This window comes from Palaemon carinicauda, chromosome 29 (genome assembly GCF_036898095.1).
Source record: "Palaemon carinicauda isolate YSFRI2023 chromosome 29, ASM3689809v2, whole genome shotgun sequence".
Classification (NCBI taxonomy): Eukaryota; Metazoa; Arthropoda; class Malacostraca; order Decapoda; family Palaemonidae; genus Palaemon; species Palaemon carinicauda.
Genome location: NC_090753.1, coordinates 68773395 through 68845483, shown reverse-complemented (window position 1 = coordinate 68845483; position 72089 = coordinate 68773395). Strand labels below are relative to the sequence as shown.

Here is a 72089-nt window from a genome sequence, read left to right as displayed (position 1 = left end):
AGAATTTCCCTCAAGCTCGGTTTCTCAAAATATGCTAACTCCACTAATTAAGACGATGACATCTTGGGACAGCTCCCTTATCACTGATCCGTAATGGAATCTTGGCGAGGCTTGGTTTACTTCCAAAATGCTGATGAAAATGAAGAGATGACAGGATTACCCAAACAGGGCCAAAGTCGAATCTCGTCTCGTCTCGCTACTCACACTGGGAATAGATATTTTTGTTTTTTATTTTATCCTTTTAAAAGTATTTGATCTACCCATGACACCATGGTCTAGATTGGCATCTCATTCCATAGCTGAAGTCAATTCACAGAGTTCTGCAAGGAAAGACTTCCTTAGGTCAAGCAGGTTGCCGAAGCTACTTCCTCCGCCATCTGTGAGACAGAGGAAGTACTATGAGATCTTAAATGATGATCAGTCTCCCCTGCTGTTAGACCAGGCTATATCAGCCTTGTCTCATCACAGCCCGTAACGTTTTCATCTGCTGAGACACGGAGTGTGGAAAGGATAGCGAAAGCAACTCTTCAGGTAGCCTCGTGGATAGACCACTGGTCCAGAACAGTCGGCCGTCCTGCCACTTCCGAGGATCTCTAATTCTAAGAAGTGGCGGGTGTTCAAGGATGTCGTCCTCTCTGGTACCAGGGCAATGGAATTCTTGACACATAACTCTGCGAACCAGTGGGTCAATTGGCTCCTGAATAGGCACGATGCTGGGGTTACCAAATTCCAGCAGTTAAGTGCCGAGGAGAGATGTTCTCCTTTTGCGAAATTCTTCAGTCAGGTCTCCGACCTTGTTTCCACTTGAGGATGTGGATACAGTGACGGAGAAGTGGAGGAAGCCGAGCTAGGACTCCCTCCTCTATCGGGCCATCACAGCTCTGCCCCCTCTGTGGCACCTTGGGCACCAAAAGTCTCTTCTGTGAGGAAGCAAGCCCACAGACTAGCAAAGGTACTTGTAAGACTAATGCTAAGAAATTTATTTCTTCCAAACAATCCTTTCAGGTCAGGAACCAGAAAGGACGTAGTGGAGAGGTAGCGGATGTGGTAAATGTCCCTGAAAGCGGGCCCTCCCCCCGCTCTTCCACTGGTGGAAGGATGCTTGTAGCTCAGGTGGCAGCCGTGGCTTTGCCACGTGGCCGACCCTTAGACAGTCTGTGTCCTTTGCAGAGGATATGTGTTCCCTTTCACCAGCTCTCCACCTCCCTTGCTCTATCTCAGTGGTGAAAGGCTACTGCTCACCCTTGAGCCAGGTATTCAGACTGAAGGGACTAGAGATTTCCTCTTTGTTGGAGCTGTCCATGCTCATATGAAGTTTCAAACAAGCTTGTCCTCGATTGGAAGTGAGACCTCCTCCCTGTAACGTTGTGAAAGTCCTGCACTCCCACCATACAAGCCTTTATGTCAGGCTTCAGACTATGACATCACCTTTAAAACAGTCTATCTTTTTGCCTTACCCCTGGTCAAGAGAGTAAGCGAGTTGCATTGACTCTCTTACGATGTCTGGACACTCTTACGACATTGCCCATTCAAGGGGATGGGGACAAGTGACATTCAGCTTCGTCCCCGAGTTCATGTTCAGCTTCGTCCCCAAGTTCATGGTGAAGACTCAGAATCTAGAAGTTTTCCTTCCAGATTTTGAGTCTTTGGGAAGTAAGTAAGAACCCTGAACAATTTCTGATGTGTCCTGTAAGATCCTTAAGGCATTACCTTAAGGCTTAAACAAATTTAAGGAGCTTGTCCTTAGGTCAGACACCTGTTCGTTAGTTCGTGCAGGGTCAAGAGAAGGGTGATAAGGAGCACTATTTCCTCTTGGAAAAGGCAAGTCAATGACTGAGCCAATAATCCTTCCCCTTCTCCTCATGGATATGGACCTAGATTTCATGATATCAGTGGCATCAATACGTTCCTGGCATTTAAAAAGAATCTTTCTGTGATGCAGGTTCTACAAGCATTGGTATGGAAGAGTCAACTACCTTCACTTGCCCATTACCTGCGAGACATGACCTATGCCCAGACGCTTTCTCGATAGCCCCTGTGGTAGGTGCACAGCAAGTGGTATAGCTGCCTTAGCCCCTTGATACGACCACTGTATTGGCAATCGTTTAAGGACAGTTGTTACGGTGTTAGTCTACGATTAACGTAAAAGGAATGACTGACCTTGCTTTTCTTCATCTTCCTCTCTCTTGACACATAGCAACCTGAGACTATGTTTGCTACACTCAGTCGACTGCAGGTAAGCCCCTTCATGACTGGTAGCTAGAATATATTGCATATATTCAAGTTATGTCCCCAATTTCCTGGACAAGGGGAATTGGGATGTCAGCTTTTAATAAGTATAAAACTCAAACCCATCAATATACATAGCCTTGATATCCATACTGTAATTGTGTTCTAACATTCGTATTCACTTGGCTCCGGCCTTGAACCTGGTGGTATACAGTCCACTGGTTAACAAGGTGTAAGAATCCCCATCTCGCATATTACCATACATGGACGTTGCAATCCCAGGGGAAATTTTCAGCCAGTTAAAGGAACATCCATACACCATAGTGGGGGTCTCCTATTATAGAGAATGTATGGTTTGTATACTGCCTAGGAACAAATCACAAATTTGGAAGTAATTTGTATTTTTCCTAACGATACAGACTTATAGGTCTTTACACATTCAGGTACTTGAACCCGCCATCACGTAACCTCCAGGAGAAAGTCCCGGCTGCGATCAAAAGGAGAAAGGTATGAGTGGGGGCCATCAGTGCTTCTCTCCGCTACCACTGGTTAATAAAAGGGATTTTGACGAACTAACCAGTCCCAAAAAGAAGGATGTTGTTCAGATGGCGCTCGCGTCGTGGCGTGGGTGGTGTGGCGCTGGTGGTTGGCTAGGGCCTTTGTATCGGCTCATCCCTTTGACGAAGGAATTAACTAAATGGAAGACAACCTGTGAATAGTGGATTTCACGCGCCTTTGCTTTATACACGACACCCAAAAGGTGCTCGCGCGAGGGTTGTAACCTCAGCATTCCATGCTTTTATCTTTCTCTGGTATAATTGGAAGGTTTTATCAGAAAAGATATATAAGAAGGACTCTTTTCACCGGCAGCCACAGGTCGACCCAGAAATGGGTGATTATTGACACCTCGTTAAAAGTTTTTATAGCCTTATGTCAACAAGTGTTGATTTCTTCTCCTATTGAAAAAACTACAGGTTTGTAAAGTTAGGAAATATGCAAATTACTTAAGAATTAGTGATTTTAATCAGGTAGCTTGGGTGTTTATTCAAAATTTTAGAGCAAATATTTGTGATGGTATATATTTGGTTGATTAAACTTTTTTATCACAAGTTAGAGGTGATATAGGTAAACCTATATTTATGAATTACACTGAAGGTAATGAAATTAAAACAAATGCAATCGACTATGTTTTCTAAGTAGGAAGGGTGAGGAGAAACTTAGATAAAGTGACAGTACTTAGTGAGGAGAAGCTTAGATAAAGTACCAGTATTTAGTCAAGTTCTATAGCAGTGTAAAAACCAGGTTAAATCAGGAAGGCATTATGTCTATATAATCTTGATTATATAAACTTTTGAACTTAATTACTGTTCTACAATGTAGGCAGGAGAAGATGTTATTAAGAGTAGTATTTTAGCCTTATAAACCAAAGCATTATAATTATAGTTGTCATCCCTAAGATATCTAGAAAATGAACTATAGGTATAATTATATTGTATATTTTTTTCCTATTGTTCTTGTGTTTGGTCAAGAGCACATTTCTTATACAAAGTTCCTCATAGTTCCAGACTTATGTCAAAATGAAGTTTATATTCTGATCTTGTGACATTGCTGTATCCTAAATTCTAAAGTTGAGGTTCTCTTCCAGATGTAGATTGTAAACATTCCGAAAGAATAATAAAGGCCCCCGTGCCACCACCTCTAAGGGGGCTGACTTCATGGAAACTGTGCCGGGACTTATTGAGTCTTCCCTGCTGTCGTGCTACCAGAAGCCATACATATAGAAGCCGTGAACCGTCCCTGATTCTCTCCCAGTACGAGTGTGGTGACTCTCTCTGTTCTCAGAATGGAGTCTTGAAATGGTATGTGGAACTGCTTATTTACTGGAAGCAATTGGTTTCTGTTTTATCTTCCCGTTGGTTATTTTTGCTCTAATAAGTATCTGAAAGAGCTTGATACTTGAGCCTAGAAATATTTATAACTTTAAACTGCTGTTGCCAAATTTTTTATCTTATTGATAGTTACTTTATTAGCTATTCTCAAAGGTGTTTAAAATATCATAAAACCAAAAAGAATCTTTGGCATGGAAGGTCTTGTGAAAAATCCTGAGTCACAGTTGTAAGCAAACAGTTAGATTTTTGAAGTTCCGATCAGCTAACATAGTATAGTTTCCTCATAGAATTATGAATGGTGATGGAACAAATGGAATTGAAGTTTAAATTCGTGAATTGAACTAAGACAACCTTTGATATTACAGTTTTTTATTACCTTATAAGAAATTTTGCCAATCAGAAGGTAGCCTGATTCCATTATAGATGATGTAAGATATTACTGTCCCTGAAGAGTATTTTTTCCGAACACTAGTGCAGTACTTGGATAATTTTACTGTGGAAATGAATGTTTCCTTTTTATCTGATATTTTTGGAGGTAATTCAGTTTTATGTAGCCTAATTCATGTAGTGACTGTATAAACTTGATGATAAGTTCACTTTCTTACAGAAATAGCATTTCCAGAAAGCATACGAAAGAGCTGTAGGTCTTCCACAAGTCTTGAAAGCTTAAAGCTCTTATAAAAAGAATGCATTCTGCGGTGTAAGATGTATTATTTACCAAAGTAGGAATTGTATTTGAATGTAACCTTTTCCAGCAACTGTACTTGTATTTACAATTATATTGATTACTAGGGAATATATCTTTATGTCTAGCAATGTATATCTATATTAATTTGATATGGAGAACAGCTTAGCGTAAGCTTAATTAGTCTTACGAAGTTGGGAGTGTTGTACAGTATTGCTTTTTGTGATATTAGTAATAAACTGAAGTGTACATATATATATCATTGCATATAAAAAGACGTTGAAAGCCACAATGTGAATGCAATAGTTATTAATTTTGAGGCCTTTTTAGTTAATGATTGTAACATTTCCCTCGAAGGATATGGACTAGTTTCAGATATATTTTCCTTTATATTTGGGAGGGTAAAAGCTATTTAAAAAGGGGTCCAGTATCACTCTATACATGTCTAAGATTAATTACATGTTATGTCTCTTGGATGCGTAATTGACCGAGGAGGAGTGCAACATGCAAATTACTGCGTCATTTTACCCAAATTTGGTGCAGCAACCTTTCATTTTTTTTAAATATTTCATGCATGTAATTTTATTCTCTGCTGATGTATACCAAAATATGAAGCAAATGGCCATACCAGATTTTAATACCAAAGGTACCATTGACTGGTTTTAGTGGAACAAGCTTGTCCTCATTCCAAAAAAGTGGAACTTTGTCCAAATAGATTGCCAATTATGTCATGTACAGTGTACTTAATATATTGTGGTCTTTGGTTTGTGTCGGTCTATTTTGTAAAGAACTTGTTCCAGAAGTTTCTGATTGGAGTCACAGGAAAAGTCATAGCTTCTTTTGAGATGGGTCTTCCATATTTCTGTGTTTTAGGTGGTCTGACTTAAAAAGTCTTGTCAGGTTCGGCTTCAGTTTGGCTGAAATCAATCGCTTGATTGTTTGGAGTTTAAAATTTTTAAAGCTATTGTTTTATATTAATTTTATTCCACCCAATCTATAATGATAGATAGTTGTTTTCCTGTTGCTTGGTTGTGCCAAAGGTTTTGGAAATACAGTATGTGGTTTGGAGTCCTTGAAAGGTTATTTTAGAATGAAAACTACTCAAATTGTTTTCATGAGATCTTGCTGTTCCCTACACTATTATAGTCTCAAGTTTTTAAGATCCCTTCACACATTTCAGCTGGTTTCTAAGCCTAAAAAGTTTATGGATAACAGACTCATAACTGCTGAATGTGACAGTTTATTTTCAAATTATTAAAGCCTTAGATTGTCTGGAAAGATGCACTACAGAAAATATATCAAAACTAATCGATTGGTACAGAAAGTATTTTTCCAGTAATTTTTTTATGAAAGTTGATAGACAATATTGATTATGACGCTTTCGAATAATCCTTCGATAGGCTATTCCTTTTTTTATTGACTAATTAGGAAGCTAAATTAATTTAGGAATTCTTCCCAGTCTGAGGATGTTCACGTTTGTATTTTCTGAACCAGTCAGAATCATTCTCCCCTGGCTTGAGGGGTTCAATTTGTTTCCTTCCTTCTTCTTGTATTTTATAAATGTTTTGATACATCACTCGTCTAATATTTTAATATGTTAACTTTCTGATGATGACCTAAATTGCATCATTGATTTATCTTCATTTGTGGGAAGGAATTGTAGGTTTCCTTCTCCTTGTTCTGGCCAGCTCTGTAAGAGTCAAGTTGACTCATTGGGCTGGTTAATTTCCTCCTTTTGATAATAATAATAATAATAATACTGTAATATGTCGGTTTTTAGGATTTGGTTGTGCTTGGTATTGGATTTCATTCCATTTTGTGTAAGGAATATGTGTTCTTCATATTATCAAATCCAATTTAAGTGCCTTTGCTGAGGATTTGAAGGAGTCACCTTTAGCTTTACCATGAAAGACTAGTCTGCTTAGAAGAAGCAATATGCATTGTTTTCCCTTTTTACAACACAGCTGCTCTTGTGGAGATGCATGGCGTGTGTCCTCATATTTGGAAGTTGCTCTTTAACCCTTACTTTCCAAAGATTTTTAGTCAAATGCTTCTCATAGATCTTTTAGATGCTGCATTCAGTAAATTATCTTTCCGCTGCTTTTTGTTTAGGTTCCTCTCAGCAGGCACTTGTTTTAAATACTGCTCCTATTAGTTTTATGCCTAAATATGGGGCAACTTCTGTTATAATAAGGACCTCTTCAGATCTTACAGTTTTAGAGGCTTGGTGAAAAAGTTCAAGTTTAATGCTGAGATCAGTGCATTATTATAGGCTTTTTCAAAATGTTTAACCATTCCATGTTTTGGAGGCAGTTTTGCCATCCAAAATTCCTCTTTGATAAAACAGAAATGGCTTTCACTGCAACTCAAGATGTTATCAGTACCCAAAGGCTTTGAGTTCTGAAGTGTACTTGCATTTTCATTTTGGATATTTGCCATTTAAGTTTTATTAGCGAATGTTTTTTCTCCAGTATGCTTCCTTACATTTGATTTGTGATTGACTAAAAGAAGAAGCCCTAACCATTTTCAATATGTGCCTTTGCCAAATTTACCTTTTATGGTCTGGGACCTCTATAACTTTCATTGCATGGCTTTCCCATTTCTTACACTTATTTCCATCATGCATTTACAAAATCATAACACCTGTAACATTGGGTTTATGAACAGCTATTGGTACAAAGAGTCTTGCTACAAATTTTTTCCTAGTTCTGTAGCAATGATCTTGTTCATTTTTGTGAACATGCAGGCGATTGACTTTTTTGCCTCGCCGTCTCTTTTCCGCTGTACTTCATATTGCGTCATCTTTTGTGTTTCACGATGCTTATTACTCTGCAGCCATTCTTCAAAAGCCCTCTTTTTCTCTTCCACTTTTACTTTCACTCCTTCATTCCACCATTCACTGCCCTTCCTCATGCTGCCTCCAACAACCTTCTTGCCACATACATCACTTGCAATCCCAACAGTACCAGCTGAACTCAGCTGAGTCCCTGGTTAGGCTGGAGGAACGTAGAGAGTAGAGGTCCCCTTTTTTGTTTTGTTTCATGTTGTTGTCGGCTACCCCCCAAAGTTGGGGGAAGTGCCTTTGGTATATGGATGGATTTACAAAATCATAACACCTGTAACATTGTGTTTATGAACAGCTATTGGTACAAAGTGTCTTGCTACAAATTTTTTCCTAGTTCTGTAGCAATGATCTTAGTTCATTTTTGTGAACATGCAGGCGATTGACTTTTTTGCCTCGCCGTCTCTTTTCCGCTGTACAGTACTTCATATTGCTTCATCTTTTGTGCTTCATGATGCTTATTGTGCATATCATTAGGTTTATCCTCCTTTTTAGAATTTAATCATTATAGCACCATCGACTTTTGTTTGTAGGTGCTCTTAGCCATTTTCAGAATCCAGGTCACTTTTGTTTCTGACCAGCACAATATTTGTTCAAGGAATTTTCCTTTACATTTCTATTGTATTAGGTGTATGAATGCTGTTTGCTATATTTTTCATTTTGAATTATATAGTTTTTTATGTCTTTCGATAGCTGTCTTATTGTCTTAGAAGGCAGTTTCTCCTTGAGCTGTTCATACCAACTTTTTTTAATTTTGGTTGGAAATTAAAGGAAATCATCATCTCCATTGTTTAATACAATGCCTAGAGTTGAGAGTCTATACAGCAAGTTCCATTTCAAGGTTCCTATTTGAGAAAGAACAAATAAAAATTCATGTTTTAATAATCAGTGAAGATATATGATGACAAATTCTTTCTCATATCCTGAGTTAGTTGCTGAGGAGTGCATCATCATCATCATATCTTGTCGTACCAATGTCTAACCCACTCTGAGGTTTTGATCAGATCAATGAGCGCCAAGTGATCACCCTTGTTGGATGTGTTCAGTTGTTTGTGGTGTCGCCTCACATGGGCATTCAGGGGTGGTAGCTAATCCCCATGTAAAGACGGTAGAGGTGTTGTTTTTAGGGTACCAGTAATAATCCGACAGAACTTATTTAGTTCTGGGTCTACCTTATGTGCATGGCATGATCTTGCCCACACTAGTGTAAAATACTCCGCAGTAGGGTAACAAAGTGCTAGGGCTGTCTGTCTCAGAGTCTCAGCGTCTGTTCCCCAGCTGATGTTGGCAAGTTTGTTGAGGAAACTGTTCCTTGTTGCTACTTTATGATTGTTTGTGTTCTCTTTAATGGAGAGCATCCTGTCAAGGGTGACACCTAAGTAGACTGGGTAGGGGTGATTTTCCTGTAATTTGTTGCCCCATTTCATTTTTAGCTTTCTGTTTGCCTTGTGATTGTTCAGGTGGAAGGCACACACCTGTCTTTTGCTTAGATTGTCATTAAGGTGCCACTATTTGTAGTAGGTGGAGAGAGCAGTCATGGCATTTGATAGTCTTTCTTTGATGGGGGGTGGGGGAGGAGTCCAATTGTGTGGGAAATGCACAGGTTCTCTGCATATATGTACCCACAGATGTTCTGATTTTGCAGCAGATCCTTTGTATAGATGTTAAATAGCATTGGCGCTAGTACTGACCTTTATGGAAGGCCGTTGTTCTGTCCTCTATCTGCTTTTCCTGCCATCCATTTCACAAAGAATTGCCATTTGGTAAGCAATGATTCAATGATGTTGACTATGCTAGTATTCCGTATAGTTTGAGCTACGTTTATAAGGAGTGCTCTATTGTTTACGGTGTCATAGGCTGCAGTAAGGCCGACAAAGACTGTACCGGTGATTTGCTTCTTCTCAAACCCATCCTGGATGTATTGTGTCAAGTTTAATACCTGATTGCAGCAGGATCGACCTGGTCTAAAGCTAGCTTGGTCCGTTAACAGTTGGATGGATATGGGCTAGGATCATTTGTTTGTATGATTTGTAAAGGATACACAGTAACGATATTGGTCGATAGCTTTTGGGGAATGACAGATCTTTCCCAGGTTTTAGCAAGGCCACTACTCTCGCTCTTCTCCAAATCTTTGGGACTTGGTTGGTTGTTGTACAGGAATAGACTAGCAACAGGAGCCATGCTTTTGTCTCTGAAATTTAAGATCATTTCTGTTATGCTATCTAGGCTGGCCACCTTTCCAGATTTAAGATGTTTCATGGTAGCATTTTGTTCTACCAAGGTGAACTGTTGGAAGTTGTCAACACTGTCTTGCATGACACAGTCCATGTCCTGTCTCATTTTCTTTAGATAACCCCAATCTTTGTTGTGAGGCCTGCCATTCAGTAGCAGTTAGTGTGCAACGTGGTTGGGGAATATGGCAGCGAATCTAGGTTGGGCCTTTTTTTCCAAGTTCAATTTATTGATGGTTGTCTAGGCTTGTTTTCCTGTTATGGGCCAGTGTTCTTTTCTTTCGTTGCTGATTGAGGCCAGAAGGGTCTCTCCATGTTCCAAGGTATTTTCAGCAAAGGGATCTTCATTATATGCCTGGGTTTACTTCATGTACTGCTCTTTTGATCGTTCATTAAGACTTGCTGAGGAGTTAGTATAGAGATAAGGATTTTATTCGGAGAGAAAAACAAGAAAGATTTGCTCTTTAGAATTTTGCCTTTAAAGCTAAGTCTGGACTCGAGTTGTTTTAGGGATGATGTGAAAGATGTGTGGGTATAAGGACATTGTCCCTGTTACAGTATGGTTTGTTTTGGATCACAGCTCAGTCAAGAGGGAAGCTTGAGGTCTCTGGAGGAGATAATGGTGTGCTCACAATGACCTGCTAGTTGTTTCAAAGTTCCACAAACTTAGTTGCAAGCAACTAAGCTATTACTATTAACCAACTGGGAATATCCTTAGAGATGAGATGTGGTTGGATGTTTTTGCCTTCTGTTTATGACAGCAACTTTGCTTCTTATTACAAGTCTGGATTAGCAATTTCCAAAGAAGGTTGACCTTAATGCCAGTCACCACTCACTTGAGGTCCAAATTCCTTTATTATTGGTATCTACTGTACTTCCATTTTTCTGCTTCGGTGTTATCTATATCCAGACTATGAGTCTTTGTATGGTATCTTTAGCTGTGTTTCTAGGACATTTTGAATTGCTCCATTTGGCTCAAACTTGGATTATTTAATCATCCTGGTTGTATGAAAATTATTGACCTTGATCCTGGCAATTGCTTTTGGCTCATTTTTCATTTAAGAAGCTGCTGGTCACTAACAGTCATGATGGCAGAGGGTGCTGCAGGAATCATTAGTTGTTATCTTGCTAATTTCCTGTTGATAATTCCTTTCGCTGTCTTTATTTCGTTGAGGGAGAAACTCTTATTGTTTCCTAGAAATAAAGTAGTTCATTGCTCTGTGGAGCTGATCTTGTTGTCACAGAATTTTGTAAAGTGCATCTTTTTGGCCAACTGTACAGCATTTTAACGTAACCTTACTTGTTTAGAAATTATCTGTACAATTTTTGGAAACTTCTCAGTCTCCAAGTTTATTGACATTGGTCTCAAGTTTATTAGCAAGTGGTAACTTGTGTTGTTCTCTAATGATTTGCGCAAGGATCTCATAATAGCTTTGCTCTATTTTGTTTCTAAGAAGGCCTCTTGATGGGGTACTCAATGCTTGTTTAATGCTTGTTTTTCTTAATGATGAAATACATCTGATTTGTTTTTTAAAGGGTCATCATCTCTTTAATTTCTATTCCTGTAGTATTCTGCTGATCCAATGTAGTTGAACTTTTATTATACTTTGTGAGGAATCACATATGTATGAGATTTCTTTTGGAATGTAAGTTCAACTTGGATTAGTCTGGTATGTTTATTGTCTATGTAAGAAAGGTGTTTGTATTCTAACTTTAGCTTTCTTATGTGCTTTTAAGAATACTATGGCTTCTTGTGGAAAATTGAGAGTAGCCGTATTTTCTTATGGTTTTGTATATGTCAAATATGAATCCATTTTGGTTATTTTGGCATAATTATTTCACATAAATTAGTCTTTCTTGAAACTTTGCTGAGTCAGTTGGAATTTTCTTTGTTTTGGGAATATTTTTACCTCGAGAGTATTGCAGCGTGACAAGCCTGTAAAAAAATGTATTTTTAGCAGTTTACTTTCATCAGATAAAGTTATATGTTGGAACAGCTTAGTCCATTTTTGGGAGTTTATTGGTGCGTCAGGAGTCAATTGAGACAAAAATATGCTTTGTATATTGCTAGCAGTTTACATGCATTGAAGATTTGTGTGTTGGAGCAGCTTAGTCTTCTTCTGGAATCTATTGTTGCATAAAGACTCAGTTGAGAAATAAAAAGGCTGTTTTATATCTAGCAGTTTACTTGAATCAGAAAGATTTGTGCATTGGAGCAGTTTAGTTTTCTTTTGGAATCTGTTAGTGCATCAGGACTCGGTTAAAACAGTTTATGTTGTTGAAATACCTCAAAATGAAAACGGCAATCATTTTACATGATACGTGATGTAAATCAAGGACAACCAGGTACCTGTGACGGCCATTTGCTCAAAAGACCACACTGTGAAAGGTCACAGCCTTCTATCTTTTGGTATACAAAAATGCAGAAAATAACTTTACTATGTATGAACGTTTTAATTTAATGTAAAGGTCAGGTAGTTACCCTCCAAGAGAGGACTGATTGCGGCAATTTAGTATTTAGGTTAACCTTAGTACCAATACTGTCACTCAGTCTACCCTTGAAGGGTTTGCTGCCTGTGCTAACTCGTCGGTGTAGGGGAATGCGACGTCAGTCCGATCTGGCACATAACCGGCTGGGGTGAAGCCGGGGTGTCAGGGTAGTACCCTACATTTGATGTCATCCCCTTTTCCAAAGTCTTTTGCGCATTTGAGAATCAAAACATAATTCATACCTTAGTCGTGTATTTGGTCTTACTGCTTTTTAGGGAGCTTTTATCATTCTGGTGTAATGGATTATACTTGAAATAAGAACTCTTGTCCTCAGGGGTGAATTGAGACACTAAGTAAACTATAAATGTCTGAAGGTTAATGATAATTCGTTCACATTCAGGGTTTTAGTATGGGAATTTTTCATTCCTCCATTTCTAGTTGTGTGAGATAGTGAAGGCATTGATAAGTTTTCATGCTTGAATAATCCTGTAAATCTTAAGGGGATTACAAGTGGCTTTACAATGTTCTTAAATGCAATGATAATATAATGTATAATTCAGATTATTTACTGATATCACATTAATCAATATTACATTAACAACTAGCTAAGTTTAATTGAGCTAACACCTGAAGCTGTTCTTACTCAGACCAAATTAAGGAGATATACCTGCTAGATAAATAGAGAAATACTTTCCTTATAATCTAAACAATCTTAAATCCAGGGAAACAATTGCTGGATATTAAAGTTGTATTTAAAATGCATTCTTACTTTGACAAATTTTGCACCTATGCATGAATATATTCTGCTTATCAGAGTGTTTTTGCTTTCAAAGAGGTGTGGAGAGTTACAACTAATGATTATGCTTTCTGAATATCCTATTTTTGTAAGTTGTAACTGTGCTTATGATTCTAGGTTATACAATATCAATGAGTGAGGGTATGTAATAATACTGAATTATCTCTTTAAAATGTCTTATGAAAAGGATATAGTTTTCAAGTCTATGGTAACATTTCCCAAGTACTGTACTCAGTTTGTGAACAACACTTTTCATGTCCTGTACTATTATTCTCACCAGTTATAATGTGAAGCAGGATTCAATTTGATTGGCAAGATTCCAAAAGTGGTACAATAAATTGTAATGCAAAATGTTCTTAGGAAAGAGTTGAACTTAAATTCAATTTGTTGCTTTAGGCAGTCGTAATTTTATGAAGAAAATATACTCATAATTGATATGAACTTCAAAAACTAACTGTTGGTCGAGTTACACAAGATCCAGGATTTTTAGCCAAAGATATCTCTTGGTAATATGGTGTATTGAAACACCTTTTTGAATTTCAGCTAAGTATCTCTCAATAAGTTATAGATTGGCAGCAACAAATCTCAAGTTATAAATTTCCTAGACTTTAATTATCATACTTTTTCACAAGATACATAGAGCAAATGTTAACCAACTGGGAGTTGACGCAGTTACAGACAGCTTCCAGTAAGTAATCGGTTTCCGTACCGTTTCAACTCTTCATTCGGAGGAGAGAGAAAAAAGGCCACCACACTCGTCATACGAGAGATTCAAGGGCTGTTTCACTTCTATATAGGTTCTCGGGTAGTGAGGCAGTAGGGAAAACTCTTAAGCCCCAGCAAAAATCAGTTCTATGAGGTCAGCCCCCGATTTGGGGGGGACACTAGTTAGCTCCAAAAAAAATTTATTTTATTTTTTTTTTGATAAAAAATTTCATCTTAATATTTTTGTGATAAATTACAGGAAAAATAAAAGCTTATTAGTTTTAATCTTTGTTGTTTTATTGTTTCACCCAATATTTACATACAGTATTCTATTTTTTATTAATTCAGTAAGATACATTGATATAACATTGTATTTTTCATGACCAAGTTATTTTCTACATAATGACTTATAAATATGTTAAAACTCACTAATTTCATGTTATATAAAATATGACAAACTAAATTCAAATTAAACTGCATTGAAAATAAAACCACTTTTTAAGGAGTTTAGAATAACGTACATAGTTTTATGATACTTCAGTAGTGAATATCTTTACGAATGTACACCAAGAGTTCCAAACCAGTTTGCGATTCATAACATTTATAAGTCTCCTAACTTTCAATAAATTTCTGTCATAAGGTATGATAGCAATAAGTAACAGAGGATATCCAGACACTAATTTTGTACCCGAATACTTACATCCATCTCTCATACATATGTGGTTACAAATTAAAGTACATAATTTGTAACTAACATGTGTTTGAGAGAGGAGTGTGCAAGTATTCAGGAGCAAACTTAGTGTTTGGATATTGTCTGTTACTTATTGCTAACTATCGCACTTTATGACAGAAATAGTTTGTAGAATGTTATACATTGTGGGAATCACAAACTGTTTTGAAACTCTTGGTGTACATGCACTAAGTTATTCACTCTGAAGTATCATAAAACTGTATACATTATTCTACACTCCTTAAAAAGTGGTTTTTATTTTCAATGCAGTTTGATTTGAATTTAGTTTATCATATATATAACATGAGATTAGTGAGTTTTAACATATTACATGTCATCATGTAGAAAAAAAAAAAAACTGTTACTTGTTGATAACATATTACAAATCATTATGTAGAAAACATTTCGGTACCTCATTGCAAGAGGGTCTAACTCCAAATTCCTGATTTTTCAGGAGACGCATTTGAAAGTTGCTAAGTCCTATGAATTTGATCATGTTTCACAATCTTCTTAGTGCCATCTCTTGGCCGCTAATTCACCTAGATTTACGACTCTTTTACCAAAAGATGCAGAATCAATTCGGCAATCTTGTACACCATATAACTCAAAACTAGCAAATTTGGAGTTATGACCCTCTTGCAATGAGGTAACGATTTATCACCTTAGAATTTTAAAAGCACACATTGTCTTCATTAAGTTCCGTAAATAAAAAAATTATTATGGCATTCTTTTATGCCTGAATATCTATCTGATGACTGAACAGGAAACCAAACTACAGCCTTTTCAAAGTACACATTGAACTATCACAGGAAAAGTGCATGCCTAAATTCTTGATGACTGAATAGGCTACTCACTATATATAAAATAGATTATGAGATATATTAAGACAACAAGGCTTCAAGTACTAAATCAATTCAGAAACTGGTCAATTCTCTTTATAAGAGATGTATAATAACTCCTCTAACTGAAAATAGGTATGAAGTTTACTGACAAGTATTTCTCCCCTATCCATGCTGTTCCATATTGTCAATAGTACAAGTGGACTGGATGTGTGGGTATTGTTTCGATACAAAAAGGTAAGGGAGAAGTGCATGAGTGCTGTAATTCTCGGCTTATTAGTTAGTTAGGTGTGATGGGAAAAAGTGTATGGTAGTGTTAATTAATAGGACTAAGGATAGAACAGGATGCAATCTTAAAAGTGCAGGGTGGTTTTAGAAGAGGTATGGGATGTAAGGATGAGATTTTTATAGTTGGCAAATATGTGATCTGGAGAGAGCTTATGATACGAGCTGATAGGGAAGCAATGGTGCCAGTGGACTGGATGTGTGGGTATTGTTTCGCTATATGAAGGTAAGGGAGAAGTGCATGAGTGGTGTAATTCTCGGGTTATTAGTTAGTTAGGTGTGATGGGAAAAAGTGTATGGTAGCGTTAATTAATAGGACTAAGGATAAAACAGGATGCAATCTTAGAAGAGCAGGGTGGTTTTAGAAGAGGTAAGGGATGTATGAATCAGATTTTTATAGTTAGGCAGATATGAGAGAAATATTCAACATGAGGTAAAGAGGTATACAGTATGTTGCATTAATGGATCTGGAGAGAGCTTATGATACGAGCTGATTGGGAAGCGATGGTACCAGTAGACTGGATATGTGGGTATTGTTTTGCTATACGAAGGTAAGAGAGAAGTGCATGAGTGTTGCAATTCTAGGGTTACTAGTTTGTTAAGTGTGGTGGGAAAAAGTGTATGGTAGTATTAATTAATAGAATTAAGGATAAAACAGGATGCAATCTTAGAAGTGTAGGGTGGTTTTAGAAGAGGTAAGGGATGTAAGGATGAGATTTTTATAGTTAGGCAGATATGAGAGAAATATTTAACACTAGGTATATATTGCATTTATGGATCTGAAGAGAGCTTATGATACGAGCTGATAGGGAAGCAATGGTGCCAGTGGACTGGATGTGTGGGTATTGTTTCGCTATATGAAGGTAAGGGAGAAGTGCATGAGTGTTGCAATTCTAAAGTTAGTTTGTTATGTGTGGTGGGAAAAAGTGTATGGTAGTATTAATTAATAGGATTAAGGATAAAACAGAAAGCAATCTTAAAAATGCAGGGTGGTTTTAGAAGAGGTAAGGGATGTATGAATCAGATTTTTATAGTTAGGCAGATATGAGAGAAATATTTAACACGAGGTAAAGAGGTATATGTTGCATTTATGGATCTGGAGAGAGCTTATGATACGAGCTGATAGAGAAGCGATGTGGAATGCGATGAGGTTATATGGAATTAGAGGAAGGTTGTTGCATGAAGTGAAGAGTTTATACAAAGGCATAAAGCATGTGTCAGGGTAGGGAATGAAGTTAGTGGTTTCCAGTGAGTAGGGGACTGAGACAGGGATGTGTTACATCACCATGGTTGTTCAATTTGTTTGTTGATGGAGCTGTAAGAGGTGAATGCTTGAGTACTTGGTCGAGGATTGAAACATAGATGAGAGTGATTTTAAGTGGGAGGTGAATCAGTTATTGTTTCCAGATGATATGCATTGGTTGGAGACCCAGAGAAGCTGAGTTAATGTGTGAAAGACTAAGGTTATGAGGTCCACAAGAAGGGTGGGTGGTGCTTAATTGAATGTCATGTTGAATGGAAAGTTACTTGAGGAAGTAGATCAGTTTAAGTACTTGGGTTCAGTTGTTGCTGCAAATGGTGGAGTGGAAGCAGATGTACGTCAGAGAGTGAATGAACGATGTAGTGTTAGGGCAGTGAAGGGAGTGGTAAAGAAAAGAGGGCTAGGGGATGAATGTAGAGTTCTGTATGAGAGTAATTGTACCAACTGTGATTTATGGATCAGAGTTGTGAGGAATGAGTGACATCAATGAAGTGTCTGAGGAGTATGGCTGGTGTATCTCAACTGGATAGAGTTAGGAGCGAAATAGTGATGGTGTTAATGGGTGTGATAAATGAATTAACAGCTAGAATGGATTTATTTTCCTTAAGCTTTGAAATGTTAATGCTAAATATTTTTCCCTTTTTACCATAAAAAATACTTCTCATTCAAGTAAACATATCACATATATCAAATAGTTTGACTGACCAGCTTAGGAGTAACATTTAGTGTAAAGAAAAGTACAAAACATAAAATTGCATGAAAATGTTAACAAAACAGACTTTGAACAGACTATTCAAGATTGGAAAATCTGACGACACTTCTGTTAATTCACATTTGATACACTAGTTAAAAAAAAAGATTCAAGTTACACCGAATACAAAAATATAAACTTGGTCTAAAACATTTTGAAATTACCTTTCAATCTAAACAAACCTATGTGAATATATCAGAGCAGAAAGTATTACAATCACAATGTTTTAAAAAGAAAACTTAAACACTCTTGAATTTCCCCAATGCATATCTTATTCCAAATTAATGTATTATTTACAACAAATTAACTGAAGCCATTTTGAATTCAAACTACTGTTCATTATAAAGAAGAATAATACTTTAATGCATATGGGAAACTACACAATTTCTGGAAGTGCTTGATACTAATGTATTTGAACAACCATGCACAAAATTTTCTTACAACAAAATTATTAATGTAGAGTAAGTCAACTACTTGAGAACGAAATGCATTCCAAGAATGGGTTCTCAACTCATAGTTCTAAAGTCTTAACCTAGTCAACTTGTACTTTTAATGCAAAATTTCATTGTTTTTAGTCAGCTGATCTTGCTAAACTTGAAAGTTAGTCTACAGATGTATCAGGATTTTAATTTGCATTTACTACAGCAAATTTTAAATACAATTTGTATTATTCCTAGCTATACAAACCTGAGTCATTTATATGGGTTTATTCCTATGTTGATTCCCTTTGACCAGAAAGAAAGAAAAGGTGTCTAACTGGCAACTACATACAGCAATAGGCTACTAGGCAACTCCACTGCTGGGCAGCGCTACGAGATGCTGCGAGGCAAGCTTCACTATCCTGGTCAAGACTTGTAGGGTAGACGAGGCAAGACCTATGTATAAATGACTCAGTTTTGTATAGCTAGAAAAATTACACATTGCATTAAAACTTTGTAGTTTATGTCCATGCGGATACTATAAACTTTGAGTCATTTACATGGGGAATCTTCCTTAGGTTGGGTGAAGTCTCCATCAAGAGGTCACCTTAAACTCTATACTATTAAGGAATGGCCAGATAATAAAATGAATAAGTATACAAATTTGACAGGCCAGCCAGATTGCGAAGAGGCAAGGCTGAAGTGTCAATTCCTCCTAAGTCATTGACCTTTCTGGAGATGAAACACTCCAAGAACGCGCATCAAGAGAATTATGTCAACACATGAGAAACATAATGGAAAAAATCAAGTCATTCTCTCCTGCATCAGCAAGAATACTCCCAGATCCAATGTTTGAATTGGGGAGATACGGGCTGATTAATTCACATTTCCTGATCTTAACCTTGAAGATGGCTACATCAGGTGAGAACAGTGTGTCCCTATGAGGATTGGAAAAGTCCCCTCAGCTTAAAAACTTGGCTCAAGGCCCAGAGATAGCCTTTTCCACAGAGACTTAAGAGGTACTTCTTGATCCTCAGGAACATTTACAAGTCTACCATTTGGGGAATAAAGGTATCACGCAGAGCAATATCACCCGTGGTAGACCTCTGCAGAGGACTTACGGAGGTATCCGGAATGTTCCTTTACAGTGTCTCGAAAAGCATCTCTTTCAGATTCTGGTTAACCTTCACCTGTGAAGAGACAAGTAACTGGCGACCTCATGGAACTTTCGAACAAGTGGTTGCTGTGGCAGGTTTGGCCATTTTGGAAGTTCTCTTGGAACTTCTGCAAGGAGATCCAGCAGGTCTACTGTAGATACCGTCGTGTATGCCCAAAGCAAAAAAAACCCTAATCCAAGACAGTGAAAGGCCATGGTACAGAGGCTATGACACTACCCAAGACTAGAGAACAATAGTTTGATTTTGGAGTGTACCCCTCCTACAAGAGCTGCTTACCATGGCTAGTCTCTCTTCTACCTTTACCAAGAAAAAAGTAGTCACTGAACAATTACACTGCAGTAGTTAACCCCTTGGGCAAATATTGTTTGGTAATTTCAATGTTATCAGTTGTGTAAGGAAGGAGGAGAATGTGGTAAGAATAGGCCAAACTATTCAGTGTATGTGTAGACAAAGACCAAATGAGCCGTAACCAGAGAGAGGGATCCAATGTAGTACTGTTTGGCCAGTCAAAGGACCCAATAACTCTCTAACAGTAGTATCTCAACAGGTGGCTGTGGAAAAACAAAAATTACAAGACTCCTCGCCACTTAGGGGAAGCAAACAAACCATTTTAAGTCTACTGACGTCCCTGGTTGCCTCGGTCCTCAAATACGTTCCTCTCCCAGGGAAAGAAACTAACCGAGAGAGACCCCAAGGTGACTTGCCACTGATATTTGTCATAGCAGAAGGGATAATGAGTCACCCTTACTTTTAGATGTAGGTCACTACTGAGTTCTCATTAATGGTCTCTGAAAAGTGAAGCAATGCCACGTATATTGCTTCCATCTCTAAGTAATAGATATAGAAGATCTAATCTTCTTGGACCACAAGCCTTTGATCCTACTCTCCCCAAGAGTGAGCATTCCCCTTCAGGCAAGAAGCATTGAAAAAGGAAGGAGCCTGTAAAGGAGTGTCCGCCAGTAAGGACTCCTGCTTCAGACACCAGCAGAGATGCGTCACCCCCTCCTGTGGCATCGACACAAATACCGCAGGAGAGGTCAATGTTAGTGACCTCTTCAGAACTTACTACGCCATGCGAAGATGTATCTTCCTAAAGGGGACCAGGTTCTCCAGAGAGACAAGATGTGAAGATCTAGAAACTTCTGCCAAGTTTGGGCAAAAAAAAAAAAGTAAGTATAAGTCCCTACCACTTGCATGAATGTCCATTCCCCGTTGGAAGATGAGAACAGCATTTTGACGAAACCGATTTTCATGCCTAGGTATCATACATTGTAGAAGGATGAGGCTGGACTCCTCTAGGATCAGCTAGGTCTTCAACTTCCTGCAAAAGTTGAGGAGAATCTCCTTGTGGCAAATGAGCAAGGTTTGTAATTCTGCTAGCAGGAATCAAGACATCTAAATATCATAGGAGCCTGATGTCTAAGCATGACATGAACCCAGGTTGAGACAATGTCAAAGATTCTGGAAAAGACCTAAGGCACTTATGGAAAGGCCTAAGCAGAGCACTTTGAAAAGATGGACCTTGTTCCTGACAAGGAACCTCAGATACTTAGTATATATAGAATGGAAAGGAACCTGGCTAGTACAGTGGTAACTTGTTTGCCTCGCATTCGCGTGGCAAGGGATCGATCCCCGCCCAGGGCCGTGAGTTTAAGCTGTTTACTGGGGAGGCTACTGCTGTGGTAGGGCACCACAGTGGGGGGTTGGGCTTGCCCGGCTGACGTTCTGGTGAGCATCTATTCTGATGGAACTGGAACTGAAACCAAACACCTTTAACCTTCAAGTGTCTACCAGGAGTACGGTCCACAGGAATTTGTTCTTCCTGATGGCCAGGAATGTGGCTGCAACTTCCATCCAGAGCCTTGGTGCAAAACAGACTGGTTCAAAAGGTTGAGTTCTATGAAAGGTCTCCCACCACAACCCCCTCCGATTCTCAATTAGAGAGAGGTTGTTGAGGAAGCCTGGTGTTGTCAAAGATCTCTTCCATAGCCTCTATGGCCAACCTCTTGGACATATTCTCCAAAAACAGGTCTCTCTTCAAATACTGTCGTAAGGATGGACTATCATAATATGAAGTAATGGGGGTGGACAGTCCACAAACAGAACTCAAGGCCCTGAATGGAGAACATCTACTGTTCAGGGATACGCCCTGAAGAACTGCCACCTGCTTCAATGGTTCTGTAGGCATTCTCCCACTGGTGATGAGCTGGGGGACTTGTCCTCTCTAACAGGAACTACTACAGCCATAACTCCTTTATCATTATCATCACTAGCTATGCTACAACCCTAGTTGGAAAAGCAGGATGCTATAAGCACAAGGGCTCCAACAGGGAAAATACCCCCAGTGAGGAAAGGAAACAGATGGAATAGTGTGCCTGACGTTACCCTTAAGCAAGAGAACTCTAACCCAAGACAGTGGAATATCATGGTACAGAGGCTGTGGCACTACCCAAGACTAGAGAAAAATGGTTTGCTTTTGGAGACTTTTCTACCCTTACTAAGAGGAAAGTAGCCAGTGAAAAATTACATTGCAGTTGTTAATCCCCTGAGTGAGGAAGATTTCTTCTGTGATGTCAGGAACGTAAGGAAAAGAGAATGTGTAAAGAATAGGCCAGAGTATTTGGTGTATGTGTAGGCAAACGGAAAATGTGCCATAACCAGAGAGATCCAATATTGTACCATCTCATCATTAAAGGTTCCCAATAACTCTCTAGCAATAGTATCTCAACAGGTGGGGAATCTGTGATATGAAATGGGTTCATAGCTATTGAGCAGAGAGATGCACTCACACACTAGAAAGGCCCATGAAGTACAATGGCCGTAGCCAGGTGATCACTCTGTTGTAACCAGTATGTGCAGTGCAATCTGACGTCAACACTCACAAGGGTGACATCTATGCCATCAGCCCACACAATGAAAGGGGCTCATGTAGACACGGCTGCTAGAGTACGCTGAGGTACTATGATACACGCAGTCGAGAAAGGTGTTGACATGTTACCACAATAGGATCCTGAATTATGTGAGAATTTTGTCAATCAATGGGCCCCCATGACTGGAAAATCACATATTTCGAAAAACATAACAGGAATAATTCCATTAGGGCCATGACAAACTGGAACTTGCCTACTCAAATGTGTTAACTACCCATTTTCAATAATTTCTATGTACTATACAGTATCTTTTTTTAATACTAAATTGTATTAATAAATAAATAAAACATTTAAAATGTTTTAAAGTTTTAATTAACTTAAAAAAGGTTAATATTACAACTAGGATGGGTGTAAATAACATATATTGCCCCTTATAACAGTGATGGGAGATGAGAATGAGAGAGAGATAACAATAGATGAAGTGAGGAGAGCACTAGATGAAACGAGAGTAGGAAAAGCATCTGGTATGGACGGTGTGAAAGCTGAGATGTTGAAGGAAGGGGGTGTGACTGTACTTGAATGGTTGGTGAGATTGTTTAATATGTGTTTTGTGTTGTCAATGGTACCAGTAGATTGGGTTTGTGCATGTATTGTACCACTATATAAGGGTAAGGGAGATGTGCATGAGTGTTGTAATTCAAGAGGTATTAGTTTGTTGAGTGTAGTTGGAAAAGTGTATGGTAGAGTATTGATTAATAGGATTAAGGATAAAACAGAGAATGCAATCTTGGAAGTACAGGGTGGTTTTAGAAGAGGTAGGGGTTGTATGAATCAGATTTTTACAGTTAGGCAGATATACGAGAAATATTTAGCAAAAGGTAAGGAGGTATATGTTGCGTTTATGGATCTGGAGAAAGCATATGATAGAGTTGATAGGGAAGCAATGTGGAATGTGATGAGGTTATATGGAGTTGGTGGAAGGTTGTTGCAAGCAGTGAAAAGTTTATACAAAGGTAGTAAAGCATGTGTTAGAATAGGAAATGAAGTGAGTGATTGGTTTCCGGTGAGAGTGGGGCTGAGACAGGGATGTGTGATGTCGCCGTGGTTGTTTAACTTGTATGTTGATGGAGTGGTGAGAGAGGTGAATGCTCGAGTGCTTGGACGAGGATTAAAACTGGTAGGCGAGAATGACCATGAATGGGAGGTAAATCTGTTGTTGTTGCGGATGATACTGTACTGGTAGCAGACACAGAAGAGAAGCTTGACCGACTAGTGACAGAATTTGGAAGGGTGTGTGAGAGAAGGAAGTTGAGAGTTAATGTGGGTAAGAGTAAGGTTATGAGATGTACGAGAAGGGAAGGTGGTGCAAGGTTGAATGTCATGTTGAATGGAGAGTTACTTGAGGAGGTGGATCAGTTTAAGTACTTGGGGTCTATTGTTGCAGCAAATGGTGGAGTGGAAGCAGATGTACGTCAGAGAGTGAATGAAGGTTGCAAAGTGTTGGGGGCAGTTAAGGGAGTAGTAAAAAATAGAGGGTTGGGCATGAATGTAAAGAGAGTTCTATATGAGAAAGTGATTGTACCAACTGTGATGTATGGATCGGAGTCGTGGAGAATGAAAGTGATGGAGAGACAGAAATTGAATGTGTTTGAGATGAAGTGTCTAAGGAGTATGGCTGGTGTATCTCGAGTAGATAGGGTTAGGAACGAAGTGGTGAGGGAGAGAACGGGTGTAAGAAATGAGTTAGCGGCTAGAGTGGATATAAATGTGTTGAGGTGGTTTGGCCATGTTGAGAGAATGGAAAATGGTTGTCTGCTAAAGAAGGTGATGAATGCAAGAGTTGATGGGAGAAGTACAAGAGGAAGGCCAAGGTTTGGGTGGATGGATGGTGTGAAGAAAGCTCTGGGTGATAGGAGGATAGATGTGAGAGAGGCAAGAGAGCGTGCTAGAAATAGGAATGAATGGCGAGCGATTGTGACGCAGTTCCAGTAGGCCCTGCTGCTTCCTCCGGTGCCTTAGATGACCGCGGAGGTAGCAGCAGTAGGGGAGTCAGCATTATGAAGCTTCATCTGTGGTGGAAATGTGGGAGGTTGGGCTGTGGCACCCTAGCAGTACCAGCTGAACTTGGTTGAGTCCCTGATTAGGCTGAAGGAACATAGAGAGTAGAGGTCCCCTTTTTTTGTTTTGTTTCATTGTTGGTGTCGGCTACCCCCCAAAATTGGGGGAAGTGCCTTGGTATATGGATGGATGGATAACAAGAACTCCATATACCAAAGGCACTTCCCCCAACTTTGGGGGGTAGCCGACAACAACAAAAAACTAGAGTGCGGGGAGCAGTCACTCTCCCCCCAGCTCCATCTCTTTGGTGCTGTCTCACAGGATTTTTTATACAGGAGAGGGGGTTCCCAGCCCCCTCGTCCCATCCCTTTTAGTCGCCTCTTACAACACGCAGGGATAACGTTGGCGCTATTCTAATTGTTTTATGCCCCCGCGGCCACAGGGGGCTATAACAAGAACTAAAATTAGGACAAATTTTTATAAGTTTGTTATATCTGTTGTATAAGACAACTGGTGCCTAGCAAAACCATCACTGCATAGACTAGCTTTTGTTGTATCATTGAAAATCCAAAATTAATGAAATAAAGGCGATTTTATATCACGCTTTTCCTAAACATGCCAAAAAGCACACCATCAAAAATGGAAACCATTGTTAAACGAACGCATTTACACATCTGTGTTTAGGTTAATTTTTGCAGCAACAGCTATCTTACCAAGTTGTGATTACATAATGATTTTGTTATTACTAATGTTGTTCTGCTTACTTTTTCTTAGAACCTCAAAATAAATGAATGCGATTTATATAATGTTTTCCCTAACCATGCCGCCTAAAATGGAAACCTCTTTGTTTACTGTATGCTCCATCGTCGATCATAATGAACAATTGAATGCATTAAAAACAATGATCAAAGTGATAACTAATGATATCAGGAGTTTTTCTTGGGTTTATGACCCACCCAACCTCCCAACAAGGTGTACGAACAGTGTCACTACTAGAGGAGGAAAATAACGAACATTTACAGTATGTACAGTTAAGCTATACTGTAGTAATATTACTGTACATATATTACAGTCTTTGTTGCTGTCTCACAGGATTTTTTATACAGGAGAGGGGGTTCCCAGCCCCCTCGTCCCGTCCCTTTTAGTCGCCTCTTACGACACGCAGGGATAACGTTGGCGCTATTCTAATTGTTTTATGCCCCCGCGGCCACAGGGGGCTGGAGGAACGTAGAGAGTAGAGGTCCCCTTTTTTGTTTTGTTTCTTGTTGTTGTCGGCTACCCCCCAAAATTGGGGGAAGTGCCTTTGGTATATGTATGTATGATATATTACAGTAATATACATTACAGTATCAGTGAGTATTAGGTTACAGTCAGTATTACTAGATAGGAACTTTTGTTATACAGAAAAGTAAGGGGATGATGACGACTCGGTAAACTTTACCCTAGAACAATACTGTACTGTAACCTTACTGTGTCCAGTACGTAGTGTACATGTGTGCAAATGTACTGTACATATGATTATAAACTGTTGTAGAAACCAAACTAAAACTATTAGGCAGTATTTGCTGTCAATCATCAGCTAGGGTACCCGCTTGTGGCAAGGGGCAGTGACTTTTTTAGGTTAGGAGTTAGCCCACCATTGTGTAGTATTTATTCGGGAAAATTTGCTTATCGCGCGTTTCTGTAACCTATTGCGAAGAACGAGGCTTGACTAATATTGCGTAATTTGTTTTGAAATAATCGAGAAAATATTAGTTTTATAAGATCTAGAAACTCACGATGTGACATTGTGCTTTGGCAGTATTCTGCAGCACCTCATGGATTAATCACAAACAAAACCCTTTACTTAAACCAAGACAGCTCTGTCACTCATTGTCCAAAGGAAAAGGCAATCGTTTCATCTGATGTGTTTCACAGTAATCAGGGTAATGAGAAACTTGATATTCCTCATTCCTGTTTTCTCGAAGCTAAATTAGTTCAGCTTTTCGTTCCCAGGAAATTAAAATTCTCGTGATGGCCCTCAATGCTTATGGAAATGTAGACTCAAATGCTATTTTTCCTTAGCTTTTAGCTGGCCTCTGAGCGCATGGCTCTCTCATCGCCTAATAAAGCTAAATAACCACTCCCCGAGGGAATCTGAGACAGAGAAAGCTAATTCAAACTGTCAAAGAAGAAGGTACTCAACTTAGACGACGAAGAGCAACCAATCATGCGTGGAAATACTCCAAAAAAGCTGAAATAATCGCACTTGAAAAAACTACGCACTAAGTAGGAGCGCTGAGAAGAAAGGAATGGCATCATCAGTGACGAACAGCACCATGAGGGGAGAGGATATGTAACGGCTCCTCACTTATCCTTCTCCCTAGATTCCTAGACTGGGTTAAGTCTGTTAGGGGTGCAGATATCTATGGTTATCTATGGATACATCCCTGATTATACACGATATCTTAGGATAGTCGTTGCAGAGGTTAGAACCCCGTGATGTTCGACGGTAATTCTCTTGTATTATAACTCGCAGAAATATTAAACACTAGGAATCTGCCGGAAGGACCTTCCATCAGGACGACATGGCTATCTCACCCAAAAATAGATTTTTCCTACGTCATTGTCTGCCAAGTTTGCAAGAAGTAGTTATTCCACTGAGTAAATGTTTTTGCAAAACTTCTAAGTAGGTAATGTATGCTGAAGGTAACCATCTGTTCCTTAGTTTGCAATTTGCCTACCATAAAGGAGCATGTTAAGCCCTTCTTATAATCTCAAATGCTGCTCAGAAATCCCTTGATTTGAAAGTTAGTATGATTGGCCTATAATTTAGATCTGCCTTTGACTGTGTTAATCATGAGGCCCTTCTTATTAAACTCAAACAGTTGGAAGTGGGTCTTTTCTTAGCAACGTTATTGAATTTTTGAGTTATAGATTGAAGAGTAGTTGTTGATGGAACCATAGTGAGTGTAGTAATATGATACCTAGAGTTCCTTAGGGCAGTGTTCCCAGTCCATACCTTTCATACTATACACTGTACATGTGATATGTTGTTTGGCCTAAAAAAATAAGCTCATTACATATCCAGATGATGCTTCTCTCAGTGTATAAATTCCACCTCCCAAACGTAGACCTCGAGTTTCTGAACCCCTTAATAGAGATCTAATTGAAATTAGTGCTTTATGCAAACTATGGAGCATGAACTTGAACCTCAACAAAACGAACATCGTGTTCGTACCATGGCATGCATGTTAACCCTTTAACCCCCAGGCTCTTTGGAAATTTCCAACCCTTAACCCCCAGGGGGTTATTTTTTTCCCAGCACATTTTGCAGTATATTCTTTTAAATTGCTCTAACAGCTTTAATTTTTGTCATTGAGAGGTCAGGTTGGTCTCATTCTCTTGGAAAATGCCAGAATTTATTCAAAAAATTATCAAAATATGAAAAAAAAAAAAAAATTTATAGCATTTTTTTGCAAGGATGTACTGGTACGTCCATGGGGGTAAAGGGATGGCTTTTGTGAAACGTACCAGTACGTCCTTTGGGGGTAAAAGGGTTAAGATATAGATATAATATTGGGAAACCAGCTTTCTTGCATTAGTTTCCTCGGGAAGAGGAGAAAGAAGCAACATCTTTATCATGTTTTGATACTTTTACAAAAGGGGAATTTGTAAAAGAATAAGTTTCCCTAAGAAAGAAATGAAACTATAAGTTTAAAGAAATTATACGATGTGGATAAGATCATGGTGAAGGGTAGATAGAGATGGTTTGGGCATGCTCTTCACACTCCCCAAGAGAGATTAGTTCAGCTAACTTTCAACTGGGCTCCACAAGGCACTAATTGGAAGACCAAGGCCTACATGGTTGAGGACTATGAAACGGGAAGCAGGCCCTTTGCGTCAATAGGCATGAGAGGAGATGATGATGACGATGAAGAAAAGAACTACCTGCGGTGACCAGATTTCTGTTGTGAATACCTAAAAAGCATCTCAAAGCTGAAATCCACATAAGGGAGGCCCATAAGGCTATTGCACACATGGGCATGAATATCACAGTGGCAGAAATGAGGCATCATTTCAGAATTTAGTCAAATGAAAGGAACCCTTTATTGTAACAGGCATAGATTACACAGAAGCAAATGTTGGTTGGGAAAAATTACAATCAGACAGGTAAGATAAATATTCTTTTCACTTGTCCAGTCTCTAGGGCCATAACCATCCATATCCATATGCCAAAGGCACTTCCCCAAATTTTGGGGGGTAGCCGACATCAACAAGAAACAAAACAAAAAAGGGGACCTCTACTCTCTACGTTCCTCCAGCCTAACCAGGGACTCAGCCGAGTTCAGCTGGTACTGCTAGGGTGCCACAGCCCAACCTCCCATGAAACATGAAACTAGTTAATTATGTCTTGTCATACTGCACATTCTTACTCACATTTTGTAAGTTTTCAAGGAGGAGGATTTTTCTTTCATTGATACCGAGACAAAAAAAACCACCTTTGTGACTAATGCTGGATTCCACAGAGAATTAGCAGTCATGTGGCGTAAGATCATTTATTAAAAGTTGAGTGCGCTTGGAAATTTATTCCTGCTCTAGCATCTTGGTTTGGAATAATATGGGAACAACTTAAGGTTGTTGCAAGCAGTGAAAAGTTTCTACAAAGGTAGTAAAGCATGTGTTAGAATAGGAAATGAAGTGAGCGATTGGTTTCCGGTGAGAGTGGGGCTGAGACAGGGATGTGTGATGTCGCCGTGGTTGTTTAACTTGTATGTTGATGGAGTGGTGAGAGAGGTGAATGCTCGAGTGCTTGGACGAGGATTAAAACTGGTAGACGAGAATGATCATGAATGGGAGGTAAATCAGTTGTTGTTTGCGGATGATACTGTACTGGTAGCAGACACAGAAGAGAAGCTTGACCGACTAGTGACAGAATTTGGAAGGGTGTGTGAGAGAAGGAAGTTGAGAGTTAATGTGGGTAAGAGTAAGGTTATGAGATGTACGAGAAGGGAAGGTGGTGCAAGGTTGAATGTCATGTTGAATGGAGAGTTACTTGAGGAGGTGGATCAGTTTAAGTACTTGGGGTCTGTTGTTGCAGCAAATGGTGGAGTGGAAGCAGATGTACGTCAGAGAGTGAATGAAGGTTGCAAAGTGTTGGGGGCAGTTAAGGGAGTAGTAAAAAATAGAGGGTTGGGCATGAATGTAAAGAGAGTTCTATATGAGAAAGTGATTGTACCAACTGTGATGTATGGATCGGAGTTGTGGGGAATGAAAGTGATGGAGAGACAGAAATTGAATGTGTTTGAGATGAAGTGTCTGAGGAGTATGGCTGGTGTATCTCGAGTAGATAGGGTCAGGAACGAGGTGATGAGGGTGAGAACGGGTGTAAGAAATGAGTTAACGGCTAGAGTGGATATGAATGTGTTGAGGTGGTTTGGCCATGTTGAGAGAATGGAGAATGGCTGTCTGCTAAAGAAGGTGATGAATGCAAGAGTTGATGGGAGAAGTACAAGAGGAAGGCCAAGGTTTGGGTGGATGGATGGTGTAAAGAAAGCTCTGGGTGATAGGAGGATAGATGTGAGAGAGGCAAGAGAGCGTGCTAGAAATAGGAATGAATGACGAGCGATTGTGACGCAGTTCCGGTAGGCCCTGCTGCTTCCTCCGGTGCCTTAGATGACCGCGGAGGTAGCAGCAGTAGGGGACTCAGCAGTATGAAGCTTCATCTGTGGTGGAAATGTGGGAGGTTGGGCTGTGGCACCCTAGCAGTACCAGCTGAACTCGGCTGAGTCCCTGGTTTAGGCTGGAGGAACATAGAGAGTAGAGGTCCCCTTTTTTTGTTTTGTTTCTTGTTGATGTCGGCTACCCCCCAAAATTGGGGGAAGTGCCTTTGGTATATGGATGGAAAAACCTGTTTGAAGGTGGTTTTAGGATAGACTCAAGTTACCTTTGAAGAACTGAGCTGTATTTCAACTTAACTATAAGTCAACATTAACAAAAGGAATCTTTGTTACAATCCTAGAAATCTGAATCAGCTTGAAATGTGACAAATTCGTAGATAATTTGTATTTTTCCAAACTATAGAAACCTTAGATATTTAATAAGGGTATTACTTTCGGCGTAGCTGAAATGACAAGCCATTAGAATTTTAACGAGGGTTTACTACCCCCTCGGTAGCTCCAACACCTGTGATGGCTCACTTTGCTTAGAGGTAGGACTTTCCGGGGGACAGGGCTGGCAGCCAAGTTTGATTAAATGGCTAAGGTTTGTATAGTTAGGAAAAATACAAATTATCTACGAATTTGTCATTTGTTCCGTAACTGAAATACAAACCACACTATTTAATATGGGTGACTCAACCCTTAGGTAGGGTGGTAAGTCCCAGCCATTACTGGCTTGTTGCCCGGGGACTCAGTATCTGTGTGTCAGTACTCAAAGATAAGGAGTCCCTGCACCTCGCAAGTGCCTTGCTCTGCAAGGACCGCGGCCTACGTAAGCTTGTGTGTGAAGGAATGAAGTGTGACTTGTCCTAGGAAGTTGACCTGAAGTCCTTTAGATGGAATTCTAGGATAGGACGTTCCCAATACCACCTCGTAAGGGTATGGGGACGTGACAGTATTATCTTAATACTAGGAAAACAAGGAAACATGGTTTACCTGTAGTGGTTTGAGGTCAACTGTGCAGAGAACCCAGGATGCTGCTTTCCCCAAGAGGGGAGAATGAAGAAAAGAATAAGGGCCAGGCACACCTTTTCCTTCATGCAGATTAATACCAGGTAACAATGCCCTCAACCCTCTGCTACTTGTCCATTAAGGAGCCTGAGGTTTAAACCAGCAGTTGAGCAGCCACCACAGGGCCGATAGACAACGTATCAAGCCTCTGTGGGTCACGTCTTGCAGGTAGTGGGCTGTGAAGGTTGTCTGACGCTTCCAAACCCCTGCTTGTAAAACCTGCGCCACTGAGTAGTTCTTCTTGAAGGCCAGGGTCGTAGCAATGCCCCTGACATCGTGTGCTCTAGGGCGACGTGACGGAGGAGGATCGGGATTCAGGGAATGATGGATAACCCTGCGAATCCACGCTGAGATAGTATTCTTAGTGACCCTCCTCTTTGTCCTTCCTGTGCTCACAAACAATGCCTGCACCCGAGGACAAATAGCAGCTGTTCTCTTAAGATAGAGCCTCAGACTTCTCACTGGGCACAGTAGATGGTCTGGGTCATCTGTTACAGAATGAAGACTCGAAATCCGGAAAGAATCAAACCGAGGGTCCGGTAATCCTGGATTTTGAGTCTTAGCAACAAACTCAGGGAAGAATCTGAACGTTACCTTCCCCCATCCCCTTGAATGGGCGATGTCATACGAGAGACCATGAAGTTCGCTGACTCGCTTGGCCAAGGCCAAAGCAAGTAGGAACACCGTCTTCCAAGTTAGGTGGCGATCAGAAGCCTGGCGTAATGGTTTGAAGGGAGGTCTCTTAAGAGACCTGAGAACTTGAACCACGTTCCATAGAGGAGGTCTCACTTCCGACTGAGGGCAGGTAAGTTCATAACTTCGTATAAGCAGAGAAAGTTCCAGCGAAGAGGAAATGTCCATTCCTTTGAGCCTGAAGGCAAGGCTTAAGGCTAAGCGATAGCCTTTCACTGCCGAGATTGAAAGGCGCATTTCTTCCCGCAAATACACGAGAAACTCCACTAATGCTGGAATAGTGGCATCGAGTGGAGAGAGACCCCTTCCACGACACCAACCACAGGAGACTCTCCACTTTGCCTGGTAGACCCCTGCGGATGACTTTCGCAGGTGTCGAGACATCCTTTCAGCAACTTGTTGCAAAAATCCTCTCTCTGTGAGGAGATGCTGGATAGTCTCCAGGCGTGAAGCTGCAGCAAAGCTACGACTTTGTGAAAGATGTTGGCGTGTGGTTGTCTGAGTAGCTCGTGTCGTGGAGGAAGTTCTCTCGGGAGTTCCGTCAGGAGCTGCAGAAGGTCCGGAAACAACTCTGCGTGATGCCATAGCAAAGCTATCAAGCTCGTTGAAAGGTTGACCGATATTCTGGTCTTGTTGTGTACCCTCCTCATCAGACAGAATGGGGGAAAGGCGTATACGTTGATGTTGTCCCACCGTTGTTGGAAGGCATCTTGCCCGAGTGCCTTGGGGTCCGGGACTGGGGAGCAGTACAGCGGAAGCTTGAAATTCAAAGCTGTCGTGAACAGATCCACCCTCAGGAACCCCACAAAGTCAGGACTTTGTTGGCTACTAGACGATCCAAAGACCACTCGGTACTCACTATCTGGGATGCCGTGCTCAGACTGTCAGCAAGCACACTCCTCTTCCCTGGAATGAAACGAGCTGATAGTGGAATCGAGTGGACGTAGGTCCATCTCATTATCTCTACTGCCAGATGGGATAGCTGCTCTGAAAAGGTACCTCCCTGCTTGTTAATGTAAGCCACTACTGTGGTGTTGTCATTCATCACCACCACGGAGTGACCCGCCAGGTACTGTTGGAACTGTTGAAGTGCCAGGAATACGGCCTTCATTTCTAGCAGATTTATGTGGAGGCACTTTTCTGATTCTGACCAGAGGCCTGAGGTCCTGTGGTTCAGAACATGGGGGCCCCACCCTTTCTTTGAGGCGTCCGAGAACAGCATCAAATCCGGGGGGAGGACGAGAAGATCCACTCCCTTTCGTAGTTTCTCGTCTGTCACTCACCACTGAAGGTCCGTCCGTTTCACAGGACCCATAGGGACCAAGACGTCCGGGGAATCGTGTCCCTGATTCCACCTGGACTTGGGTCGCCATTGCAGGGATCTCATCCTGAGGCGACCGTTTGGAATTAGACGGGCCAGGGAAGAAAGGTGACTGAGGAGACGTAACCACGATTGGGCAGGGAGTTCTTCTCGTCTGAGGAAAGGATCTGGGACCCTCCTCAGCCTTGCTATCCTGTCGTCTGATGGGAAGGCTTTGTGGAGATTGGTGTCCAAGATCATGCCTAGATATACCATTTGTTGAGTTGGAAGCAGAGAAGACTTCTCGAGATTTACCATGATCCCCAAATCTTGGCAAAGTCCCAGAAGCTTGTCCCGGTGTCAAGGAAGGGTCGACTCCGAGTCTGCCAGGATCAGCCAGTCGTCCAGATAACGGAGGAGACAGATGACGATCCTGTGTGCCCATGAAGAAATCAGGGTGAACACTCTGGTAAATACCTGAGGTGCTGTGGAGAGACCGAAACATAGCACCTTGAATTGGTAGATCTTGTTGTCTAGGCTGAATCTCAAGTACTTCCTTGAAGACGGATGGACTGGGATCTGGAAGTACGCGTCCTTCAGGTCCAGTGTACACATGAAGTCCTGTGGTCTCACCGCCAGTCTGACCGTGTCCGCCGTCTCCATGCTGAACGGGGTTTGTTTGACAAACCTGTTCAGAGCCGAGAGGTCGATGACTGGCCTCCAGACGCCTTCTTTACAAGAAAGAGTCGACTGAAGAAGCCTGGAGACCCGTCGAGGACCTCTTGGAGAGCGCCCTTCTTCAACATGGTCTGGACTTCAGCCCGAAGGGCTTGCCCCCTTGCTGATCCCATGGCAAGGGAGCTCAATGATACTGGATCCGCTGTCAGGGGAGGTAGAGATGTTGTGAACGGGACGCGATATCCTTTTGATTACGGAAATCGTCCAGGAATCGGCCCCGAGTTGCTGCCACCTGATTGCGCAACTTTGTAGGCATCTCCCCACTGGTGGACATGCAGGGGGATTGCCAATCCTAGCGTTTGCGGCCTCGGCCACTCCCTCCAGGATTTTTCCCTTGCTTGGAGGACTTTTCGCCTTTCTTGTCTTTGACAGGAAAGGGCTTCGACACTGTTGTCTTTGCTGCCACTGCCGGTTTCATCGTCTTGGACGGGCGAGGTTGTTGAGGTGCTGGAGGTTTATAGGGCTTTGATGTAAGAGCCCTACGTAGGAGAGAGTCCTGGTTGGACTTCCTCCACCTCTCGGCTGCCTGTTCCACGTCTTTAGGCTCAAACAGATTCTTTCCCAAAATGGAAGAATGTCTGAGCCTGCTGACCTCGACGGCTGGGACCTTCGTGTGGAACCTCTCTGCCACCGCATCACGTCGTTTCAGAATGGAATTGGCCCACAAGTTTGAGACTTGGTGGGCCAGAAACTCAATGGTGCGTGTGCCCGAAAGGAGGAAGGTCTCCGGGGCCTTCCTGTTGCTCTCCTTAGACATGTCCTCGGATCGCAACAGGATGCCAAGAGACCCCAGCCAGACATCCAGCCACAAAGTAGCCTGCATGGCACACTTCGCAACCTTCTCCTGACTTAGGATCTCTGTCGCCGAGAAAGACACTTGCCAGATAAAGCGCCTCTCTAGAGGGACTCCCTTGGTCAGCTCTTCCACAGAATGGTGCAAGGGAAGAGCTAGGCAAGACTCCTCCATGATCTCAAAGTACCTCCTCTGTGGATACCAGGAGGAAGGAGGAGCTTGTTGCCAGCAGTGGAATGGCTGGAAGAGGCGAGCTCGGAGAGCTGGCCCTCAACTTTATCCCTGGCACTCTTCACCCCTTGGGACCAGGGCGAAGCCGCACTGGCCTTAGTGGGCTTCTGAGTGCCAAAGTCTCGATCCAGGACCGTGTCCTTGCCCTCTCGAGGAAGAATCTCAGGAACCGGGAACCCGTTTGAGATGCCTCATTAGGGTCAGAACCTGCCAGAAGGCATGCTCTGACTCCTGTGGCTCCCCTCCTGGAGAACTGGCAGCAAAGTCTCCCGTCCTCAAAAGCTCTTCTTGGGGGGACACGTGGACGTTCTCTGCGGGTCTTGTTGGCTCTGGTCGAATCCTAGAGGATGACTTGGGGATGGTCTTAAAGAGTCCTTAGGTTCCCTCCTGGGAGAAATACAGGACTCCAACAACGACGTCTATGGGCTCTTCTCCGCCCCAACCCGGGACGATTCCCTTGTACGAGGTGGGGTTTCTCCCATTGGTGCGATGGGAGAACGTCTCACCTCGGTAGACTCCCCTGAGGAAGGAAAATCCTCATCCACAGGAGAGGGAGAGAAAGTCTGCGGGGGAGGGGGGGAGCCTTCCTCAAGGACTTCCGGGGAGCCAGCTTGGCCCTGGGATAAGTTACCACGACTTCTACTCCTCTCTTCCTCTTCAGTGGGGTCGGAGCTGCCATTGATTTGAGGCCCATTTCAGAGAAGGCAGGTTTGAAAGCCTGCATGACGACTCTGACAAGGGACCTGAACCATGGCTGCTTACTGACAGCTGCACTGTCAGAGACTCCCTCAGGAGGGAAAGGGATCGGGCGATCCTTCGGAGTAGAAACTACAACTGGGCCTGCCTGAAAAGAAAGGGTAGAAGGTTGGTTCCTGAACCTATCCGGAGTTCTCCCCTCCTCCTGCAGGAGCGCTGATCTGCGCTTGCAGGGGGGTGGGGGGAGACGTGAAGATGACCTGCAGGCTCTCATTCTTGTAGCTTCGCGCGGGGTCTCGCGCTGTGAATCCCGATGGGAATCGCGCTGGGGATCGTGCTGTAAGAAAGCGACGGCGGGAGGTCAGCAGGTCTGGCAGGAGAAGGAGATCGTGAACGGTCTGCAGAGAGGTCCAGGGATGCAGCTGCAACGGTCGGTGCATGGCGAGGAGGATCCTCTGCGGGGGACTGCGAAGGCGAAGAACCAGAGGCGCCTCCTAACTCCCTTGTGGGGAGAAGGAAGGCCTCTACGGCGAAGAGGAGGGCGAGCTTTCCATCTGATACGTTCTCTGGGGGCAGCAGGCAGACCATCGTCAGTCCTCCGAAGAGGAGTCTCTGTTAGTGAACTCCCCCCGAGGGGGAGAATCACCTGCAAGAGAGACCGTTGGACTTGGCTCCTCCCTCGATGGATGTTCGGAGGGGGGAACTAAGCCTTCAGCTACATCAGGAACCATAGCAGGGGTTTGACCTAACTCGTCGGAAGCCCCTGCTACAACAACGTCGACGATAGACAGAGGATCAACCTTTGCTACCGTCGGCAACTGTTTGACAGCAGCCCCAACCTGATTATGTCAAACAGGGCTTCCTTGGAGGGCGAACCCTGAAGCCCCAAGGAAGCCCAAAGCTGTAACAAATCATTGTTAAGGCATATTGTTATCAGAAATATCCTCCCCCGGGGGAGGAGAAGGAGCTGCCTCGCTATGGGAGGCAACTCCCTCTCCCAAACCCCGAGGTTGGTGAATGTAAGTACGGCTTACGCTACCAATCGATGGCCTTTTGGAAGAGACCGATCGAGTGGGAGCTTCGGAGGAAGTTCGGGCTACGGAAGAAGAGTTCTTGGGATTTTCTCTCTTCAAGGAAACCCCTGAAGGAGAAATATCCCGTTTGGACTTCTTCTTCCGGCGCCAGGAAAACCTCTCCCACTGGGAGGTAGAACACTCCCTACACTCACCACATGCTCTATTCCTATCACACCGTTGACCCCTACAAAAAGGACATAAGGTGTGAGGGTCCGTATCGACCGCCAACATATAAGTACCACAAGGGTGGTCAGGTAAGCCGGGACACTTCCGCATGGTAGAGGCCAACTTCCAAACACACTATAAATGAAAAAGCAAAAACAAAGATCAAAGGCTGTTAAAGTAAGCGAGGGTGGGAGCAGACATATCCGAGTGTGAGGAGGGGAGGGGTAGCAAGCTACCCCTCCCTACCACCTCGCTGGTAAACCCTCGTTAAAATTCTAATGGCTCGTCATTTCAGCTACGCCGAAAGTAATACCCACATTATATAGTGTGGTTTGTATATCAGTTACGGAACAATTAACTCCTAATAGAATTAAATTTAATTATAGACCCTGAAGAAGCTCCAGTAAATACAGTCTCTAATTGGTTAGTTCATCAAAGTCACAATCATGTTGATTGGTCATCTTACATGACATTTTCTTCTCCGGGCGAAGCAGCAGTGCTCAGTCGAGGGCATGGACTCTGTGCAAGACTGAACACATGCAAATGTGGTGCATACCAATGTTTCTTCTTAAGGGACAAATATTGGCACACACTATTTCTTATTCTCCACAAAAGGAGCGACAGAGATCGTCCAGAATAGGAAAGAAGGCCAGCACCCTTCATTCATACTAGCAGTTTGTGAAATCACTCGTTAGGAGTCAAGTGCGACTCATTGGGCTGGTAAATTTCCTCCCTGTAATAGTACAGTAAGATCTTTTAATAATCAGCTCCATACACAAGAAGTGCATGCAGAAGTTTCTCCTCGCATTGGAAAAATACCTAAACCCTTCGGTATGAAACCAGAACACAGGTACAAGGTATGGAACACACACAGAATTGAGTACACAGAAACTTATCAAGAGTTGACAGTACCAGTGTTCCTTACTGGGGTAACTTTTGACTCACTCTTAATCCTGGTACCACATTCTCTACAAAAAGGGAGAAAAACGGTAGGGGTGATGCATACACAATTCTTATCAAACAGTCTTCCTAAAAACCTTTGATGATGCTTTCAACTTCTCCCCCAGAAGTAGCAGCGAAGACTCCTTCCCGTTTACACTAAGCCACAACAAAACCTCCCTCCTTCCAGGGATCATATTGATGCCTCAGGATTGCCAAAAAACCTTAGGATTACTTTGTCATAATCCTCACAAAGCTAAACAAGTGGGGAAATAAACAGCAAACAGGGATGCTGATTAAAATGTCGGCAGGTTTGCTGAGAAAACTGTTATGTGGTTACAGTTATTGGGAAACAGCGACAGATCCTTCCTTCTTGAAATCCCTGGCACACAACGATCGACCAGCAAATAAAAAGCAAAAGATTAAATCAGCTATTTGAGGATGCCAGAGATATAACTGTAACATCAAGCAGCAGTTTGCCTGAAATATGAGACAGCTGAAAACAAATGTGGAAGGTTATTGGCTCAATGGGTGGGCGGGCCTAACCCGCCACCCTAATGCTAACTATAGCTACCTCGTCAAGTCTTAACCCTTTTACCCCCGGGGTATTTGGAAATTTCCAACCCTTAACCCCCAGGGGGTTATTTTTTTCCTAGCACATTTTGCAGTATATCTTTTTTAAATTGCTCTAACAGCCTTAATTTTTGTCATAGAGAGGTCAGGTTGGTCTCATTCTCTTGGAAAATGCCTGAATTGTCTCAAAAAATTATCAAAAATTATGAAAAACAAATTTTTATAGCATTTTTTTGCAAGGACGTTCCGGTACGTCCATGGGGGTAAAGGGATGGCTTTTGTGAAACGTACCAGTACGTCCTTAGGGGGTAAAAGGGTTAACAGCCTTATCCAGCTTTCCTGAAAAGATACCCCTATTGAAGGAAAAAACTTTGTATTCATGTGGGAACGAACTCATAATATACTGATGCTGAATGAAAATGGGAGCAAATGATGGTGTGTTATTGATATCAGGGATAAAAGATGTAACTTTATGGAACACTTTAGAAGAAAAAGCTGAAGCGTTGACTTCAATAGAACACTTTAGAAGAAAAAGCTGAAGCGTTGACCCCAATAGAAAACTTTAGAAGAAAAAGCCGAAGCGTTGACTCCAATACACATAACTGGGCTTGAATCCAACACTGCGGCACGTGTTATGAAGCAGCATAGTACACGATGGCAAATATCCCATGCAGTCTCCTTATACTGTGATGGTTGGACTGGAAAACTTTGTGATGATGATTTTATGGCCTGAAAAAAAAATTACTTCATAAATACAATAACTAAATCTAAGTTTAACAACCCTGAAATATGTTATTTTCATTAGTAAAATAAATTTTTGAATATACTTACCCGATAATCATGTAGCTGTCAACTCTGTTGCCCGACAGAATTCTATGGAGGGATACGCCAGCTATCACAATACTAGAAGGGGGTGTTCTTACCAGCGCCACCTGTGGCCAGGTACTCAAGTACTTCTTGTTGACACCTCCTCAATTATTCCTCGGTCCCACTGGTTCTCTATGGGGAGGAAGGGAGGGTCAATTAAATCATGATTATCGGGTAAGTATATTCAAAAATTTATTTTACTAATGAAAATAACATTTTTCAATATTAAACTTACCCGATAATCATGTAGCTGATTCACACCCAGGGGGGTGGGTGAAAACCAGTGTACAAGATTAAAGGATAGCTAAGTATCCCATATTTCATATAACAGTTATCTCAAATAACAATGAAATAATAAGTACCTGGTAAGGAAGTCGAATTGAACCGTTACTCTGTCTCTTTTTTAAGTTCGTCTTCCTTACTGAGCGCAGCGTTCCTCTTGGAGGCTGAATCAACCCAAAGGTGCTAAAGTATACAGGGCTGCAACCCATACTAAAGGACCTCATCACAACCTTTAACCTCGGCGCTTCTCAAGAAAGAATTGACCACCCGCCAAATCAACAAGGATGTGGAAGGCTTCTTAGCCGACCGAACAACCCATAAAAAGTATTCAAGAGAAAGGTTAAAAAGTTATGGAATTATGGGAATGTAGTGGCTGAGCCCTCGCCTACTACTGCATTCGTTGCTACGAATGGACCCAGGGTGTAGCAGTACTCGTAAAGAGACTGGACATCTTTGAGATAGAATGATGCGAACACTGACTTGCTTCTCCAATAGGTTGCATCCATAACACTCTGCAGAGAACGGTTCTGTTTGAAGGCCACTGAAGTAGCCACAGCTCTCACTTCATGTGTCCTTACCTTCAGCAAAGCAAGGTCTTCTTCCTTCAGATGAGAATTTGCTTCTCTAATCAGAAGCCTGATGTAGTAAGAAACTGAGTTCTTAGACATTGGTAGAGAAGGCTTCTTGATAGCACACCATAAGGCTTCTGATTGTCCTCGTAATGGTTTTGACCTTCTTAAATAGTACTTAAGAGCTCTAACAGGGCAAAGTACTCTCTCTAGTTCGTTCCCCACCATGTTGGACAGGCTTGGGATCTCGAACGACTTAGGGCAAGGACGGGAAGGAAGCTCGTTTTAGCCAAAAAAAACCGAGCCGCAAGGAACATGTAGCCGTTTCAGATGTGAAACCTATGTTCCTGCTGAAGGCGTGGATCTCACTTACTCTTTTACCTGTTGCTAAGCACACGAGGAAAAGAGTTTCTAATGTGAGGTCCTTAAAAGAGGCTGATTGGAACGGTTCAAATCCTGATGACATTAGGAACCTTAGGACCACGTCTAGATTCCAGCCTGGAGTGGACAACCGACGTTCCTTTGAGATCTCAAAAGACCTAAGGAGGTCCTGTAGATCTTTGTTGGAGGAAAGATCCAAGCCTCTGTGGCGGAAAACCGCTGCCAACATACTTCTGTAACCCTTGATCGTAGGAGCTGATAGGGATTTTACGTTCCTTAGATGTAACAGGAAGTCAGCAATCTGGGTTACAGTGGTACTGGTTGAGGAAAACTGCATTGGCCTTGCACCAGCTTCGGAAGACTTCCCATTAAGACTGATAGACTCTGAGAGTGGATGTCGTCCTTGCTCTGGCAATCGTTCTGGCTGCCTCCTTCGAAAAGCCTCTAGTTCTTGAGAGACTTTCGATAGTCTGAAGGCAGTCAGACGAAGAGCGTGGAGGTTTGGGTGTACCTTCTTTACGTGAGGTTGACGCAGAAGGTCCACTCTAGGAGGAAGAGTCCTGGGAACGTCGACCAGCCATTGCAGTACCTCGGTGAACCCTTCTCTCGCGGGTCAGAGGGGAGCAACCAACGTCAACCGTGTCCCTTTGTGAGAGGCGAACTTCTGAAGTACCCTGTTGACAATCTTGAACGGCGGGAATGCATACAGGTTGAGATGGGACCAATCCAGCAGAAAGGCATCCACGCGAACTGCTGCTGGGTCTGGAATCGGAGAACAATACAAGAGGAGCTTCTTGGTCATCGAGGTAGCGAATAGAACTATGGTTGGCAGACCCCACAGGGCCCAAAGTCTGCTGCAAACATTCTTGTGAAGGGTCCACTCTGTGGGGAAGACCTGACCCTTACGGCTGAGGCGATCTGCCATGACATTCATATCGCCCTGAATGAGCCTCGTTACCAGCGTGAGCTTTCGATCTTTGACCAAATGAGGAGGTCCCTTGCGATCTTGAACAACTTCCTCGAATGAGTCCCTCTCTGCTTGGAGATGTAAGCCAAGGCTGTGGTGTAGTCGGAGTTCACCTCCACCACCTTGTTAAGCTGGAGGGACTTGAAGTTTATCAAGGCCAGATGAACTGCCAACAACTCCTTGCAATAGATGTGAAGTGTCCTTTGCTCCTGATTCCATGTTCCCGAGCATTCCTGTCCGTCCAGTGTCTCACCCCAGCCCGTGTCCGATGCGTCCGAGAAGAGACGGTGGTCGGGGGTCTGAACAGCCAAAGGTAGACCTTCCTTGAGAAGAATGCTGTTCTTCCACCACGTTAGAGTAGACCTCATCTCTTCGGAAACAGGAACTGAGCCCGTCTCTAGCGTCATGTCCTTTATCCAGTGAGCAGCTAGATGATACTGAAGGGGGCGGAGGTGGAGTCTCCCTAACTCGATGAACAGGGCCAGCGATGAAAGAGTCCCTGTTAGACTCATCCCCTGCCTGACTAAGCATCGGTTCCTTCTCAGCATGCTCTGGATGCATTCTAGGGCTTGGAAGATCCTTGGGGCCGACGGACAAGTCCGAAAAGCTCGACTCTGAAGATCCATACCCAAGGAAACAATGGTCTGGGATGGAACGAGCTGAGACTCCTCAAAATTGACCAGGAGGCCCAGTTCCTTGGTCAGATCCATAGTCCATTTGAAAATCTCCAGACAGCGACGACTTGTGGGAGCTCTTAAAAGCCAGTCGTCTGACGGAGCCGGACACAAGATCCTGATACTGCTGCACAGTCTGTAAACTGACAATCATGGGCAAGCGAGGAAGTACAGTGACAACCCGAATCTGTCTAGACTATCTGGGTCGTACAGACAACTCCTTAACGGGTTGCTGAGGTTGCCGCACTGCGTCACAACAAGTCCCTTCTGTTGGTTGTTGAACGTCTTCCCCGTGACACATTGACTCCGTAAACAAAAATCCTCTAACAAGGACTAAGCTTGGACTGCATGTCATGCAACACAGCTCAAGGTCTATGGGAGCAGGTGTGGTAACAGACGGGATTAGCGGCTGAAGAGGAACCATTACCTTCCCTGTAAGCATGTTATGCTTAAATAAAAGTCCATAAGAGGTTATGCAGCTAAAGGCTCCCTCCAAATGACAGAGTCCTCAAGGGAATATCAGAAGGAGGGAGAAAAGAACTTTCTCATCTACAGGGACCTTATCCTAGAAAAGCTAAGTTCTCTGAGTGAGGGTTCACTGGTGCAAAAGCAGCAGACTAGAAGGCAACGTTATGAAACTGCTTGACAGTCTAGTGAGTTGGCAACAATCCAAGATATGTTGAGAAGCATGCGGTAAGGTATGCAGAGCATGATGAATGCAGAGTATGCTGTATGCAGAGCATGCTGTAAGTAGAGCATGTTGTATGCAGAGCATGCTGAATGCAGAGCATGCTGTATGCAGAGCATGTTGTATGCAGCGCATGCTGAATGCAGAGCATGCTGAATGCTGAGCATGTAGTAAGCAGAGCCTGCTGTAAGCAGAGCCTGCTGTAAGGAAAGCAGAGCGTGTGCATGGCGTTTAACATTTCTCAGAAATTCCATGACCAGTGCTAGAGTGCTTTATGCATGCTTGCATGGGGTTTAAAAATCAACATAATGTTTACCTTACATTCATAACTCATGATTCATATTTTTGCCATGGTTTGAAAATGGAGGTAAGGTATGCTGAACAGCAGAGTCAGAACGAGCTGGAACAACAACAGTGGAAGGTGCAGAAAGTTCCTGTTCCTGTGGTATGAGTGGAGCGTGAAGAGACCGAGGTTGCGCAGAACAAGGTAAAGTTCCCGCAAGCAGAGGTGTCTGAGGCGCAGGATCAGGGTGCACGGGTTGAGCTCGGTGCAGCAGCTGAGGAGACTGACTCACAGGTGGAAGAGGTTGTACCTCCACCGAGAGTTGCACCACCGGTGGAGCAGCCAGGGGAGGAGGAGGAAGAGTGGGGTAATCCTCCTGATCCCAAACCGAAGGTTGCCTTAAAGAAGGCTGAGGCTGAACAACACTGGGAACAGCGAACACAGAAAGAGGTTCAACATCGTACGCCTGGCAGATGGTGCTGCGACTGGGTGCAGCGAGTGCAGGCGGGTTGAGCACAGGCTGAACGGGTGCAGGGGAGGTGCAACACTCTCAGCCCGACACTCACACAACAGGTCCGAAAGCTGTGCTTGCATGGACTGTAGTAGAGTCCACAACATCGTACGCCTGGCATATGGTGCTGCGACTGGGTGCAGCGAGTGCAGGCGGGTAGAGCACAGGCTGAAAGGGTGCAGGTGGAGGTGCAACACTCTCAGCCCGACACTCACGCAACAGGTCCGAAAGTTGTGCTTGCATGGACTGTAGTAGAGTCCACAACATCGTACGCCTGGCAGATGGTGTTGCGACTGGGTGCAGCGAGTGCAGGCGGGTGCAGCACAGGCTGAACGGGTGCAGCCGGTTGGTGCACCACCGGTGCAGGCGGGTGCAGCACAGGCTGAACGGGTGCAGGCGGTTGGTGCACCACCGGTGCAGGAGGAGGAGGAGGTGCAACACTCTCAGCACGACACTCACGCATCAGGTCCGAAAGCTGTGCTTGCATGGACTGTAGTAGAGTCCACAACATCGTACGCCTGGCAGGTGGTACTGCGATCAGGCGGAGCGAGCATAGGGGGGGGGGAGTGTAGGCGCACTCTCAGCCCGACAAACTGATGACTGAGGAGAGTCAGAGCTAACCCAATGACTGCATCCGGGTTGTTGAACTTTACTTCGTACGTCTGGCATAGGTCTGGACTTTACGTTTAAGAGGTCTTGAGACCTGAGACCAGCGTAACTCTGCCTTTATTTTCTCCTCTAAATCTCTTCTGCAGACGAGCAAAATAAGGGCTCAATCGTCTGCGGGTGGGAGTGACGGTCTCGGTAAGACACGCCCACAACCACCGAGGATACTTCTGTGCGCCGATCAAGGCCTGCCGAACCCTTATGCCCTTCGACATTGCTTCTCCCCTGGGCTTGGGAGCTTGCAAGAGGTCCCGGACTGGGAGGACGACTGGCGCGCACAAAAGTACCCTCACGCATAACACTGACATACTTTGCGCTAATCACTTATCACTTTGATTTCTGTTTGCACTTATTTCACTGAACTCGAAACTTTAAGTGGTTTGTACCTGAAACACGCAATTCTATCCTTCTCAAAAGTTAGTAATTGCGAAAACAGAATTACAATGTAACAGAAAAATCTTATGAAAGAAAATTCAGTGGCTGGAAAGAGACTAAACACTAGATCACTCTAGAAACGTTTAGTTTCTTCCCCTAAAGAGACTAGGGATAAGAGCAAAACGATAACGACGTTACTCGTACGCCTGGCAGGCTTGAGGGAAACGTTTATCCTCTTTCTCCCTCCGTCTCTATCTCTCTCTCTCTCTCTCTCTTGACTTAGAACCTGAGAGAAGAGCCCAATCAAATATATCGTTAAAACATATTATTGTTAAAGGAAAAAACTGAAATATTTCCCAAAAAGAAAAGTTCCTTTATTAGGATCAAAACCATTAAGTTAAGAAAGAATGAACAAAACGCTAGACACGGTTACTCTTACTGCAATGTGAAACCGTGAACATTCTTTCTCTATCGTAACGATAGAGTGCAAGTTGAAACGTTCTGAACGTCAACAACTGCCGAGACAAACAAAACGTTAGTTCAACTTTGAAAAAGTACGAGACTATCAAAGAAAAGCTTTCAAAGACCTTAAAATAGCATAATATGTTAACACGTAAAACCGAAATGACGGGCTCACGATAATTAACTTCGGTACCAAGAAAAGACCGCCTACTATTAGGAAGGTCGAATATAAACAAATATAAAAATTAATTTTAATAAGTTTATAATAAAAGGAAGTTAATCGAAGAGGCCTATAAGAGGCGGAGAGATATAAAATAAATCTATAACTTTTGTTAAGCAAAATTAAGAAAGAGAGTCTATACTCTCTTAGACACCAACACTTCCGTCTAAGGGAAGGGTCGGCCATTGAAAGGTGAACGAGAGTTCATACTCTCTTCGTCACCAAAATTAATCAAATTAATTCCAAAAGCTAACTAAGCTAAAATAGAAGTTTCCAGTAAAGCGACAGCCGAAATCAAAGAGAAATACTTCACCAAAGTCGTGAAAATACTCCAAGAACATAAGCGTATCCCAGAACGTCTTGTCAGAAGCACGACAGAGGAATAATTGAGGAGGTGTCAACAAGAAGTACTTGAGTACCTGGCCACAGGTGGCGCTGGTAAGAACACCCCCTTCTAGTATTGTGATAGCTGGCGTATCCCTCCATAGAATTCTGTCGGGCAACAGAGTTGACAGCTACATGATTATCGGGTAAGTTTAATATTGAAAAAAAATATATTATTGTATAAATGCGGTCTATAATTCTATGAGGAAAAATGCTTACATTATTAACCCTTTTACCCCCAAAGGACGTACTGGTACGTTTCACAAAAGCCATCCCTTTACCCCATGGACGTACCGGTACGTCCTAGCAAAATAAATGCTATAAAATTTTTTTTTTTTCATATTTTTGATAATTTTTTGAGAAAATTCAGGCATTTTCCAAGAGAATGAGACCAACCTGACCTCTCTATGACAAAAATTAAGCCTGTTAGAGCAATTTAAAAAAGTATACTGCAAAATGTGATGGGATAAAAATAACCCCTTGGGGGTTAAGGGTTGGAAATTTCCAAATAGCCCGGGGGTAAAAGGGTTATGGAATGGAAAGGATAAAATTATCATCAATAATGGGAAATAATTGACTTGCTAAAGATAGTACTGTACAGTATAATAGCGTACTATACTACATGTTTATAACTAACCCTAAACTGGTAAAGACTATAATAATTTTTCTCCAAGCAATATGAAGATACGAGTATAGAATGCGATCAAACCATTTCACTCTTTTACCAAAATATCCCTAATCTATAAGGAATGTTATCTCCTTATTTAAGGTATCTTAATTTTGCATAGTCACTACAAATCCAAACAGCTATTGTGAACAAAGGCAATAAACCAAATGGTAAACAAATGTATCGTTAACTCTCTCTCGCCAACTCTTTATCGCCAGCAATCTATAATACTTTAAAAGAACATCTCATTTATATGTACAGTAAGTATGGTATGGTACCCAACAAACTGATTTCCAAACTCACCAATCCGACATGAGAGCTTTTAGTGGACGTTCTTTCAACCAAGAACTATCAGCTTCATCTCATCGACAAGTTAAAAAAGGTTTAGTCTCTAGTTTCTGGATTTATCTCCGTTCCTCTTCGTTTTTCTTTTCTATTAGTGGCAGAAAAAGATGATGTGATTTAGGCTTTAGATGTTAGCGTTGTATTGTATCTCTGCCTGGCTGTGCCATTACTGAAGATGACGAGGAGGCCAGGAATCAGAGTTAAAGGCCCTCCAAAGCTGGGCTGCAGTTCCAACACAGAATACATTGGCTATTAAGGGGGGCTGGAGGGCAAGTGGCTTGGACCCTTTAAGGCGAGACACGTGAAGAAGTAATAGAAAGCAAACTGACAATGTGACAGCTGCACTCGCCTGCCACTGCCAGGATTAGGATGATCAGCTTACTCGAGAGTCATTTCAACTTCTTACTGAGGAACAGAAAAAAAATAATCACTTTGTGAATAATAACCATAAAATGCAGTATATTGTGCAAAATGACAAAATTACGAGGAACGGGATAATACTGACTGTACAGTATACCACCTATCTACAAGTAACCTTATACAGTAATACTATACAGTTTCCAGTTTAACATATAAAAGTCTGAAACATAAGACGGAGTTATTTTTCTTAATTACTTGGAATAACATATTCCCAAAATATATCCCAGTCGATTAAGTGATAATGATATATGTACAGTATTATACAACTACAAATTATTTCTACACATAAGGTTCTTGAATATTAGATACAATTTGTACAGTATTATACAAATGTTAATTAGTTCTTAACACTGTGCTTGAATATTTGGTACAATTTGAAGAGAAAATTGAAGAAACCTGGGTAATAAAATCACAGATATAATCAACTGGTATTTTTTCTAACAATACAAACCTTAGACCTTTAATAGAAAACTCATCCCAAGGAAAGGAAAAAGTGTTTTAGTCCCTAAAACTAATTTAGCTGGTTTACCGACCATGGAAATGTCATTGCATGTTGGTCTTAGGAAAAAGAGAAAGTGATAACTTCTGTCACCCTTCCAGCAACCTGCGCAAGGAGATGTCACAGTTTAGGTTAGATCACCACCAGGAGACTGGTCGGCAGTCATAGAGGAACCTACATCTATAAGGATATTGATTGAGCGTATGGCCATATGAGGAATGGGAGCATACATTCCATTCATCCTTTCCCTCGTCTGGGATGGGGGAGAAACTTCATTACAGAACTTGTCCGTAAACAAAAGTACTTCAGTTGTGAGGCTCCCCTACATCGAGAGTCCGATCCAACACATAAAGGAACGACTGCTTCAAACCAACGGGGAAAATAGGAAGAGGAGAACTGCCAGACATTCCATCTATTCTTGTAAACTTGTTGCAATGGTTATCTTAGACAAGATGCTACTTGTCCAGGTAGAGCTTGGCTCGCATTACGTCTTGTTGCATAACTACCGCAGGACCAAGGATAAGATTATCCAGATACATGTGGGTAAATTACCATGAGTAGGCTAGTGAGCCACGAGCATTGTCTGTCGTGCCAGACTACCACCTTCAGGACTAGTGCCACCAACTAGTGCTTCCTGAAGGTTAAAGAGGATCCGCTATCGCTGACTTTGTGCGCTTGACATGGGATGGTACTTCCAGAATAGTACTGTATCAGTACAGCTGAGGGTCCATAAGTCAAGAGAATCAAAGTTCTAGAATATCTATTCACCCTTTTCGTCCAGGGAAGAGTTTCGGGTCTAGTTAAAGGCTGTTTCTAGCCCAGGATCTAGTTAAAGGCTGTTTCTAGCCCAGGGTCTAGTTAAAGGCTGTTTCTAGCCAAGGGTCTAGTTAAAGGCTGTTTCTAGCCAAGGGTCTAGTTAAAGGCTGTTTCTAGCCAAGGGTCTAGTTAAAGGCTGTTTCTTGCCAAGGGTTTTCCTCAGCAAAGGAAGATGAAACAAATAGCAGTTCACTGCAGTGAGGCTCCGTTGCACGACAAAATCCGTCCAAAGATGCCACTAACAGAAGGATAGTTCTATGAATGTGTATTGGAGCATAAGCAAATCCAGATGAGACCCGGGTGTGGCACTTAGTAGCTTTCAAAGTAATATGAAAAACAACTTGTTCACAGACTGAGCTGTGTAAGACTAGAGCATGTGGAGAGGCTAAGGTACCTAGAGGGTCTGGTATGTTGGAATGGTAAGTTGGAAGGAGACCCAAAAACTATTGACTTCCCAAGTATGGAAAAGCAGCTTAACAAAAACCCTTCTGGAACTAATGTTCTAAATCAACAGGGAGGTGAAAATGGGTCATCAGGTGATACCAGAAAAAGAACTTTTCTGCAACATATGAAAGCAAGGAGTCACTGATCCTACTCCCAGACCCTGGTGATTGAATGCATCTAGCAGCATATTCCTAGAAATGGAATGGATCTTGCATACAACTCTCACTACCTTGCCTAAGAGCCAAAATAGGTCTGTGAAACAGAACCCATTTGCTTGTAGACTAAAGTTCCAAGAATGGATTTCTAGTTATTCATAACAATCAGGACTTAAAAGCCTATTGGAAAGATACCAGAAACATTGCACAGATCTCCAGTAGGTCGCAAGTATGTGTTTTACTTCCGTGAACCATTTCCTTGAGATGTTTATGTACTACCAGTATGCCCACTGTACTCAGATCTATCTACTGGCAAGATTTCTTGAGATGCTTTCCGATTATAAGGTTCCCTATTTCGGCAAGCACCCGATCCCATGGGGAATGTTGATCGTAAAAAAAAAAAAAAAAAAAAAAAAAACCATGATGAGACATGCCTTGCCAGGAGAGGACACCATCGGAATGTTCCAGGAAAGAGGAAACAACAGGAAAACTTGTCACTCAAACTTTTGATTACCTACGTCCAAAAGTTATGAACTCGATCATAGGTTACATTTCACTGGTAACACGTACCAGGAAAGATGGAAGGGAGTGGAAACCAACACTCCATGAACTAAAAGTAACGGGGGAATATGTGAACCACGTATCCAAATATATTCGAGAAAGAGAAAGTTGCCAATAAATACAGAAATCTCTCATCCTTATGTGCAAGGCAAGAATACATCATGGTCATTCTCCCAAGTAAAAATGTTTCAGGTACTTACTGTCACTCACAACGTAGGCGGATAGAGATCGGTCAAGGGTGCTTTTGTCACTTGACTGGACACATCAAATAGTCATACTACATCTCGTTCCACTTACATGTACTGTAGGAAGGAAGAGATCGGTCAATGGTGTCTTATACACTCTGCTGATTAAGTGTTGAAAACTGTAGGTAAACTGAAACATATTAAGCTGGACCTCAGCACCTTGAAATAGCAAGAGGGATGATCGTGTGCATGAAATTCAAGTGCAGTGAAGTTCGTGCAGATAAAATTCTTATGCCTCGAAGTTCGTCTATGTGGAATATTGTATGCAGGAGAAACAATCATATTTGTACACTTTTGCGCATGGAGAGGGACGTATTCGTGCTGACACTCGTACACACGGAAAGCATCCTGTTCGTTCCGGCTCTCATACACATGGGGACGATCATGTTCATGCTCTCTTTCATGTGTGGATATGTTCATCATCTATCATGCTTGTGAACTTAACTAAGTTCTTAATCATATTCATATAGACTCCTGTGCATGTGGAAACGATCATGTTCGTCCCGTCTCTAAAGTGTAGACATGTACATCAACGATTGTGCTCGTGGTAGAGATTGTGAACTTGACTAAATTCTCGATCATGTTCATCAGGACGATTGTGCATGTGGAAAGTTGCCATTTGTGGACCTTCATGTTGTGGAGTCCTGGAACGGCAAAGAGCCTACATGCGTACACGTGAGGGAGGTGCTTGTGAAAAGCAGACTACTGTACTGATCCTATGAGACAACCATCTCTTAAGAACTCGTCAAGGCAGTTCATGGCCATTTAATAAGCTCCCACGAAACATTTGAATGATTTTAGACATTAAGGCTTTCAAGAGGAAACTGAAGACTTTCTTATTTCATGAGACTTTTGACTGACGATTTAACAATAAACGAACAATACGCGATATGAAACGTTGAATGCTCTGAATGAGCAAGGTAAATCGACAGTGGAGGTCCTGTAGAGAGTAGGGTTCCCCTGCTGTATGGGACCAGAAAAGCAGCCATCAAAGTAAAGAAGTAAAGATATAACCTGTGTCCACGAAGAGGAACTAGAGTGTAGCTCACTGTCCTGACCAGCAGCGCCTGACAGGTCTCTCACGAGACTTGGCACTTACGGCAAGGGCCAAAGCCCTTGAACATCGTACAGTACCTTTGCGCTACCCATGGGAAGGTTTTGGCACAGCACTACCCAATCCAACAAATCTAAGCAGAGGAATCCGACAAACTCCAGAGAGTTAGATCGCTCTCCCTGTGCTATGGTGATTCCTCCTCTTTAGGTGCAATTATCATTATTATTATTAAATGCTAAGCTACAACCCTAGTTGGAAAAGCAGGATGCTATAAGCCCAGGGGCCCCAACAGGGAAAATAGCCCAGTGAGGAAAGGAAACAAGGAAAAATAAAATATTCCAAGAACATTAAAAACATTGAAATAAATATTACCTATATAAACTATAAAAACTTTAACAAAACAAGAGGAAGAGAAACTAGATAGAACAGTGCCCCCGAATGTACCCTCAAGCAAGAGAACTCTAACCCAAGATAGTGGAAGACCATGGTACAGAGGCTATGGCACTACCCAAGACTAGAGAACAATGGTTTGATTTTGGAGTGTCCTTCTCCTAGAAGAGCTGCTTACCATAGCTAAAGAGCCTCTTCTACCCTTACCAAGGGGAAAGTAGCTATTGAACAATTACAGTGCAGTAGAATTGTTTGGTAATCTCAAGTGTTGTCAGGTGTATGAGGACAGAAGAGAATCTGTAAAGAATAGGCCAAACTATTTGGTGTCAGTGTAGGCAAAGGGAAAGAACCGTAACCAGAGAGAAAGATCCAATGTAGTACTGTCTGGCCAGTCAAAGGACACCATAACTCTAGCGGTAGTATCTCAACGGCAGGCTGGTGCCCTTTGGAACTCTGCGATAATGTCACATCCAAAGATTTAGTGATCAGGAACTCTGCAACTGCTTCTCTCTTTCTCTCTCTCCCATGAAAGAGAGAAAGAGAGATCTTGTCCAGGAAGAGGGAATGGATGGCGGCAGCCTTCATCCAAACCGATAATGCTGTACTATGCACTGTTTCTCTCCCAAGGAGGTCGTCTTACACTCAACGTTCCTCCTCTCCAGAATGAAAAAGAGAGTCTCGTAAAGAAGCATACAACAGCCAGGTGATACATTCTTGGTGTCTTCTGGGATCTGTAGATGGTGAAGGGAAGCTTGGCGGTGGTCTGCCGATGGAGCACCAGCGATGTCAAAAGAAAATGCTTTCATAGGCTTATGTCTTCAGCCACATAAACATAATATCCCTAGGACACAGCAGCAAGACCAATATTTAAACTAAAAGGAAAATTAAAAGATTAAAACAGTCTGATGCAGACTGAATAGTAGGTCAGTATTAATCGGCAGCCAAAGTCAAAAGTGTAAATACGCTAGCTGGTAAGTGGCTGCGTAGGGCCCCTACACGAAGTCACTATTACTTACTACTACTACTACCTTATTCGAAGTTTCCAGTTTGGCCAAAGACCTACTCCTATCAAAAGTTGAAAAATGTTATTTTCCTTAGTAAAATAAATTTTTGAATATACTTACCCGGTGATCATGTAGCTGCAGCTCTGCTGCCCGACAGAAAAAACCTACGGGCGGGATACGCCAGCGATCGCTATACAGGTGGGGGTGTACAACAACAGCGCCATCTGTCGAGTAGGTACTCCAGTACTTCTTGTCAACAAAGAACCAATTTTCTCCTCGGTCCACTGGGTCTCTATGGGGAGGAAGGGAGGGTCCTTTAATTCATGATCACCGGGTAAGTATATTCAAAAATTTATTTTACTAAGGAAAATAACATTTTTCAATATTAATCTTACCCAGTGATCATGTAGCTGATTCACACCCAGGGGAGACCAGCATACATGTTAACATTAGAAGCTAAGTATCCCGTATTTCATTTTAGCAGTTATTCAAAATAACAGACAAAATTAATAAGTACCTGGTAAGGAAGTCGACTTGAACCATTACTCTGCCTTTTTAAGTACGTCTTCCTTACTGAGCCTCGCGATCCTCTTAGGATGCTGAGCGACTCCTAGGTGCTGAAGTATGAAGGGCTGCAACCCATACTAAAGGACCTCATCACAACCTCTAATCTAGGCGCTTCTCAAGAAAGAATTTGACCACCCGCCAAATCAACCAGGATGCGAAAGGCTTCTTAGCCTTCCGTACAACCCAAAAACAACAATAAAAAGCATTTCAAGAGAAAGATTAAAAAAGGTTATGGGATTATGGGAATGTAGTGGTTGAGCCCTCACCTACTACTGCACTCGCTGCTACGAATGGTCCCAGGGTGTAGCAGTTCTCGTAAAGAGACTGGACATCTTTAAGGTAAAATGATGCGAACACTGACTTGCTTCTCCAATAGGTTGCATCCATTACACTCTGCAGAGATCTGTTTTGTTTGAAGGCCACTGAAGTAGCGACAGCTCTAACTTCATGTGTCCTTACCTTCAGCAAAGCATGGTCTTCCTCATTCAGATGAGAATGGGCTTCTCTAATCAAAAGTCTGATGTAATAAGAAACTGCGTTCTTCGACATCGGTAAAGCAGGTTTCTTAATAGAACACCATAAAGCTTCTGATTGTCCTCGTAATGGCTTCGTACGTCTTAAATAGTACTTAAGAGCTCTTACTGGGCATAGTACTCTCTCTTGTTCGTTTCCAACCAAACTGGACAGACTTGGAATCTCGAACGATTTGGGCCAAGGACGAGAAGGGAGTTCGTTTTTAGCTAAAAAACCAAGCTGTAAGGAACATGTAGCCATTTCAGATGTAAATCCTATGTTCCTGCTGAAGGCGTGTACCTCACTGACTCTTTTAGCTGTTGCTAAGCAAACGAGGAAAAGAGTCTTCAAAGTGAGATCTTTAAAAGAGGCTGATTGAAGCGGTTCGAACCTTGCTGACATCAGGAACCTTAAAACCACGTCTAAGTTCCAACCTGGTGTGGCTAACCGACGCTCCTTTGAGGTCTCAAAAGACTTATGGAGGTCCTGTAGATCTTTGTTGTTGGAAAGATCTAAGCCTCTGTGGCGGAAGACTGCTGCCAACATGCTTCTGTAACCTTTGATCGTAGGAGCTGATAGGGATCTTACCTTCCTTAGGTGTAAAAGGAAGTCAGCTATCTGCGTTACAGAGGTACTGGTTGAGGATACTGAATTCGCCTTGCACCAGCTTCGGAAGACTTCCCATTTTGACTGGTAGACCTTGAGAGTGGATGTCCTCCTTGCTCTGGCAATCGCTCTGGCTGCCTCCTTCGAAAAGCCTCTAGCTCTTGAGAGTCTTTCGATAGTCTGAAGGCAGTCAGACGAAGAGCGTGGAGGCTTGGGTGTACCTTCTTTACGTGCGGCTGACGCAGAAGGTCCACTCTTAGAGGAAGAGTCCTGGGAACGTCTACTAGCCATTGCAGTACCTCGGTGAACCATTCTCTCGCGGGCCAGAGGGGAGCAACCAACGTCAACCTTGTCCCTTCGTGAGAGGTGAACTTCTGCAGTACCTTGTTGACAATCTTGAAAGGGGGGAACGCATAAAGGTCTAGATGGGACCAATCCAGAAGAAAGGCATCTACGTGAACTGCTGCTGGGTCCGGAATCGGTGAGCAATAATTTGGGAGCCTCTTGGTCATCGAGGTAGCGAACAGATCTATGGTGGGCTGACCCCACAGGGTCCATAGTCTGTTGCAAACATTCTTGTGAAGGGTCCATTCTGTAGGGATGATCTGACCCTTCCGGCTGAGGCGGTCTGCCATGACATTCATGTCGCCTTGAATGAACCTCGTTACAAGCGATATCTTTCGATCTCTTGACCAGGTGAGGAGGTCCCTTGCGATCTCGAACAACGTCATCGAATGAGTCCCTCCTTGCTTGGAGATGTACGCCAAGGCTGTAGTGTTGTCGGAGTTCACCTCCACCACCTTGCCTAGAAGGAGGGACTTGAAGCTTCTCAAGGCCAGATGAACTGCCAGTAGCTCCTTGCAGTTGATGTGTAGTGCTCTTTGATCTGGATTCCACGTGCCCGAGCATTCCCGACCGTCCAGTGTCGCACCCAAGCCCGTGTCCGATGCGTCCGAGAAGAGAAGGTGGTCGGGGGTCTGAACAGCCAGTGGTAGACCTTCCCTGAGAAGAATGTTGTTCTTCCACCAAGTCAGTGCAGACTTCATCTTCTCGGATATAGGAACTGAGACCGCTTCTAGCGTCATGTCCTTTCTCCAGTGAGCAGCTAGGTGATACTGAAGGGGTCGGAGGTGGAGTCTCCCTAACGCGATGAACTGGTCCAGCGATGAAAGCGTCCCTATTAGACTCATCCACTGTCTGACTGAACATCGGTTCCTTTTCAGCATGCTCTGGATGCATTCTTGGGCTTGACTGATTCTGGGGGCCGACGGAAAAGCCCGAAAAGCTTGACTCTGAATCTCCATACCTAGATAGACTATAGTTTGGGATGGGACGAGTTGGGACTTTTCTATATTGACCAGGAGACCCAATTCCTTGGTCAGATCCATAGTCCATTTGAGATTCTCCAGACAGCGACGACTTGACGCAGCTCTTAAAAGCCAGTCGTCCAAATAGAGGGAGGCTCTGATGTCTGCTAAATGCAGGAATTTGGCAATATTCCTCATCAGTTTGGTAAACACTAGAGGTGCCGTGCTTAGGCCAAAGCACAGGGCTTGGAACTGGTAAACCACCTTCCCAAAGACGAACCTTAGGAAAGGTTGGGAATCTGGGTGGATGGGGACGTGAAAGTACGCGTCCTTTAGGTCTAACGAGACCATCCAGTCTTCCTTCCTGACCGATGCTAGCACCGACTTTGTCGTCTCCATGGTGAACGTCTGCTTGGTGACAAAGACATTTAGAGCACTGACGTCCAGCACCGGTCTCCACCCTCCTGTCTTCTTCGCTACTAAGAAGAGACGGTTGTAGAAGCCCGGGGATTGATGGTCCCGGACTATGACTACCGCTCCCTTTTGTAGCAAGAGAGACACCTCTTGCTGTAAAGCCAGCCTCTTGTCCTCCTCTCTGTACCTGGGAGAGAGGTCGATGGGAGTTGTTGCTAGAGGGGGCTTGCGCAAAAATGGAATCCTGTACCCCTCTCTGAGTAACTTCACAGACTGTGCGTCTGCACCCCTGTTCTCCCAGGCCTGCCAGTAGTTCTTGAGCCTGGCTCCCACTGCTGTCTGGAGAAGATGGCAGTCAGACTCTGCCTTTCGAGGACTTGGAACCCTTCTTCGTTTTGCCACGTTGACTATCGGCACGGGTACCTCCTCTGCTGGAGGTTCTGCCACGAAAGGGCGGAATGAACCTAGACGCTGGTGTGTCCATCCTAGGTCTAGGCACGGAAGGTAAAGCTGTGACTTTACGTGCGGATGACGCCACCAGGCCATGGGTGTCTTTCTGGATCAACGAGGCGGCAATCCCCTTGATCAGCTCTTCAGGAAAGAGACACTTGGATAGCGGAGCAAACATCAGCTCTGACTTCTGACATGGTGTGACCCCCGCCGACAAGAATGAGCAAAGGTGATCTCGCTTCTTAAGAACTCCAGACACGAAAGAAGCCGCAAGCTCGCCAGACCCATCCCGAATGGCTTTGTCCATGCAGGACATGATGAGCATGGCAGAGTCCTTATCCGAAGGGGAGGTCTTTCTGCTCAACGCTCCCAAACACCAGTCCAGGAAGTTGAAGATCTCAAACGCACGGAAAACTCCCTTCAAAAGATGGTCCATGTCCGAAAAGGTCCAGCAAATCTTGGAGCGTCTCATAGCCAGTCTGCGGGGAGAGTCTACCAGACTTGAGAAGTCGCCCTGGGCAGAGGCAGGAACTCCCAAGCCGAGAACTTCTCCCGTGGCATACCAGACGCTAGATTTGGAAGCAAGCTTGGTCGGGGGAAAGATGAAGGATGTCTTCCCAAGTTGCTTCTTGGCCTGCAACCACTCTCCCAGTACCCTTAAAGCTCTCTTGGATGAGCGAGCGAGTACGAGCTTCGTAAAGGCAGGAGCTGCTGACTGCATGCCTAAAGCGAACTCAGAGGGAGGTGAGCGTGGAGCTGCAGACACAAACTGGTCCGGATACAACTCCTTAAACAGGGCAAGGACTTTCCTAAAGTCTAAGGAGGGAGGCGAAGTCTTGGGTTCATCTATGTCGGAGTGTTGATCGTCCAAATGCGCAGCTTCGTCGTCATCAGAGATTCCTTCATCCGAATGCTGAGGAAGAAGCGGCAAAGGAGGAGAAGAAAGCTGAACGGCTGAATCCGGCAGCACGGGTGCATGCGTAGCTGCACTGGATCCAACATCATGCCGCTGCTGGTCAGTCTGAGAGCTGGCAACAACAAAAGCGGAGTGGTGGTGCGTGGTGGGGACTGCCGTGGGTTGCGGAGACTGCCGCATTGCGTCAAAACACGGCAGCTTGACTGCACCTTCCCACTGCTGATGCGGTAGCTCACGCATGTCAACGGAGGGTGCCGCACGTCGGCTAACGTCAACATGCGTCTGGCAGGGTCGACTGCGCATCGGTAGTGGAGCTCTCACAGCCGGAGTGTGGGAGCAGGCAGCCGCAGTGTCAGCTGAGCGCACAACCGTGGCAGGTTGTAGGTTAACGGGTGCAGCGTCAACCTTCTCAGCACGATACTCCTGCATGAAGGAAGCTAGCTGAGTCTGCATAGACTGCAGCAAAGACCACTTAGGGTCTACCGCGGTTGGTGCGGCAACAGACGGAGTGATTGCCTGCTGCGGAACCACTCTACCTCTCTTGGGAGGTGTGCAGTCTTCGGAAGACAGCGGCGAGTCCGAACTGACCCAGTGGCTACACCTGGGCCGTTGGACTCGATCGGAAGGGACCTTGCGCTTGAGAGGTCGTGAGACCTTGGTCCAGCGTTTCTGACGAGAAACTTCTTCCGCAGACGAGGAAAGAATGGGCTCACTCGTCTGTTTGTGGGTGGGACGATCTCTGCAAGATACGTCCTCAACCACTGAGGGTACATCTGTACGCTGATCAAGGCCTGTCGAACCCTTTGGTCCTTCGACATTGCTTCTCCCCTGGGCTTGGGAGCTTGCAAGAGGTCCCGGACTGGGAGGACGACTGGCACGAACAGATGCACCCTCATGCGTAACACACACTTTTCACTGCACTTGCACTCACTACACTTCCCACTGCACTTTTCTCCTTCAACTCTTTGACGTCGGCCAAGAGTTGATTGCGGTCATTCGCTAATGACTCAACTCTGTCACCAAGAGCCTGAATGGCACGCATCATATCCGCCATCGAGGGTTGATGAGAGCTAGTAGAAGGGTCGGGTGTAACCACTACAGGGGAAGGAATAGGTTGTGGGGCATGGGGAGAGGAAAAATCAAAAGAGCGAGACGAACTCCTCCTGATCCTATCCTTCTCTAGCCTACGTGCATTCTTAAGGAATTCTTGAAAATCGAATTCCGAAAGCCCAGCGCATTCCTCACATCGATCTTCCAATTGACAGGCTTTACCCCTACAATTGGAACAAACGGTATGAGGATCTATAGAGGCCTTCGGAAGACGCCTAGAACAGTCCCTAGCGCTACACTGCCTGTACTTGGGGACTTGAGTAGGGTCAGACATCTTGAATTAGTTAAAGGGGGAAATCCAAAATCTATTCAATGAAAGCTTGATAAGGTATTGATGATAACTTCTGTACAGCGAAAGCTAATAACTAGAGAGAATACATCACCAAATAGCGTGAAAATCAACTCCAGAAACAACAGCGTATCAAGTAGGTCTTGCCGGTGGCACGACAGAGAGAAAATTGGTTCTTTGTTGACAAGAAGTACTGGAGTACCTACTCGACAGATGGCGCTGTTGTTGTACACCCCCACCTGTATAGCGATCGCTGGCGTATCCCGCCCGTAGGTTTTTTCTGTCGGGCAGCAGAGCTGCAGCTACATGATCACCGGGTAAGATTAATATTGAAAATTTGTATTTCATGTAGGAACAAAAAGAAAGAAAGAAAAGGGAACATTAAAAGTATGCTCATGAAAGTAAAATAGCTCCAGGAATAAATTGACTACTGTATAAGTACTGTGCAGCCTATTAGCACTAAGTATGATATGCCGAAACCAGTAGCACAGAGGAGTCAATATTTATGAAATTTACCAAAAGTTTACCAAATCGTAACTAATCTAAATCTGAGAAACTGTCCATTGGCTAACAAGAAGATATTCTATATTAATGCTAATTTGTTTCGGGTTCCGACTGGATATATTAGGGTATATCTTATATTTGTGACGGAAATAAAGGTAATTTTCAAAGAAAGCAGGAATTTAGGGGTGTATGATAGCAGCCACCTTCATGAATTATGATGTCTAAGAATAAGGCAGTGTAAGGGGGGTCGCAGAGGGGCATTAGGAACCCCCCCCCCGTTAGGTAAGTAGGTAAGGACATGGCTTGTAGGTTAGGTTAGGAGCAAAGTATAGGTTAGTTGATGTCCATTTTCAATGAACGCATGAGGAACTGGCCACTGATATACAAAGGCTCCGGAATTTTTCTATATATAGCAATTTTTTTTTTTTTATCATTAGTAAAGTTGGTAAATATGATATTTTGATTATAAAATAAATTTTTGAATATACTTACCCGGTGAATATATAATAGCTGACGTCTCCGACGGCTCGACAGATTCCAAAAACTCGCGAGCGATCGCCGTGAAGGTTGCGGGTGTGACCACCAGCGCCAACTATCGGCCAGATACCGCATATACTTGTCAATTTCTCCAGTTCTCAGTCCGCTGGGTCTCTATCGGGGAGGAAGGGGGGGCCTTTAATATATATAGTCACCGGGTAAGTATATTCAAAAATTTATTTTATAATCAAAATATCATTTTTAAATATTAAACTTAGCCGGTGAATATATAATAGCTGATTCACACCCATGGTGGTGGGTAGAGACCAGTATTAATACAATAAAGGCGTATATGCTCAAGAGTTTTTTGACAATTATTTCATAAAAAACCAACTTAAGTATAGGTACCTGGTAAGGAAGCTGACTCTGATGATTACTTTGCCTCATTAGTCTGCTTTCCTCACGAAGCCCAGCCATCCTCTCAGGATGCTGAAAGACTCCCAGGAGCTGTTATATCCAGGGCGAACACCCCTATAACAGGACCTCATCAATACCCTTAATCTGGGCGCTCTCAAGAAACAACATTTTGACCACCCGCCAAATCAAAAAGATTGCGAAAGACTTCTTAGTCTCCCGTACAACCCAAAATAAGATTAAAAATTTCAAGAGTAGATTAAAAGGATATTGGGATTAAGGGAATGTAGTGGTAGAGCCTTCACCCACTACTGCACTCGCTGCTACGAATGGTCCCAGTGTGTAGCAGTCCTCATAAAGAGTCTGGACATCTTTCAAGTAATATGAAGCGAATACAGACTTGCCTCTCCAAAAGGTCGCGTCCATAATACTTTTAATGGATCTATTTTACTTAAACGCTACTGAAGTTGCTATCGCTCTGACTTCAAGTAAATTACGATCCTTCTCACTTAAATGAGAGAGTGCCTCCCGAATCAAAAGTCTAATAAAATAAGACCACGCATTCTTAGACATGGGCAAAGAGGGCTTTTTAAAGGAGCACCATAAAGCTTCTGAACAACCTCGTAGCGGTTTAGCTCTGGATAAATAAACTTTAAGAGCTCTAACGGGGCACAGCACTCTTTCAACTTCATTCCCCACAATCTCAGAAAGACTGGGGATATCAAATGATTTAGGCCAAGGACGAGATGGAAGTCCATTCTTGGCCAAAAAACCAAGTTGGAGAGCGCATACTGCTTTATTAGTGGAGAAGCCGATGTTCTTGCTAAAAGCATGTATCTCACTAACCCTTTTAGCCGAAGCCAAGCACACCAAAAAAAAGTGTCTTAAGGGTAAGATCCTTCAGGGAGGCTGAATTTAATGGTTCAAACCTGTTTGACATAAGGAACCGTAGGACCACGTCCAAGTTCCAAGCAGAAGTCGAAATATGACGCTCCTTGGAAGTCTCGAAAGACTTAAGCAGGTCTTGGAGATCTTTGTTATTAGAAAGATCCAAACCCCTATGCCTGAAAACAGAAGCTAACATGCTTCTGTAGCCTTTAATGGTGGATGCAGAGAGGGAGCGACCGTTTCTCAGATAAAGCAGAAAATCAGCAATCTGCGCTACAGAGGCACTTGGAAGAGGAAACAGAGGAGGACTTGCACCAGTCTCTGAATACCTCCCATTTCGACTGATAGATCCTGATGGTAGAGGATCTTCTAGCCCTCGCGATTGCTCTAGCTGCCTCCTTCGAAAACCCTCGAGCTCAAGAGAGTCTTTCGATAGTCTGAAGGCAGTTAGACGAAGCGTGGGGAGGCTTTGATGAAATCTCTTTACGTGAGGCTGTCGCAAGAGATCCATCCGCAACGGCAGACTTCTTGGAACGTCTACCAGCCATAGAAGTACCTCTGTGAACCACTCTCTCGCGGGCCAGCTGAATCGAGAACAACGTTACTCGCTCCCAAACTCCTTGTACAGAGACTTGGGACGAGAATAAAGATCGGATCGTTCTCTCTCTCTCTCTCTCTCTCTCTCTCTCTCTCTCTCTCTCTCTCTCTCTCTCTCTCTCTCTCTCTCTCTCTCTCTTTGTCACTCACAAGAGAATGGCCCACTCACCCTTCGTCAATAACAGGTTATTTGACTAAAGGAAATAACTGAAAGGACTAAGAAATTGAAAATTAACAAGTTCCTTTAAATTAGTATCTAAAACACTTCAGTTTGAAAGAAGAATGAACAAAACGTCAAAATCTATTTACTCTTTCTGCAAAGTGAAACCGTGATTCTCTCTTTCTCTATCGTAACGATAGAGCGCAAACTGCATAGCATAAATAAACCAAACGTTAGTTCATCTTTGAAAAAACAGCACGAAGACTATTCAAAGAATATATTTCTTAAAATATTTTCTAAAAAATATTCATCTCATCACTCTTACAGAGCAACTGTTTTAAACTAAACAAAAATAAAAGTTGAATGGGCTCAACGTTGTTTAACTTCGTTTTCCTAGTTAGGACCGTCTACAAAGAATAGGTAAAGGCCGCATATAAACAAAAACATAAAATTTAGCTTGATGTTTAGTATAAAGGGAAAGCTAATCGAAGAGGCCTAATAAAGGCGGGTGAGATATAAAATATAAAATATATAGAGGTAAATCTATAAATATCAACAATAATTCATAAAGTGATAAAATAATTACTAAAAGCCTTTAACACACTTCCGTATGGAAAAAACCAGATATTAAAAAAAAAAAAAGCAAGGGCAAAACACTTTTCCTCTCCTTTCAAAAGCATTTCTTTTGAAGATAGTATTGAATAATCCAACACGGCGAAAGCAATAAAACCAAAACCAAGTACTTCACCAATTCGGTCGAAAACTCGAGGTCATAAAGCGAGCGGAACCAACTTGTCGACAAGACCGACAGAGAAGAACTGGAGAAATTGACAAGTATATGCGGTATCTGGCCGATAGTCAGCGCTGGTGGTCACACCCGCAACCTTCACGGCGATCGCACGCGAGTTTTTGGAATCTGTTGAGCCGTCGGAGACATCAGCTATTATATATTCACCGGCTAAGTTTAATATTTAAAAATTGCCCGGTGTTTTACTATAATACAAACTTTGTTTCCAATTCGAGGTAATTTCAAGGCTGACCGATAAGGGTCCGAAGTGCAACTGTCCTCAGTGGGTCCTACCCGCTGAGGCAAAACATGTTATATAGGGAAAATGCACCCCCAGGCTATGTTGAGTTAGTGAATGGGGTCTCTCCTGCCATGTCCCTTTCAGGCAATGGAGCCATTGTCAGACATGATAATTGGTAATAACCTGATAACTTCACTCACGAATGTATGCCGAACGATAACATTAGCAACATTACCAATGATACACAGTGTTACCAACGCTGACTCGGATTGTTAAGGTAATATTACCGGTTACACAATATATGAATAGTACAAAAAGGGTACAGAACCTAACAAACCCACCTAACCTAACCTAGTACTGTAGTTGACAGGTCACAAACCTCAGGTATTTACTGAGAACGGTAAAATTAACCTCGATACGAATGATACACAGCGTTACCAACGGTACGGTGACATTACTAGCTATAGTAATGCTAAATATTTCCATACATATTCTAAATAATTTTTCAATATAAGTTTTACACAATATATAAAAAGTACAAAAAGGGTACAGAACCTAACAAACCCACCTAACCTAACCTAGGAGTTACCAGGTCACAAAACTCACGTATGTACTGGGAATGTTAAAATAAGCAACGTTACCAATGATACACAGTGTTAACGTTACAAAGGTATTGCTAAAGGTAGCAATGCTACGGTAATATTATCATGTATATTTTAATGAATTGTTCCATACACACTTTACACTATATAAAAAAGTAAAAAGGGGGTGTTGGTCACCCCCTGCATATTCCCTATATAACAAGTTTAGCCTCAGTGGGTAGGTGGCCACTGGGGACACAACCCACTGAGGACAGTAGCAATTTAGGTACTGTTGGGCTGACCTGTGTGTAGCCTATGACAGGTTAATTGTAGCCTACTTTCCCTTGACCTTCTGCTACTTGATGAGTCTTCAAGTTACTGATAATCACTTATATGGTAAAGAAACCCAAGGAAACAATACCATAATGACATAATTTCGATGGCAGACTGAACTCATTCAGTTAAAATAATACACTTCAACTACTAGAAGACCCTTGACACGTGGGTTAGAGTAACCATACATATACATCAATTATAGTGTCCAGTATACTTACCTAATAGCCCTACACAAACAAAACCCAATATACGATGACAAAATGAGCTTGAATATACTACAGGAATGCCAAAATTAACATTAGTAGACCGATAAAACTTACTATAGAGTAGAACTAGAACTTATTTCTCCATTTTCAGTCCAAGAACTTCAGAAGCAGAACTACTCATAATCAGTGTTACCAGATGGGCGAGTCTAAAAATCCCCGAAACTCTTGATAAAAATTCCCTAAAACAACCAAAAAATCCTCATTTCCACAAATATATTTTCTTCTGATCCTGTAGGCTTTTCTAATATAGAAATCACTCACTATACTTAAGTGAGCTTTTCTAATATAGAAATCACTCACTATAGTTGGTGAGCTTTTCTAATATAGAAATTACTCACTATACTTAAGTGAGCTTTACTAATATAGAAATTACTCCCTATACTTAAGTGAGCTTTTCTAATATAGAAATTACTCACTATACTTAAGTGAGCTTTTCTAAGATAGAGATTACTCACTATACTTAAGTGAGCTTTACTAATATAGAAATTACTCCCTATACTTAAGTGAGCTTTTCTAATATAGAAATTACTCACTATACTTAAGTGAGCTTTTCTAAGATAGAGATTACTCACTATACTTAAGTGAGCTTTTCTAATATAGAAATCACTCCCTATACTTAAGTGAGCTTTTCTAATATAGAAATTACTCACTATACTTAAGTGAGCTTTACTAATATAGAAATTACTCACTATACTTAGGTGAGCTTTTCTAATATAGAAATCACTCACTATACTTAGGTGAGCTTTACTGATATAGAAATTACTCACTATACTTAGGGGAGCTTTTCTAATATAGAAATTACTCACTATACTTAGGTGAGCTTTTCTAATATAGAAATCACTCACTATACTTAGGGGAGCTTTACTGATATAGAAATTACTCACTATACTTAGGTGAGCTTTTCTAATATAGAAATCACTCACTATACTTAGGTGAGCTTTACTAATATATAAATTACCCACTATACTTAAGTGAGCTTTACTAATATAGAAATTACCCACTATACTTAAGTGAGCTTTACTAATATAGAAATTACTCACTATACTTAGGGGAGCTTTTCTAATATAGAAATTACTCACTATACTTAGGTGAGCTTTTCTAATATAGAAATCACTCACTATACTTAGGTGAGCTTTACTGATATAGAAATTACTCACTATACTTAGGTGAGCTTTTCTAATATAGAAATCACTCACTATACTTAGGTGAGCTTTACTAATATATAAATTACCCACTATACTTAAGTGAGCTTTACTAATATAGAAATTACCCACTATACTTAAGTGAGCTTTTCTAATATAGAAATTACTCACTATACTTAGGTGAGCTTTTCTAATATAGAAATTACCCACTATACTTAAGTGAGCTTTTCTAAGATAGAGATTACTCACTATACTTAAGTGAGCTTTTCTAATATAGCAATTACTCACTATACTTAAGTGAGCTTTACTAATATTGAAATCACTCACTATAATTAAGTGAGCTTTTCTAATATAGAAATTACCCACTATACTTAAGTGAGCTTTACTAATATAGAAATTACTCCCTATACTTAAGTGAGCTTTTCTAATATAGAAATTACTCACAATACTTAAGTGAGCTTTTCTAAGATAGAGATTACTCACTATACTTAAGTGAGCTTTACTAATATAGAAATTACTCACAATACTTTAGTGAGCTTTTCTAATATAGAAATAACTCACTATACTTAGGTGAGCTTTTCTAATATAGAAATCACTCACTATACTTAGGTGAGCTTTACTGATATAGAAATTACTCACTATACTTAGGTGAGCTTTTCTAATATAGAAATCACTCACTATACTTAGGTGAGCTTTACTGATATAGAAATTACTCACTATACTTAGGTGAGCTTTTCTGATATAGAAATCACTCACTATACTTAGGTGAGCTTTTCTAATATAGAAATCACTCACTATACTTAGGTGAGCTTTACTGATATAGAAATTACTCACTATACTTAGGTGAGCTTTTCTAATATAGAAATCACTCACTATACTTAGGTGAGCTTTACTGATATAGAAATAACTCACTATACTTAGGTGAGCTTTTCTAATATAGAAATCACTCACTATACTTAGGTGAGCTTTTCTAATATAGAAATTACTCACTATACTTAGGGGAGCTTTTCTAATATAGAAATTACTCACTATACTTAGGTGAGCTTTTCTAATATAGAAATCACTCACTATACTTAGGTGAGCTTTACTGATATAGAAATTACTCACTATACTTAGGTGAGCTTTTCTAATATAGAAATCACTCACTATACTTAGGTGAGCTTTACTGATATAGAAATTACTCACTATACTTAGGTGAGCTTTTCTAATATAGAAATTACTCACTATACTTAAGTGAGCTTTACTAATATAGAAATTACGCCCTATACTTAAGTGAGCTTTTCTAATATAGAAATCACTCACTATACTTAGGTGAGCTTTTCTAATATAGAAATCACTCACTATACTTAGGTGAGCTTTACTGATATATAAATCACTCACTATACTTAAGTGAGCTTTTCTAATATAGAAATTACTCCCTATACTTAAGTGAGCTTTTCTAATATAGAAATCACTCACTATACTTAAGTGAGCTTTTCTAATATAGAAATCACTCACTATACTTAGGTGAGCTTTTCTAATATAGAAATCACTCACTATACTTAGGTGAGCTTTACTGATATAGAAATTACTCACTATACTTAAGTGAGCTTTACTGATATAGAAATCACTCACTATACTTAGGTGAGCTTTTCTAATATAGAAATTACTCACTATACTTAAGTACAAGTAAACTAATTGCAACAATATAAAGGTTCACTCATCTTCATTTCTTCATAAGAAAAAATTGAACAGAATATCCCCATCAGACATCCAAAATCCCTAAATCTAGGGATAAATTCCCATATCTGGCAACACTGTCAAAATGATTCTCAGTTTCTAATGGTTTAAAGAAAACGGATTAGGATAGACTTTGGTAAATCAATCTTAAACATTTTATGCTAAAAAATTATCTTTTTAACTAATTTAAATTCCTAATTTATGTGACATTTTAAATATATTATAATAATATCACGATTCCCCACCTTTTTAAAGATTTAGCCCATCAGATTCATTCGATAACCCCACTTTTCTTGAGATTCTTTTTGCCCTATTATGTTTTATATAATTTAAATAAAGGTCATATATGGCATAAAATATAGATTATTGTTAAATTAGGACCAAACTGATAAACGTAGGCATTTATATATATATATATATATATATATATATATATATATATATATATATATATATATATATATATATATATATATATATATATATATATATATATATATATATTAAAATTAACAATAAATACACAAAATATTACCTCTATATCACTGGCTAATACTAGCAAAAAACTGTACTTCAAGTAATAACAGACAGAGTTTGCAACATTGCGTATAGAAATTAACATAGAATATGGCGAGATTACATCTTTCTGGAGAAAGAGCATTTTAAAAAAAAATTAAAAGTAGAATATACATACATACATATATATATATATATATATATATATATATATATATATACATATATATATATATATATATATATATATATATATATATATATATATATATATATATGTATGTATGTATGTATGTATGTATGTATGTATATATATATATATATATATATATATATATATATATATATATATATATATATATATATATATATATATATACATACATACATACATACATACATACATACATATATATATATATATATATACATATATATATATATATATATATATATATATATATATATATATATATATATATATATGTATGTATGTATGTATGTATGTATGTATGTATGTATATATATATATATATATATATATATATATATATATATATATATATATATATGATAAATTTTGCACATTTAGACGTGTTTTATATTCAAATAAGCCATATATATTTTTGATACATTAATGTCTGGATTCTCTTAACGACCTTACTTAATTTTGACCAATTAATCTAGATATCACATTGTCCATAATCTTACAGACATTGTTGACTTTAAACTGTCCATGTACATTATTTCTTTAAATCATCACAGAGATAATCATTATGTCCCTATCGTTGGCCTCACAATTGGGTTAGTTGTATAACTGGTAAGGGCAAAGGCTTTGCAATCAGGTGTAAGTTATACCACTAGAATGGGTTTTAGTTTAACTGAAGTTTAAAGTTTTTGTGTTGCAGAAATACCAATAAAGGGGAGCTTTCCTTTTAAATCAGATGTGGCTGCTACCTTACTCTATATGCCATCTGTAGTAATCAATGCTTGTCCTCTTAGTTCCATACCACTGCCAATACACAAATTAAAAGGTTTTTGCAGCAACTCTTTGACCTAAGTGGCATCAATCTGAAGCCTTTAACTTTGTTCAGATTTTCTACTTTCACTTTTGCTGTTCAATCCCTTTTGACATTAACTTAATAATGCTACTCCAGCATTTCACCTACTCGGACCTTGGTGTTAAATGCCTCCTCTGTCCTAATCTGAGCCACGTGAAGTAAATTTCATACAACTAAATGTAGTAATCTCACTTTTTTTGATAGCCATTCTACTGTTAATGAGGATTACTTTTCTAGGCCTATTAAGTATCAACAACTTTAGGCCTACATTTCCAGAGATTAAATATTCAAGCAAAATAATAATAGTTGCCTTAAAGAGTTGTGCTATTTTTATTTTCTTCTTCCCACATTATGGGGTTGCTTACCTGATGCACTCCCTCCAACGCCTTCTATCAAAGGCATCAAATTCTCATGTCATTCTTCACCTTATCTCGCCATCTAATTCTATGCCTCCTTCTTGATCTTCTCCCTCCCTTACAGATTCCTCCTAAGCCTAGTACACTCATTCCCCACAATCCATTAATTTTCAACACGAGCTCACACCATCTCGGTCATGACATTCTCATCACCTATGTAAAGAGACGAACAGTTATATGAAGGGAGAGGATATATAACGGCTCCTCACCTATCCTCCTCCTTAGATTCTTAGACTGGGTTAAGTCTGTTTGGGGGTACAGATATCTATACGGATGCGTCCCTGATTATACACGATATCTTCGGATAGTTGTTCCGGGGGTTAGAACCCTGTGATACCAGACGGTAATTCTCTTGTAATATCATTTGCAGAAATATTATACAGTAGGAAGCTGCCGGAAGGAACTTCCATTAGGACGACATGTCTATCTCACCCAAAAATAGATTTTTCTTAGTCAAAATCCGTTTACTACGACTGCCTTCTTATTTCCACATATAAAAATCTTCCAAGCAGTGATATTCCCCTACTCCACCTCAACTCTCATCTCTGTTCTCTCAAGCTTTGCTTCCTCTTTTAATCTTAAAGCCCATGTTCACGATCCAAATATTAGCAATGGTTTTATAAGTGCTATAAATCCTAACTATCTAGTCTCTACCTTCCTTATAGCTCACCATTACCTTCAGTCTTATCCACACGTACTCTTCAGGCACCCCACTCCAAAGTCTCTTGCCACTTTTTCAACCCTTCTCTGCAAGTCTCTCATTTTCAGCAGTAATTACAAAATCGTCTGCATATAGTACGGTAACTCCCACAACTCTTCACTTAACACATCAATGACTACCACAAATAAAAACGGGCTTAATGCTAACGCCTGGTGTAATACAACGTTAACTTCAAAAAGGTTCGTTTTCCTAACAGGTGTTATTACTAATGTTAGTTTGTATCTCATCTCTACCCTTCTTAACAACTTCTCCAGGATTTTCCTCTTCCTAAAACACCAAAACATTACTGTACTTTTCTTGGTATTCTATCATAAACCTTCTCTAGATTTACAAAATCCTGTAGCTGCCTTATCATACAGATGTCATCCACAGTCCTTCTCATGTGCTATTTTTATCCTCACTTACATAAAGAGAAGTTGTACAGTGAGTAAAACTGAAAATACTTAATTGAAGTAGCAGGATGAAGGCCATTAAGGACTAGGGAAACCAGGATAAAAATCAGTTGATGAGCTAGACTATATGGGAATTCAGGAAGGCAGTAGTGAGAAAACTTAATTTTTCATCAATCAAATACAGTACAGTATAGGGAACATCGGACGTCAAAACATCAATAACGATGTTAAAGTGAAATACGATTGTTTGACATTTTGCTTACCACAATAATATTTACCAGATTAAATTTTTTATGTTTATATATTTTTACTTAAGCCTAATATGAGTCTTTCAGTCGAGAAACATGCCAAGCGCCATTTTTAAAAAGTGTCAGAAATCACAATTGAAAATTGCCAATTTTCAATCGCGAATTACTCGGTAAATATAATAGCTAGGAGTTTCATATTTGTTATAAAGAGTAGCAAATTTTATGCAGAACACAGTTAACCTAAAATATTTTCAATACGATGCACAGTTTTTTTGGGTTGAAAATTGGCAATTTTCAATCGCGATTTCTGACACTTTTTAAAAATGGCGCTTGGCATGTTTCTCGACTGAAAGACTCATATGACATTCGAGAAGTTGCAAGTTTTGTACGAATTGTAGCTAGAAAAAATAGAAAACTTCTTCACATTGTTCCCAAGCCTTAACCACAGAGGTTTTCAATTCCACGAAGGATTTCTTGACCCATGTCACACGGGGTCAATACCGTATGGACTCAAGATCTACAATTTACACATGCAATTACGACTGGTCTTTTTGCATCATTGCAAAATTGTAAGGCTAGATGTTAGGAGCCAGTCGCAAATGTCCAACAAGTACAGTATTATGAAAAATTCCATCAGGACGACATGGCTATCTCATCCAAAAATAGATTTTTCTCAAAAGAACCAAAATCACAAAGCAAAGGAACGCACGGGTAAACGCCAAAGATGCTATGAAAGGAGTGACGTAATTGGCATGGGTGGAGGTAGTGGTAGTAGCAATCAGTAGTGGATGTAGAACGGCACCTCGTAGTAACGGGGATATTTGAAGAGGAGATATCTAAATGGCACGAGACCTCGGATAGTGGTTTTTCACGCCCCAGTTACTATATACCGACACCTAATATAGGTGAGCGAGCTGGGTTCATCCCTGGCATTCCTATGCACTTTTTTCTCTGGTAATATATAGCAGTTATATACCTTAGAAATGATGCTAAAGGAGCATTTCACGGAGAGGCACAGGTTGAGCCCATAAATGTATTGATTTATCATAAATAATTTGATAAGATTATTAATAATTCAAAAACAAAGAAATATTATCCAAATATTTCTATAAAGGTCTTTTGAGCCAAGTGTCTTCCAAAATTTGGAGACCAAGTATTGCCCTGGTATTGTCACGAATGGCAAAACATTGCTCCTTGCTAGTCTTGTGAAAGGGAAATCGCCAATTTAAAACTGCAAGTGAAATTATACTGTATGGTGTCAGAAAATATGGAAAATGTTGGCGTATCCTTAATAAGATTAAAATCTTTCATTCATTTCATAACACTGTATGACTCAATTTAATGAGTGCGTATTTCAATGACTGTAGATCTTTCCAACGGTGATCAGTTATCATCCATCCATATACCAAAGGCACTTCCCCCCACTTTGGGGGGTAGCCGACAACAACAAGAAACAAAACAAAAAAGGGGACCTCTACTCTCTACGTTCCTCCAGCCTAACCAGGGACTCAGCCGAGTTCAGCTGGTACTGCTAGGGTGCCACAGCCCAACCTCCCACATTTCCACCACAGATGAAGCTTCATACTGCTGAGTCCCCTACTGCTGCTACCTCCGCGGTCATCTAAGGCACCGGAGGAAGCAGCAGGAAAGTTATCATATGAAGTAAAAACTGTATAAAATATATAAAATATAAGAACAGCCTTTGTTAAAAAAATATTACCCATTGCAACAAAATCCTGAGATTTACAAGCAATGTGATTTCTGAATTAGGAACTAAAAACAAGGGAATGAAGCGGCAGGGTCGTATGGGAGCACCGAAAGGTGATAGGATAAGTAACGGCTCCTCATTTATCCTTTCCCTTAGAGGATTAGACTGGAAAAGGTCTATTGGGGGTGCAGATGTCTACGGTTATCTCGGGATACGTCCCTGATCACACACGATATCTTCGGATAGTCATTCCGGGGGTTAGAACCCTGTGATACCTGACGGTAATTCTCTTGTAATATCACTCGCGGAAATATTATACAGTAGGAAGCTGCCGGAGGGAACTTCCATCAGGACGACATGGCTATCTCACCCAAAAATAGATTTTTCCTACGTCAAAATCCCTTTTTTTTTTTTTTTTTACAATGCTGGTTTATTAAAGATTTCTGAATACAGTAAGCACTCACCCACTGTACAGCATTTTCTGTAAATTAACAACGATGCAACTCGCATACATGCATACAGTGTTTGAATTTATAGATTGAATCTTAATGAATATGTATTGAATTGTTATAATTACATGACAAGTTGCAACATTAATTGAAAAAGTAGAATGCAACAAGTTTAAACATTCTAATAAGAAAA

At 41.5% G+C, this 72089-nt stretch overlaps 1 long non-coding RNA gene across 1 annotated transcript; it reads right to left on the bottom strand.

Annotated features, from left to right (window-relative positions):
* Window positions 1-36991: 36991 nt before the first annotated feature.
* LOC137622819 (uncharacterized) lies at window positions 36992-63657 on the bottom strand. Its single transcript, XR_011040484.1, has 3 exons — window positions 63579-63657; window positions 46472-46918; window positions 36992-38901 (listed from the first exon to the last, which is right to left on the bottom strand). It is a non-coding gene; the product is annotated as an uncharacterized lncRNA (long non-coding RNA).
* Between the last annotated feature and the right edge of the window lie 8432 nt (window positions 63658-72089).